This window comes from Acipenser ruthenus, chromosome 2, assembly GCF_902713425.1.
Source record: "Acipenser ruthenus chromosome 2, fAciRut3.2 maternal haplotype, whole genome shotgun sequence".
NCBI lineage: Eukaryota > Metazoa > Chordata > Actinopteri > Acipenseriformes > Acipenseridae > Acipenser > Acipenser ruthenus.
In genome coordinates this window covers 38,354,661-38,426,749 of record NC_081190.1, presented here as the reverse complement: position 1 = coordinate 38,426,749, position 72,089 = coordinate 38,354,661, and the positions used below count along the sequence as shown (strand labels likewise).

The window sequence follows — 72,089 nt, the reverse complement described above, 5'->3', positions numbered from 1 at the left end:
CACAAGGACAATCGCTTAAAGTTTGCAAAACAACATTTGAATGATGGATATGAGTTCTGTTCAAAGGTTTTGTGGAGTGATGAAACAAAAATGTCCATGTTATTCTTTTCTAGTCTGCTGCTCCACATTTCCAGTTTCCTAACAAACAAATTTATCTTATCTGCAAGCTGAAGAATGTGAGTGCGAGTGCCTTGTAACTGTGCGTTCAAAATATTCAGTTTATCAAAAATATCACTTAGATACAGCAATTTTATTACAAAGTCTTCATCATGGAATTTCTCTGCATGTGCGTGATTTTCTTCTCCAGAATGATGCCTACCTCATCTCTGAGCTCAAACATGCGTGTCATAACTTTTCCACGTGATAGCCATCGAGAGTTGCAACAGCGCGTGTGATCAGCACCCATTTCTTCACAAACAGCAGTAAAAAGCCTGGCTTTTAAAGGTCTTGTTTTTATGTAGCTCACAATGATGCAACTCAGCACCCCGTGTAACTCAGAACTTAAATCCCTTGAAGCCAGCGCCTCTCGATTGATCATACAGTGTGTCCAAATAGCATTCTTATCAAAGCCTGAAGACCTTCATGTTTGCCAGCCATAGCCTTTGTCCTGTCTGTACATATTCCAACACAGTCCTGCCATTTCAAACCAGCCTGCTGCATAAAAGTGTCGATCATTTTGAAAAACTGTTCTGCTGTTGCTCTGTTTGATATAGGTTTACAAAAAAGTAAGTCCTCATTCACTGTTGTTTTATTCTTAAGGTGTCGTTGTCCATCAAATCAACAGTACGGAGGTCACTCTTGAAATCAGGACTTAAAGGATGTGTTTCAGTAAGAATACCTCTGTTAAGAAAGAGGAACAAGACTAAAAGGCTAAAATATGCACAAGAACACAGAAATTGGACTATGTAACAATGGTCAAAGGTGCTTCGTACTGTTGATGGATGGACAACAACACCTGTTACTTCTGCCAGTTCTGTTGTCAATTCAATGCTTGTCTTCTTTCTATTCCTTAAGGATATTATCTTCAAGTATTGTTAATCCTTGTTAGACAGCTTTTTGGGTCTTCCAGTCCTGGGTTTTTCTCAATTACAGATGATGTTTCTCTGTACATGTTGATTATGCTTCGGATACCACACCTTGAAAATCAAGTGATTCGAGCTATTTCACTCAATGTTTCCCTCTTTATGCAAGTCAAGGTTGTTATAACAGTAGAAAACACTAGTGGAGGCTTTCAATAAATTTTGATGCTCATAATGCATCAGAGTAGAAAAATGCAACATATCTAAGACTTTTGCACAGCAGTGTATATTATATAAATAATATTAAAATAATCCAAATATACTGTATGGTATATTTAATAACCGATTACCCCAAACAGGCAAAGAAAAATTGCAGAACACATCAAGATATTACTGAGCTTAAGTAAAGAACTGCTGAAGAGCAGCAGCTTTGGGAGAAAAAGGGACAGATGGCACAAAATACAGGCAGACATAAAATGTGAAAAGAATGAAGTTGAACAAATAAGAGTATTCATAAATATTAATTTAAAGTTAAAGTTAGACAAAGATAATTAGACTTGCACATGGTATTTTAATATTTAAACAGCTTAAACGTTTCCTGTATTTCCGCAAAGTTACACACCATGCAAGACTGAGAAAAGCTGAAGTCATGCTGCTCATATTTATAGCCTTTGTTGTCTTGGCACATACGCGCTGATCGCCTGATCACCGTGTTTGCTAACCGGCTGCGCTCCATCCAGATATTTTTAAGCCAATCATAGCCAGTCCAGCTACTGCACCCGTGGGGGAATATGCACAGCCTGAACGCCAAGTTCTGTAGCCACCGACTTCAACTCTCTGTGACTCTGTGACGAAGTGATATGTCTTGTATATCAAGTCCATTATTTCAAGAACGGTTGTAGCAAGATGACATTTTTTTAAGCTTTCACATACTGCCAATTAAAGCCTGTGGGGCATACACCAAAAATCTACTATGTGACTGGCTTTCTCTTTGAATTTACCTTTTACACCTGCCTTCGATCCCAGATGCGCCATCAGCAGTAAATGCCACTGTTTTTCCCATCAAGTTAATAGCACCTTTGCCCAGCGACGGCAAAGCCTCTGCTATGGAACTAAAAATGCCATCCACATTTGCATGTATTATAGCTTGCAGTCCAACAAATTTGATTACAGCTTGGCCATCGGTATTAAGAAATCTTGCACACACCACTTCATTCTCAGTAATGCCCTTGTCCATGCCCCCATCAGCCAGTACAGATATGTAACGTTGTTTCAAAATTATGTCTTCAGTGTCTTTTTCTGGTAATTCTGCTATTGTTGAAATAAACCCTGTGCATTTCACATCAGACATGTATTTCGTGCTGATAGGTACCCTGTTTTTCTTCTGCGTTACAAATTTTTGGCTATTGTGCAGGCTGCGTTACATTTTGCTTTTAGGCCAGCAAATGTTCTGTCTCGATTGTGGTGGCAGCTTTCTCGACTGCTTTTATTATAAGCACTTGCTGTTTCCGTGTCAAAAATCACGAGCAGCTTTGTGCTTACTGCTGTTGTTTGTCAAGCGTATCTTTTTTAAACATAGTGCAGCCAGTAAGCATATCGGATTTACCAGGATCTTTTCTCCAGCGGATATGCACAGGTTACATAGGAGAACAGCCCCATTTGAGCCCTGACTACTATTGTAGTTTCTGGTAGATTTTTGCAATATCATTTTATAGTTTTTTTGATTGCATGATGTTAAATAAAGCATCAAAATTATGTTTCTTTTTTAAACGATGTCTGCATCCTAATATTCTACTGCAAAACTTTTGGCCATATATGTAAATTATATTCGAGTACATAGCCTACAGTGTGGTACTGACAACTACTGTACTGTACCATTTAATTGTTCTACAATATTGTAAGAAAAGTCAGTCGCGTAGTGCATACCGCTCCTGTGTGCCCATGTGCGGACTAGCGTTATCACACCGTGAAAATGCCCAGCGGTGCCACGTCTGTTTCGTGCTTTACTTTGTAATGTAGCTGTTCACACTACACAATACTTTGCCACATTGCAAACATTTAAAAAACGAGCAAAACAGCACAAATAAGCGCACAGTTACGAGTTGCACAATACCCCAAAAAATGTTGTCATGAAAGCAGAAGAGGGTTATTGTTTTTTTCAACGCGCAACATACTGGTAGATTACAGTCGTAAAGCCAACTGTGATCAACATTTGGAGACTAACAGCCTGATTTCCAAAACAGGCAAAAAAAAAAGAACTAGGCCTAAGTCGCAAAATGATTTAAAAAGCCTGATTAATGTAACCACATCACTTGATTTATATTTTTAAAGTGTCAACAAGTGAATACACGACTTATTAAACCTAAACCCTTTGTAAGGCTTTTGAAACTCTTGCTTATGTATTGCCCTGGCCTTGTAGGGAGTATGTGGCTTTTTCATAACTCAGCAAGAGCAGCTGTGACCTCAGGCGGATGATAACACTTTTCTTTTCGCATAAGTTGTTTCTGCTTAGAAAGCTGTTTTGAGCCTATGTACAAACCATAATAAAACCAATAAAAACTGTACTTCTGGAAAAACATGGAAACGACATTCGCAACTCTTGCTGTAATTGATGTCAGATGCTTGACAGTACCAGTAAAGAGTGTAGATGCAGAAGGATCATTTTCTGCTTACAAAAATGTACTTCGGGGTGATCAGCACTCCATAATAGCATGAAACCTCTCAATGTACAACATGTTGTATCAGAATAATATGTACATGTAACCCTCCTTACCAGGATGCATGTTATTAGACCAGTTAGGTTATTTGATAGATAAAGATAAATAAAAGCAGAGACACTGCTTATGGTACCCAATGCGTTGCAGAACATTTATTAAAAAAAATAAAATAAAGAAAAATAAATCACTTGGAATTGGGCAATGTGAAACAGCCCTGACTAGACAATGTCCATTTAGGAAAACTTTCCTTTTTTTAGTGTGGAGTTCACACTGCACAGTCCTACCACACTGAAACCTATTCCATGAGTTGCCCTCCAGGTTTTCCAGAATCAGAATGATGGAAGATTATGTATGCTGTTGGTCCAGTCAGGGTCTGGCTTACCATTTCCATTACAGGAAAGTTCAAATCCAATCAAGAAAAAGCTTTCCTTTAAGAATGTTATTAATATCATATCAAATATCATATCAGCTATTGTATCAAATATCATATAAACTATCATATCAACCTAGGTTTATTGCATTCCACTCTATATTTATCTGTTAACATTTATTATTATTATTATGATTTATTTATTAGCAGACGCCCTTATCCAGGGCGACTTACAATCGCAAGCAAATACATTCAAGTGTTACAATACAAGTAATACAATTTACTTGCATCTTGATGTGCTTAGCACCTTTGCTGTTTCAATAATATTTTAAATTCCCTTGCAACTGCAACTGCTTGTGGTAGTAATAATTCAGTAACAGAAATAAACCTCAGTCTTGTGCATCAACATATATACATAGTTAGATGTATACATATTACTGTAAGTTTTTAACCTTTTGCATTCATTACCTAACAGGTAAGTAATCAGGCTTTCATAGTATTTGCATAACTAACACATATTTCAATCAAATAACTCACAATATCTGCCATAATAATAAAGTACCAGCAGTATATAAATCAGTAATATTCTGTTTGTTATATTGCTCAATAATTATTACAAATTATAATATATAACTCTCAAAAGTCTTACTAAACTTAGATAACAGTTTTTAACTTTTTTCAATTGTCACAACCTATTTTTTCTTTCTTTACTGGACCATTTGCATCCTCGTGGCCTTCATAAAATTTAAATAAATATTGTTTCTTTCACAATTTATATTAAATGACATATTTCAAGATAATACTTTTCTGACAGTTACCTCAGTATATTTAGTGAGGATTTATCATTATTTCAGACCTAGTTGGTTTTTGCTTTGTTTTACTTCCAATATTTTCTGTCATGTTTTAAGAATTTAAAATAATTATTTTAAACATAGATTTTCTTAGCACTCACCAGGTTTCAAAAGACAATTTTCTGATAATCTTCTAAATGTAGTTCTTCTTTCTTTTTTTCTGGAAATCTTTATTTGTTTTAGTTTAGAATTTCTGCTGTAACTTTTCTTCAATATTTCTCTGGCATTCTTCTCTGTTCAGTCTTTTTTTCTCTCTGTGTGTGTTCTGTAGTTTGTGTTTGTCAGTGAAGGCGAATGCCTATCCTGACATTCGTGTTTGTGGTCAGTATTGTGTCCCTGCCAGCAACCACAGGTGTGGCCATTCCCCAGTTAGGTAATTGGTGCTAATTGGGGACTGGCCATGTGTATAAAAGGAGCCAGAAAGCCTTTGTTTGTTGGAGGGAGTATGCCCAGCCTGACATTAGTGGTTGTGGTCAGTATTGTTTTGTTTAACCTTTTATTTTGGCTCTTGTGCCTGTTTATTTGTTCCAGTGTTTTCTTTGTTGATTTTATAAACGTGCACAAGAGTGCTTTAAACTGCAGCTTTCCCTGACTCGCTGCTGACGCTATCCTTTCACATGTGGTGTCAGAATGGGAAGTCACTGGTCCTGCTGAGTCAAGGCAGGATAGACACAGAGCAGTTGGTTGCCAGGATGCTCAGTCAGAAGAACCAGCCTGCGCTCCGGTCACCCTGTCCACACTGGCCGTGTCCCCTGTTGACATTTCTCTGGCCCTTTGAGGTGGCGCTGGAGGCAACCGCTGACCCACCCCCAAACAGAAGAAGAACTAGCCGGAGGTATTGAACGGACCAGTGGTGCCATTCTGAGGGGGAGGATATGTGACAGGGAGGACCCTGTTGTTGGTTCAGTTGCGCTGCTGCTTAGTAAACAGGAAGGCTTGCCTGGAGCTGAGCTGATTGGGAGGTCCTGATTGGCTGGAAGGGTGTGCCCGGGGAGCCTATGCCTGTTTAAAAAAACAGCAGCACCAGCGTTCGAGGCTACTGCACCGCCATGGCTACACAGACGGGCGCTTTGTTTACATCGAGGAGGAGAGCATCCGCTCTGCAGGATAACTAATACGGAACCCTTCAACTGCAAGACAGCTTCCCAGCTAGGACCGTCGGAAAGACCCAGAGTCCCCGGGGCTTCGGGAACAACAGCAGTAGGTTAGTTTTAGGGGATGTTTATCCCAACCAGTATAGAGCAGGTTTCATAGTGTAGTAGGTTCCTGGAGTGGGATGACTCGTTTAGTGTGGCTAATGCTCGCCGTGTGTGGCAAACTTTGTTTTGTTTATTAAATCTGACACTAGGGCTAGCATTGCTGGTACCCTAGTGGCAGCACCACAACCCGACCAACCTGCTCACCTACTCACCCACAAGAATCTGGAGGGAGAAAACCGGACAAGGAGGAAGGGGGGTGGTGTTTTAAGGGTGGAGGTATGTGGCAGGGAAGAGCCCCTGCTGCTGTAAATAGTGTGTGTATGGAAATGTAAGTTTGGCAGGGATGGGGTTAAATCTGTCCCTGCCAGCAATCACAGGTGTGGCCATTCCCAGATTAGGTAATCAATGCTAATTGGGGAGTGGCCACATGTATAAAAGGAGCCAGAAAGTCTTTGTTTGGGTGTGGGTGTGGGTGTGGGTGTGGGTGTGGGTGTGGGTGTGGGTGTGGGCTGTAGTTTGTGTTTGCGGTCAGTATTGTGTTGTTTAACCTTTTATTTTGGCCCTTGTGCCTGTTTATTTGTTCTTGTGTTTTTTGTCTGTTTGTCAATAAATGTGTGCAACAGTGCTTTAAACTGCAGCTTTCCCTGACATTCCCTAAATAAAAAAGCTAAACCAAAGGCAGTCATTTCACAAGCTTGTGTGTGTGGGAGGAGGTCTTTTCATTTGCAGACATGACCTATTAGAGGTTATCTTCCTAAATTGGAACATACCACTTCTAGTGTGTTATTGCACCACAGATACACTACAGTATTATACATCCCTCTTTGGTACTTCCACTTCAATAAAACTATAGCCAGAACTATAGATATATGCAGAAAAAAAATAATTCATTACAACCTTCCGGATGACATTTTTTAAAAAAGGACCAGAAACAGTTTGTACTTTGAATCACTTACCAGAAAAACATTGGCTATCACATATCACTGTTTTTAACAAGGAAACAGTTCCTATTTGGGCAAAGTTTCCCTAAATAGATGCTTCTTTTTCAATCAGTAAAACCTCTGGAAGTAATGTGGTCTGGAATTGGGTAAAAATCTAAATACCAAAGAGAGCAATCAGACTGGAATGTCAGCGCTTACAAAAAATATTTGTCAACTGCATGTCGTTTTTCAGTGGTAAATAAACAATAGTTTTAAAAAAGAATGGTTTATGTCTTCATCTGGTATTGTCATGCATTCTAATCTTTGTCTAAAGATTCTGTGTCTGCCTTAGTTCTTGTTCCTCATCGTTCATTATAGCAGCAATGAGCCACAGATTTTTTTTCAACGTAGCAAAATAATCAATCAAATACATGTGCAGAAAATGATAAGCATAACGGTAATTAAGTGGTGGCTTGCAAATATGATATCTTTCATTTGTAAAAAAAATATTAGTAGATTAGTAGTAGAATTTTTCAGAAGGCATGCCTTGTGGGGTGGGGTGGGGGACCGGCTTCCATTCACCGCTCTACTTATAATGTTACACGAAATATTACTGGAAGTTATTCCTCTTTTGAATCATTAGTACAAACCTTAACTTTAAAAGGTCAATCACCGGTGATTACTGTGATTATTTACCGTCCACCCAAATCCAACCTACCTTTTATCACAGAATTTGCTGATTTCCTTGCTATGCTCTCTCCTAAATATTAGTTATTATACTTGGAGATTTTAATCTTCATATTGACACTGACCCTGACCAAAAGTCAGTAGAATTTTTAAGACTCCTAGATTCCCTAGATTATATTCAGCATGTTAAAGGGCCTACTCACAATTGTGGCCATATTTTAGACCTAGTCACTTGTGGCTTAGCCGCTCACAACCTGTCAGTGTTAGATCTAACCATCTCTGATCATTTTGCTATCCATTTTGAGACCAATCTACATACATGTTATTATTATTATTATTATTATTATTATTATTATTATTATTATTATTATTATTATTATTATTTATTTCTTAGCAGACACCCTTATCCAGGGCGACTTACAATCGTAAGCAAATACATTTCAAGAATCACAGTACAAGTAATACAATTAAGAGCAAGATAAATACAATGACTTTGGTTCAAGCAAGTACAAGTGTGACAAAATACGATTCAATAATACAGCGGATAACAGTGTCAGTGATAGTTACATCAGGATATAATTAAATACAGAATATTACAGATTAAACACTTGGCAGATTACAATACTCTGAAGTACAGGATAAAATGCAGTAAAATAGGGGGCAGATAAGAGCAAGTAAAGTGCATTTAAGGAAGGGTGATAAGTGTCCCAGGGGAAAAACAGAGGAGTTCTACAGGTGCTTTCTGAAGAGGTGAGTCTTGAGGAGGCGCCGGAATGTGGTCAGGGACTGGGCAGTCCTGACATCTGTAGGAAATCTGGAAGCAACATCAATTAAAATATAGCACGGCTCTGAGGCCAGCCAGATGTTCTTATTTTTCCTCCTTTATTTTTCCTTTTTTTATTGAAACAAACCAAAATAACTCTTGGGTACTTTTTTCCATTATTGATAAGCTGGTAAATCAGTCCTCTGATGCTCATCCTCTTTTTGAATCCTCTACAATGTGAGAAATTTAATTACTTTCAAAATAATATTATTAATATTTTTTCCTTTTAATATGCAGTGTAATCAGATTAGTTTTGCTACGGAATCATTCTCTCAGATTACACTACAAGATCTCAATATTACATTACATTACATTATTTATTTCTTAGCAGACGCCCTTATCCAGGGCGACTTACAATTGTTACAAGATATCACATTATTTTTACATACAATTACATTATTTTTTACATATTATTTTTACATACAATTACCCATTTATACCGTTGGGTTTTTATTGGAGCAATCTAGGTAAAGTACCTTGCTCAAGGGTACAGCAGCAGTGTCCCCCAGCTGGGATTGAACCCATGACCCTCCGGTCAAGAGTCCAGAGCCCTAACCACTACTCCATACTGCTGCCCTGAATAAATTGGTAATGCAAATGAATTCTTCCACTTGCTTGTTGGATCAAAGTTCACTGTCATCAGCAGCAGTTCCCTCTGCCTTAAAATGATTGTGGTTAAACCTCTGCTTAAGAAACCTAGACCCTACTGTTTTAAACAATTAAATATATATTTCAAATCTGCCATTTCTAGCTAAGGTTCTTTAAAAAGTAGTAGCAAACCAGCTGAATTCATTTCTTGAGGGTAACAAAGTGCTTGAGAAATTTCAGTCAGGTTTCCATTCTGCGCACAGTACAGAGACTGCGCTCATCAGCGTGGTGAAAGATCTACTGTTAAGTGCAGACTTTGATACAGTGGACCATATTGCTTAAAAAACGTTGTCATATCTCACTAACAGACAGCAATTTCTTTCATTAGGAGACTCTGTGTCTGGATTTTCATTGGTTGCCTGTGGCATTCCCCAAGGCTCTATACTGGGACCCATTCTTTTCTCTTTGTACATGTTACCGCTGGGTGAGATAATCCGTAAACATGGTGTTAACTTTCATTGCTATGCTGATGACACACAGCTCTACCATCTCTGTAAAACCTGATGATAGATACCCTGGCTTTATTAGCCTTAGCTGAGTGCTTTACTGAAGAGGTGGATGTTCCAAAAAGTGTTACAGTTAAACTCTGATAAGACAGAGGCTCTGTTACTAGGTTCTCAGAAGCAAAAAAATCTCTAAAAATAGATCTGGGCAATTTGACCACAAACATAAAAATGGAAATGAAAAATCTTATTTGACTCTGATTTATCTTTTGAGTCACACATTTTCACAATATCACCAAAATGTCATTTTACCATTTGCGAAAACATTGCTAAAATGAGGTAATTTCTCTCTTTGTCTGATACTGAGAAACTGATTCATGCTTATGTGTCTTCCTGACTTAACAATTGCAATGCTCCATTCGCTATAAATCTCCTGCATCTTATACAAAATGCAGCTGCTAGGCTTTTCAGCAGAACGAATAAAAGAGACCATTTAACTCCTGTGCTGGCTTCACTGCACTGGATCCCAGTGAAATTTAGAGTATGTCACCAGATTATATGAAGGAGCTTCTAGTCACATATATACCTTCTTGTGATTTAAGATCAGCTGATGCAGGCCTGCTGTGCCTCCCACAAGTGTACACAAAAAGGAAGGGAGAGAGCTTTTAGTCACTGTGCTCCCAGACTGTGGAATGCACTGCCACCTCATATCAGAAGTGCTACATCAGTTGCTGAATTACTTTATTTTTTAGCTTGGTTTCTCTTTAATCTCTATACAAATGTATCATATTTTGATAGCGAATTAGCTTTTTAAACTGAAAACTAAACTCATTTTCTTTAATTTCTATACACATGAATTGTATTTTGATTTTCTTCTGTTTTGTCCTGTACAGTGCTTTGATATGTTTTTTGTATGAAAGGCACTATATAAATAAAATATTGATTGATTGATTGATTGAGTATTGATAGAACTTAAATAATGAGTCAATTTGAAACAATCAAAATAGGGGGTGCCACATATTTAAACTAAATACCTTAGTTGTTGAAGGTATGTGAGATAACTAAAGCTCTACATTAGCACAAAGCTGCAAACAAAAAAAAAAACACAATAATGAATTATGATCGTTAATCGCCTAAATGGAAAAGTAACCCTTTGTGTAAAAAAACACCAGAGCCCATAATTCCGATATTGCCTGTGGTGTGAGGCAAAACCTTTTAACAAACATTTCATCTTGGAATGTCTAAATCCATTCAGGGTCTAATATGGGGTGGACGGGATTTCCCTTGCCCAATTATTGTTCTCTGACATCTTCTATGTATCCAGAGAATGGCAGACATCTTCCCAATACCTCCGTTTTTAAACGTTGACCTATCCACCTTCGTGGATTGCTGCACGTATTATATAATTAACACTGGAATGCTACAATCGCGTTCACAAAGGGCTATTAAGAAAACATGTTAACAGCACTAATTAAAGCACACAGACTGACCCTTGCAGGTTTGATCATATGCTGAAGAAGGGTATTACCACTGATATTAAGTCAGAAATTGTACTAACGCCAACAAAAACAGTTTGTGAATTGGGCACTTAGGATTGTAATTGTTGGATTTTCACAGTCTGTTATACTCTGTTAGATAATAAACAAAGTACAAAGGCAGGTATTTTCTACACATTTCTATGATAAAGTGACAATTTTCATTAACAAACCCAAGATAACAATGATTAGAGACAATTGCTAGTATTTTTTCAGCTATGAGCAAATCTAACTGCACATGTAAAACATATTGTCTCCTGCTGCAGGGTTTTCTGCTTTCCCTTTCTATAATAAAGACAGGACTGGCAGCTCAAGGATATAATTTTCTGCAGGAAACCACAATAAGGTCTGGGAGCAACTGAACAAGACTAAGTTTAAAAGACAGAATTTTACAAAAAAAATGACATTTTTTATCAGAAGAAATTCACAGCACAAAATGCCCAAAGTTCCATATAAGAAGCCATTCATAAATCAATCAAACTCTGTTGCAACTTTAATAAAACCACACATAAAAGTGGTGGTTTCATTCTGAGATGTGAATATGGCCAGGGAAAAACCTCCTCACCCGGTACAGCAACCGCACCCAAATCTCATAGTCAGTGTAACATTAGCAAAACATGGAATGTACTAAATGGTTTTGAATTTATTTGCTCTATAAATAATGCCAACAACCTGTTTTCACTTTTTAACACATTTAAAGCCAGCCAGCACTATGCCATCAGAAAGTACTGGTAACTGCCATTTGCTCAAAAATGGAAAGAAAATTATGTAAACTATAATGCTATTTAGCTCTTTAATACTAAGCCATCTGAAGACACCAGGTCACAGACAATGGCTTGTTAGTAATGTTAATCCTAACACATTTAGGCATTTAGCTCCATTATTCTTTCAAAACATATGCCATATGATACATCCCCTCACTTGTTACACATTGTTTGTGAAGACTGCATCTTGTCATTATGACCATTATATTAGAGCATGCAGCAGTACTGTTTAACACTGCTTCGGTTATACTCATACCTAGAACCACTGCAGGCGGTCATTATGACGGTTACATTTCAAACAACAGCAGTATTAAAATGAAAGACAAACTATCGGATACAACTGAAAAGTTTTATTCAAGCACATCATATCAAACATCTGCACAGCCGAAACACCGTATTTAAACGAACAATTAAACACAAAAGGCTTATTTTCTAACTTACCACACATAAAGCAGCACTGAATCCAGGATGGGCTGCATTTGCCTGCTGCTTTGATGAAGCTCTGTGTCTAGCTTCTAGATCTCCTACTGATATTTTCCCCGGTGCATTCCTTGTACAAAATGAAGGAATTGATGGCTGCCAGGTCCAGTACATTGTAAAATACAGCAACTGGCCACCAGTAAGAACCGGCTTTCACTGAGTACTGACGTGCCACCTGGTCTAAAATGTCCACTCCATACTTTGTGTCATTGTAGAAATTCAGAGTCTCCGTTTTTTTCTTGTCAACAGTCCTGATGGCAACTGACATATGAAGGGAGCTGAGAATAATTACATTCTTTCTCGGCTTGCACTTGTAAACAGTTAGCGTAGCACAGTCATTGTGTTTCAAAACTGTACTGGGGTACAGCTGTGGTTGCAAGTTTTGCACAGATGGTGGAAGCTCTCTTCTTGCTTTGTTCACTGTTCCAACCAGGCTGATTTTTTTTTTCTTCAACACTTTTGCCAATCATCATTTTGTATAATTTTGTATCCTATGTCTTCTGCTACAGTACAGCGTTGAATGTGGTGTAGCATTCACATATCGATCAACAAATGAAATGCACAGAGAGTGTAATCGATGTTGCATTTTGTATATCGCGTGGGACTTGAGGTTTCAGTCAAAACATTTTGTTTTTCCCACAGTGTCAACACTGGGATTTATTACTTCCCAATTAGTGCTGTCTTACCCAGTCTTCTGAATGCCTGTTTGTGCTGGCGATACAGCTGGAGTCGCTGTCCTTGGTACTGCTGCGGGTGAAGCGGTTGGCATGGCTGGTATGCCTGCAGCTGCTGCAGGAGACGATACAGGCAAAGCGACTGGCACTGCAGAGGTAAGCTCAGTGGAGGTAGAGATAACAACAGGCTTGTATATATAAAAAAAATGAATAGTGTAGGTTATATTCAAAATAAAAACATGTATTATAAAAGGCAGTCAAAATGACTGCTTTGGCGGTTCTAGGTGGGCAGGAGTATAACTTCCTTATTTTTGTGATCCTGCCTTTCAAACAACATCAGGGTATTTAATACATGTATTTAGAAAAAGTCATAAACGGACAACCGTATAACTTTCAGACACGCAGAGTAATTTAAATGTGAAAACCTGAAACAGTCAAAATAACTGCTGTAGCGGTTCTAGTGTTAAAATGTTGTGTCCAAAGAGCAGACAAACAGGTGCTAGAGGCTCAAGCTGTCTCTAGACCTGGACAAGGCACCTAACACCAGCTTTTCAGTCTCTGTCAACTGATGGAAACTGCATTGGTGGCAATGTGCCCCGCCCCTGTATGCATTTGTGTGTTATGTGTTGCGTGTTGCGTGTGTAAATGTTGGTGTATAGTCATTGGTACACGGGATATAAACGGGTCTGTGTTTCACGTGTGAGTTAAAATTGTATAATTATATTTAATCACTTCACGTGCATTTAAAGTATGTAATAATATGTGAGCACGGGGTTGCACAGAATTAATTCACGTGCTGGGATTCAAGTGAATAATTAATTAGCAATTGAATCCCAGCACAACAGTATATATAGATGCACATTTCTTTCACCCGGGGTTGGATGTTCGAGAGTGGAGAACGGGTGAGAAAGAAGGAGCACGTAAAATTAAGGAAAATAATAAGCGTTTAGTACTCACCGTGTTTGTTTGTCTCCGTGCACCATTTGTTAGTGTGTGTTCGTTTTTTTGTTTGTCTCTTTATTTTGGCTACCAGTGCCATGTCCTGTTTTGTGTTTCTGTTTCAAACTTTTTTGTTTTCTGTTCTGTGTAATTATTAAATGCTGAGCGCGATCACGCGCTCAGCTTCACCAAACTCCACATCTCTCTCTGTTTATTTTCCTCTCTGGTCTGACGCCACCCACATGAATCTATCCCAATCTAAATGACTTCGGACCTACATAACAAGTGATAGACCCCTTATATTTCAATATCTTTATCAAGTGCTACAGCTTTGTGCCATAAGGTCTACAGGGTTTACTACTGCATAAAATGTATAGCAACCACCTTAAGAATGACCTTGTGACCCTGTTGCCTTTGTGCAGATGACATTGTGATCTTTACAGAGTCTGCAGAGGAGCTTCTCAACACCTTTTCAAACACTGTTTTTACAGTGCCTGATGGACACACAATCTACCAGTTATAATCCTGGCAAAAATGGAGCAAAATTAAAGGTGCTCCAGAAGTGGGAGCTGAAGCCAGCAGGAAAAGCCCAGCTGTCTCTAGTGCAAGAGGGAGAAGTTTCGCTGTCTCCTGAGCCAGGGGAACTATGAGCCTAGTACCAAACGAGAACTGAGCAGGATTTTTTCCTTGCTTAAATACCAACCTTTTAACCCAGGTGAAAACAGTTACTCAACCCTGGGTAAGTGTAGACTGGCACCTGTAAGTTCAGGCATTCTGAGAAATGTAGTTTGGCTGGTCGTCTGCCGGTGTCACGCAGAATTTGGTCCCCCCTGGAAAATGGTCCCTTGAAAAGAAATATTTAGCTTTGCAGGACGAATTACATTTTAAGCATGCCTATTGTAAAAAAAAAAAAAAAAAAAAGTTCAACAAGATATTTGGATTTAAAGCATAAAAAAGGCCTCAAACAGATCTGTAACTGCAAAAATAAAACAACCACACACTCAATATTTCTTGAGAGTCACAATAAAAATCCAGACAGCAGAACAACGGATAAGTTAATGAAAGATGTGAATATATTCACAACTGGTCAGCTTCCCAATAAAGTTGGTTTGAAACGTCTAGGTGATATGGTTGTGAATATCAAATGAATATCAAACTTCAAACCAACTTTACCACTGGTGACACCATGTTGCTAGTTTGTTTAGAATTAGGTTAGTGGTTGTTAAGCCCATTACTGAGCAAATGATGCATTGACTTTCCTTGCGTATTCAAATGGGGCGGGGCATTATTGGATTTCATTTTAATTACCCTGTGGCAGGGCGGAAGCCCTACACATGGGAAATATGTAGTTTTATTGTATATTTTTGCATTATTTGTTGTAAATTGATTTGATTTAATTAACTGTTTAATTGATGTTGCGCTCCGCCGTGGACGATTACCTGTCTGTGTGGAGCAGCAGCTGAAAGCAATGAGCTGTTCCAGCAGGCAGGTGGGCGTGTCTCGGCAGAGCGTTAGTATAAAAACATAGAGATCACTGTGATCGGGGCTGCTGCAAGGCCTGCCGTTTTCACGGCACCTATGATTTATAGTTTGTTGTATTGTGTTTTTATTTTTGAGTGTTTGTACAGTCGTGTATCGTCCTCTGTGCGCTACCATCGCTGGTAGCGTCACATGACATTGTTGTTTACTTTTTGTTTATGTTTATTGATTAAATCCCGTGCGCCTGTGTCGGCGTATCAACGTCAATCTCTATCTCAGTCTCGTCTGTGTTCTCCTCGGCTACCTGAGGCAAGTTTGCCAGGACTCTATCGCATACCCTGACAATGATTTTAAAAGGACTGACAATGATAGTAAAAGGACGTTGCTAAAACAGGATAAACATTTTGTCGATTTTATATCTCCGATGACTATCCTGGAAACCGGTAGATTCGTAGCTAGTCTGTTTTGACAAAAATTGTCGCCAAGTCAGCCCTTAAAGTCACTCGTGTGCTCACGCTTCAACCAAATGACGGTAACTACTGACAATGACTCTGAGAGGCCTTGCAATGTTCTTACTCTGATTGGCTGTAAAAGTAAAGGGCTAACCAGCGATTGGATAATGTTTTGTTGGGTGGATTTTTCTCGTGTATGGTTGCCTAGTAAATGAAGACATGGTATCCTGGGAGATGTAGATTTTTGTGGAAATTTTAGGGGAGGTGGACAAATTTCAGGGATGGCACCTGCCATCCCTCACCTCCCCCTGGCATCTCCACTGGACAGGGGCAAAAAAATGTATAAAAATGAATTATGTCGAGATCACAAAATAATGATCTTAACATTTATCTTGTGTTCTTGTGCACTGCTTGCTCATCAGGTGATTTTCTGTCCAGCAGTGCAACACGGCTTCATTATAAAGAAATCTTTTACTCCAAGAGACAGGAGCAGAACATGTGATTTTGGTTAAAGGAAAAGCTAGAAGGCCACAGGTGTTTTCAGTATTGTGTTCCCCAGAGGCTGATTAGGATTGTTCCAGTTACTCTGATGAGAACTGTTAAAACGTCCTTTGAACTGTAAATAGTCTTTATACTGTAGACATTTGCTAGCTAGTAAGTGCTAGCCTATAACTTTCAATCTAATAAGCTAATTTATGTAGTGTCTCTGCTACTGGTGATTTTGAAGTCTTGCTTAAAAGTCGGGGGGGGGGGGCTATATTCCTGAAATTGTTACCAGAAAAATTCTAAACAATTAGGAAATGACTACATATATCTTGAAGTAATATTTCATTAAAAAAAGAAACCCTGGCCCAGATTAAATGTGTTAGCCATTGCCATCATGATCCTTGCTACCAATTGTCCTAATATTTTTTTAGATTTCCACTTAAAGCAATTATAGGTTAAAACAGTGTCTAGCCCCAAAATCTATTTTTTTTTCTCTGCCTAGAGTTTACCAATGTTAAAAAAATGGGATCATCAATCAAGTATGTTCTGTCTTTTGAAGTGCAACCCAAACTATACTTTGAAAGGTAATAGTCTTGTATAGTTTTTTTTTTTTTGTATTACCAGGAAGGGAGAATTGAAAGTTCCTAATTGTATATCAGTTGAAAGGGTTGGGTTCACTTTACCAGCTGGAACAGCAACCTGTAAGTGCAAAATACAAAGGAACAAAACCATCCTTCAACATGAAAGACAAGTTCACAACACCAACAAAATGACAAAGCAAGTAAAATTACAAGTCAAAAGAAAGTGGTCCACCAAATCGAATACAACACTAATACAAACTCAAACATGAATCAGACAAAGGTAGGAACTGGTGTAATAACCCTTTAAAGAGTAAGCAGCAGGGTTCCAAAAAATATAGTGTTATACATCCCCACATGTTGCTACAACTGTTTAAATAACATAGTTGTAATTTTTCTTTTCATTGTTAACATCCTGACAACTTTTTACACTTTAAACCCTGTTGCAAAGCTCTTTTCAAAATGGCCGCTCCAGTGCACTGATAGTGTAAGGATTATTGCCCACATTGTCAAACAGGTAACACAGCAATAACGATCCATGATGTGATACTGAACAGAAAGCCAGAGCACTTGTTAATTAAATATATATATATATATATATATATATATATATATATATATATATATATATATATATATATATATATATATATATATATTTTAATCGCTCTTCCTGCAGTGATTTAGAGACAGATCTCAAACCCCAGTGCACTTGAGCGGCCATTTTGAAAAAAGTTTTGAAGCAGAGTTTAAATCAAGTTATAAGTGTAAAAAGTTGTTAGGATGTTAACAATGAAAGAAAAATTACAGGCATGTTATTTAAACAGTTGTAGCAACACGTGGGGACGTGTAACGCTATATTTTTGGAACCCTGCTACTTACTCTTTAAGGACCAGTAGTTGATTGTAAAAAAACAACATAAGTATTAAATGATGACACTTTACATTTTTTTCTTATGTAAGGTATCAATTTAAGTCTTTTGCAAAAGCACCGAGGCAAAGGAGAAAAGGGCCAGCTTTAATTGAAACACAGGGAAGGAAGCAGAGAACCTTTTATATCTAGAGGACAATTATGCAAAAGTTCATTTATTGATTGAGTTATTTATTGACTGAGTTTTCTTAAAGTTTTTTTTTTCCCCCATGAAACTGAAATTAAAGAATAGAAAAAGAAATGTCACCCCTATTGTCTCCCAGGTGTTATGTTCCTTGATACTGCATACAATAATTTTAGTGTGATTCAGGCACACATATGAGATATGTAGTTTGGCTTGTGATTTTATTTTGTGCTGTGACAGAATGAGCAATTTTTTTGAACATTTCTAGCAAGAAACAAATGTGGGCCTTTAAGTTTATTTGTGTGTTGTACTGTAATTTGAGGATTTGTTTATTTTCTTTTTTTGATTCTTCAGTTTGCTGCAAGTTGGTGTAAAGTTGTTATTACTTGTTATTATGTATTTTGACAACACCATCAGTTGTACAAACTGGATGAACATGCAAGAATATAAAGCATTTGATTGCTATTATATAACAGACAGCAATTTAATTTTAAAAAATAGATAAAACAATGTTACCACATGGCAATTGTTTCTCATCTAGTGGTTTCTATAGAATATTAGTTGAAGCCTTTTATGACACAAGAAGAAAATGAGAGTGAAAGACTTTTCCATGCCACCCCTTTGGAACACTGGTCCCTATAAAATACAATAACAGACTGCTGTATACCATATTTTGTTCAAAACTTTGTGTAGTTGATGCAGACAGCTACTGTATTTCAAAACCGCTGAAGGGGAAAGAGTTATATCTTCAGTTGTTCTGAATGATAATTGATAATGTTTGTATATGATAACCTGCATATTGCTGAATTCAATTTTCCAGACCAAAACACATTGTGGGAAACATCCAACTTTATTTAAGAAACCAAATAGAATGACTCAACCATTCTATTTTTCACAAGGGGAAACATTTTATTTAGATTTCATATTCAATGACAAGATGACAAGGGAAGTGCTGGCTAGACATTGCATAATAATAACTTATAAGGGATCAAACAAAACCAGCAATCCAAGAGGTTAAACTTAAATATAACTGACTCTCCCAAATGACAGCTCTGTACCAAAATAATACAGTTTCCAAACAATAAAAATAAAACTGACATTCACAGCAAAAATTATGAAGACAAACAGCGCATCAATATAATCTCATAGACTTATCATTTAGTGTATTCATAACAAAATAATATTAATCTACTACTTGAACCTTTTTTTTTTATTATTATTATTTTGCTATTGACACTCTAAAGAGCCTTAATGCAGTAACTTTTAATGGAATACAAAGTGAATATGTAGCATCTCATTGATCAAAATGAACCTGCGATGGGCTCTAATGCGCCAGGATTCATACACTGTCTATATGCAGTGGGAAAAAGAAAGAAAACAGGTTAATCCTGTAGAGTGTGAAATTTCAGATGCTTAGCCACAATTTAATGTGGGCACCTGTCAGTTATGTTTTGATAGTGCCACATTATGCTGCTGTACATGCCAATTTTTTGCTTTCATTGAACGCATGCCTTAATCCCCGTCTTTAGAAAAAAAAACTTGCCTCACTGTTAAAATGTACAATAAGTTAAAATCAGTGCTTTCTAAATATATGATACAACAAAAGGACATATTTTTGGTGTGATAGTATAGTGTATTTACATTTTTATTTTTATTTTCAGTTTCTCAAACTGTAGTTAACATCTCCACAGGACAATGTTAAGTTTTGTTCTTAATATCATATAAAATAAATAATTTATTAAGAAAGGATTAGAAAGGAATGAAGAACAAGCTTAGCATACCAGTAGCACTCATTCTGTTAGAGTAGTTTAAACTATAATGTTTATATTTCTAAATCCTGTCCATTCTTCGTTCGTGTCATTCCTGAAGCCCATTGTTATTGCGTCTGACCCAAGTGCTTCCAGTAAATGTTTGCGTGTCTAACTGTTCAATTGGATCATTAGGCTTGAGAGTGCATTTAAAGTCTTTGATATGAGTTAGTATGCCATAAAAAATGACTCCTCCCAAAGGTCATATAACATAATACGATTAGAATGTGTCGTTTCCTTCTAGCAGTATCGCAAAGATTATCAATATATTCTGTGTTGGAAATATCTTCCATCCCATTTCCTTTTATCCATTCTTTGATTAAATGATTCGGTAAAGATCACCTTAAAAAGTACCTCCTGTGCCAATTACAATTATGTAGGAGTTTAAAGGGCTTGTTTTGATAAAAACAAAAATAGGGACACATCTGCAGTGTCACTGCTGGAGGTCTAGACATGTCCTTGTGTTTGAATAGTGCCTTCGTTGCCATCTTTTTAAAATAAAAGTTTAAAGTGAGCCTGATAGTTCCATCTCTTTTCAGTGCAGCAGCATTCCCTGAACGAATCCATATCTACAGTGGCACCACAATGGGAAGAAAGTGTGCTGCAGTGTTTTTTCTTCGTGTTTTCTGGCCTTTCTTTGGAGAACCTTTGCCGTTTAAAGCCACAAACATTTGCTTGCCTTTGTTCTTCCACTGCAACGAGGCGTATGTATTGTACCCATTTTCTTCTATTCTTTCTTTCAGTTTGCAGTCAACACCAAACTCTTTCTTTAAAAGAAAAAAAAAGAAAATACACATTTGAATACACATGATATCCACTGTCTGCAGCCACCGGTGACACAGATATTGTCAAAACTCAGAAAGCTTGTTTTGAGTTACAGTATCTTTACTAGAACTGTATACAGGTGGGCAATGCTGAAAGAATTCATATACTAATACTAAATATAATTATAAATTCAACAGTAATGGAACCTCAGTTAGTACTGGCAGGGTTGATTTTTGTTCACCAACTGAAACAGACAGGAACGGTCAATGTAAATGTCATGATTTGTAACAATCTAAGTTATCTTTAAGACTGCCTTTGAGAAATAAGAACATACCATTCTTTCTCCTTATAGATAGCAAAAAATAGTCTGAAGAGAGATGTGAATTTAACATAGACCTAATGAATTTAGCTCTTCTTTTGCAATTTGTTTTTTACTTTTACTGTCGCTACTCTTGATTAGTGATTTCTACATTTTGGAAGAAAAGTGTAACAGCTGAAGAGAGGTTTAGATAACTTTTAACTGTTTTGTAATACAGACATGATAATGACCCTTCAAAAACCTTAAAAAGCATTGACAGACACCCACTTTTCTACGACTCTGAATGGAAACAGTACCAGCATTGCATGCGTATGTGGGAGTAGCTCTTTAATTTTTTGAGAAATTCTTTTCAGTTTTGAGTGCGCACTTGCTGAGTACAGCTGCGCTTCTTTTGAATCTATTTTTCAAATGGAGGATTATTCAAGTGCAATGGTGTGGAACTGTTCATAATAACCCGACAATGTTGTTTTATAGGGGCTAAACATCTGACTTCTTCTCAAACATGAAATAATCCTGTAGTTTCAGACCTGTGACTAAGTAGATTGGAACCATGGAGTAGGCTTACAAAATACAGTACTTACTGAAACATTAGTAAACCGATACACTAGTAATTGTATCTAACAGTTAACCCAATCCAAGATCAAACATGTTCTGGTTTCTATGTAAAACAACTTGTATTACTAGATTTTTTTTTTTCATTATTAATATTTATTATATTATTTTAGAGAAATGATTGTTATATGAAAAGACAATCACACTTCCCTGACAGTGACTTCTGCCAATCGCTATACACACATTTATAATCCCATTCTGTCATATTTGTCAGATAACTAGAGGGAATGTTACCATTACAGTCTATAAGAAGATTGAGGCAGCGTAGACATGTTAAAACAAGTCTCTATTGTGTTGTTAAAGCTGCCTCAATGCATACAATGCACTTTTTTTTAAAAGACTGTGGTGACCTTAAATACATATATACATACCACGGTGACAGTGGTATGCCCAGATATGCTAGTTCAGCTATTAGTCTATATTCCCCCCCCCCCCCCACTCTTTTCTCTGCTGCATTGCCCAACGACAGATGTAAAAACACACAGTGCCACATTTAACCCTCACACCTCAATTAATTAAAGGCATTATTATTAGTAGTATTATTATTAGTATTATATTATTAGTGTTATTATTGTTGTTGTTCATAACACCACCAACAACAACAACAGCAACAACAACAATAATATTAATCTAGGATGAGCAGCATAGTTTATCATTTTATACAAATTATAATACATATTATATTATGCATACAACAATGGCAGTTATACTGTCCCACTAGATTCCCATAGGTGAATCACGTCAGCACCTAACAGTTTCAATGAAAGAAGTCATACTTACTGCTCCATATATCTTCCCCTGCTTGTTCATTGCTAAGTAATAATTGCTGTTCATGGCATTGATTGCAACAACACCAACCTCCACTGATTTTATCTCCAGTATACCTGCAATGAAAGAAATTTGAAAAAATGGAAATACTGTATGGAGAACAGTTTTACATAAAACTGGAACATTTTAATAGTTTAAGGATCTCTATGGCATGAGAGTCATAGAGCAGATAAATCCCAGGTAACTTCACTGGTTCCCAACATAGCATTGTTACAGTAATTATAGTTCTACGTACTATGTTCTATGTATTCATTATAGTAATTATAAATCTATGTAGAGTACGAATGTTTCATCCAGACCCATACTCTATTGCAGAGAAAGGGTACCTATAATGTCACATAAAAAAATAAAAAAAATTAAAAATAAAACCTCAGGCGAAAGAGATTGTTTTATATAAATAATCTGGTTTTACGTTGCATGCTTTATTGTCTAATCCAAGATATGGGGATATTAAGTCCCTTGACAAAATGCAAAGTAATATGATATGTGATGCTTTTTTTTTCTTTTGGGTGTCTAAAATTTCTTTTCTTCAGTATTTCAAATGTGCTTTTGTGACAGGTTTTAATATTTTTTTCAAAAGGCATATATCCTATAATTTTGTTATATTGTGACATTGTTTAAAAAAGCAAGATTCAGCATTAAGCAAATAATACGATGATGACATGACATTGTATTTGATATTTAGGAGGGCTTTGTCAGGTCTGACAAGGTGATCCTTGTATGCCTTAGAAATAGTTTGAGCCATGGGAAATGACACAAACTAGGCAATAATGGCTTTAGTCACTTAAAGAAAATAATGCCATGTCCTCTGGGGTTTCGAGTAAATACAATGCACATCACATTAGGGTTTTACAGAAGATCGCATATTATTTGTTGACAGCTGTAGCTCTGTTAAATACAATTACAGTTAGTCTTACTTGACCACACACACTGTAATTGCATATTTTTCAATGCCCCATATGATTTTCTACTCATATCTCTGATAAGCATGACAGGAATATCCTCACTTGACTTCCAACTGTCTGAAAACAGCAACTCAGACATTAAAACCATTATTGCCTTAATTAAAATCACACTCTGTTCAAAATAATTTTGTAACATTTCGTTTTGATGATAAACCAGACAACAGAGAGAGAAAACTGCCTACTGTGACTCAACTTGTTGTTTTATCTGAACTCATGAAATACATCACCTTACTGGTTGTAACATGGTGGCCTTTGACTGCCCAGTGTGTTTATTGAACACCACAGTTTTTATCCTAGACAATATTGACGCAATACAAGTTTGGTTCTTTCTTCCTCATGACTGAGTGTACAGTTGCCACATCCTGGCCAGTGTAATTTTTACAATGTCTTAAAAAAAGGGTCTAAGACAGTTCTTTGATCAGAACTTAATTGCCTTTGCTGTCTGCTTTTAACACAGTTACAGCTTATTTAGTTGGGCAACCTCTTCTTTAGGCCATATCCTCATATCCCCTTCTGAACCCTGTGAGAAGGATGTGTTTTACTGGACCCTTATAAAGTGTGCTGAAGAAGAGTAGTGGCAGCTGCTTCCTGTTCTAACATGTGTATTGTATTACTCCCTACACAATCCCTTGGCCTTCAACTTAGACTTCTGGTAAGGTCAAGGCCTCTGGGTCCTATTCTCTAATTAAGCCTGACCTTAAAATCACCAGAGTTTGACTAATCCAGATGGGAAATCGGGATCTGTTAGCTGTTGCACCTTTCACCTTGCCACACATCTAGTAAATACTGCATTCGTTCCCGGGCCTTGTTGGCCATATTCTTTTGAATAAACCAATGAGACATTTGGAGACTAGGAGCATCTATTTACCAAATACTATACTGTTTTGAATATATAATTTGATCTACCTACATGACGGATACAAATTTGTCATTAACAGTGCAGCAGTATTGGCAATGGCAAACAGGAATAATTTCTTCTGATAATATAGACACAAAAGCACTTGTAAAGAAAGATCACTGGTTTCTATTGACCACTCCCAATGTACAATTCCCTGTATAGCTCATGTTAAAACATATGTACAGTATATAAAGACCATCTTTCGATAAAGATCCCTAATTATAACTAATTACAGTGAATTTTAAAAAAAAAAGCATTTCATATTGGTTTTTATTGCTGGCATATAGTAAGAAAAGAAATACACTGTTTTCCAAACATGGTATATCTAAAATAGAAAGTATATGCATTGTACTCTGTATGCAATTAGGAAAGAGAATCCTAAAATTCATTATTTTTGTTTCTACAATTCTGGGGAAATCTCCTACTAGAATTTGGATGAGCAAATGTTTTAGTTTTAGTTAAACCATGCTCATGCAAACGTGTTGATGTTTAAGTTGTCGTAAATGTGTACGAGAGCAGACAACAGGAGGATATTTACAGTATATATATATATATATATATATATATATATATATATATATATATTAGTATTAGTACTTTTTTTATATATCATGCTGAATTTATCATGTACATGTTTGATGACGTACTGTTCATCAAAATTGTCTTTTTGTCTTCTTAAAAGAAAAAAAAAAACAGGGAAATTACTCCACCATGTATAATGGGATTGTTGCATACTTGTTTATTTATACCGTGAATGCAATGCATGAGGATTAGAGTCTATTTTCTGGGAGATTAGAGAGTTCTTTCCGACGCTCCAGAGTTTCCTAACATATCTTGTTCCCTGTATCACTGGAGATGTAAATCAATAGCCTCCCCCTCCCAAGCCCGAGGTTTAAGAACAAGAGTACAGAAGAGGAGGAGAGTTGAAATGAGATGACTGAAAGATGGTGGGAGATTACTGAGTCCTTACTGATCAAAGATACCAGGATTCAGGCAACAAAAGGATTGTATAAAAAGCTTGCGGGACAACCTGATTCTGCTGAATGTAAGAACAGAACCCTTTCTCTAGTAATATCTTAGACAAGATGTTGTTGCTGGAGTCTGAGATTTTAAAATGAGATATAGTCCAGGCCGCAGAAAGCACCTGTCCTAGACGCTTTACTTCTTAATGCTTTGATGTGGTATTTAAACTGTCAGCAAGGCATTTTCCCCCTACCTTTGCCTGTCTGTTTTGGGAGTTGAAAGGCATGACTGCTACAAAAGGTTTAAATTGCAACAAAACTTCCGCCTAACTTTGAACTCAAGCACAAGCTATTCTGACACTTCACTGAATGGGTGAAGCCACACAGAGTTGAAGTCCCAATAAGCAATGTTTGTCAATGACGTGTTGCACTGTTTAAACTGCAGTGCAGACAGTTCCCTTTTGGTGAAATATTCCAGTTTTCTTTTAAGAACACCTTTACAGAGCTTCGCAAACTTTCTTAATCTTAAATATTTTTAAAAAGTAAAATAAATACGTAATACACATAAAAGGTCTGGGTGGCACTGAGATATACAGTATAAACATTTACCCTTTGTCTAATCAAATCCAGCCCAGTTTGGTAGACATTATTTCAATCTGTTTTTGGGAGGTGGTCTCCAAACATTCACAATAACAGTCAAAACTGGGACTAATTGGCGCCTTATTTAATCAGTGGCCACTCCAGTAAAGATCAGTCACAACAAGGGTACTTCATTTTACACTGGTTATGCTGTGATAAACTCATTAGTTCTCATGGCTAGTATCATAGTCAGAAGTATAATATCAGAAACTTCTATCTTCAGTATAATTGCTTGCTGGAATATGTTACTGGATACTGGTAACCTAAAACAAATACTGTGCATCACAACCACACTAAAACAAACACAGGATTAAGAGGTTACAAGTTTTACATGAAAAGGTCTTCTCCTGGGAGAGACCTAACACGTTATACTTGTTTATGTGCAAAAATGGTTGGATGACCCCATTTCTTTTTTTTTTGTACAGTGCATGCAGTTTTGCAAGACTTTCCCACTTATATTCTACAGTTGTTTAGGAAGAAGAACAATAAACATATCTAAAATGCAGTATGCATGTATTTGATCGAGAAGCACAGTGCATGATGCATCAAGGTTTGTCTACCTGAGTTTCTCATTAGAAGCAACCTTCTGCACACAGCTATTCCCAATCATTTTGTGTGTGCTAACAGGAGAGGTTAGTTGAGTGTAAACTGTGGGGGGTGTCTGCTTCCCCTGACTAGTACTAACAGGCCTGGGAACTGACCAGATCTCCTGTGCTGCTCTGAAGCCTGTTCTATTGATTGGCATGCCTTTTCAATTACTTTTACAAACGGCTATGTAATAAACAGAGCAGATTACTGATTCAAATTTCATTTTTTGTTGACTTTGCATTGGCTGATAATGACAGTGACTTGCACCTTTGATCTGGTATCCGCTGGCCTTTAGCTCAAAGGCTCTTGTGATTAATGAAGCAGCAGAGGGGTGATTCTGTAGCTTTAGGGGCTGCACTCGTTATATAAGTTTTCCTGCATCTGGATAAAACAGGTTTTGATTAACTCTTCAGCACAGGCAATAAGTGAAGGCATGACTCTCCATAATCTTTTCATGGTTTTCACTTTAAAAGCTATAATTCTTATTTATTTACGTGTTTACTTTTGTTTTTATTTTGATCTCCTGTGCTTTTCAAATCTTATGTTATATTCATTCTAAGCAAAAAAAACCCCAATGTCCTATTTTTTTAATTAGTCACTGTTTTGTGCTGTGAATAAAGTTTGTTCGGGGGAAACTTTGATTGAATACAGAGGTATGTAGGCATATGGTATTAACCCTTTACCAATATTTTTACTTTTAGCTAGTGTTTATAATGTTGCCTTTTTCCATTTTTGTGTGAGGGATGAACCTTGTGAAAGAATCCAAACTGAACGCCCTGGAACTAACATCCTCTGTTTATCCACAAAGCCAAAACAACACGGCCAGCAGACGGGAAAGCTTCCACAAATTCCTCTGCCAAAGTTTTCTGACCCTGCCCTAGGATGACAAGACAATCCAGCCTGCACACAATTAGTACCAATTGTGAAGATGATTGTGTGATTTGGACACAAGGGTGTAAAGACACGCAGACTTGTCTGACACATAAGCTTGTTTACCCTTCAACTACTTTACCATCAAATGACAATAATATCCAATCACTTACTTTCAGCTCTTAATTCATCCCTCATAATGAGAAATGTTGTTATTGTTATGAGATTTAAAGACTCTCCTCAATATAGACTCCTTTTTCTCAATTGTTTGGTTCATGTGTTCTGTACTGGTACATTAAACCAAGCAGGTAATCTGTGCATGCCTCTAGGACTGTGTCAAAGTCACCTTTGGTGTAAAGGATTAGCCTTTCCACCACACAAATGTCTCTTTATCTGATGCCTATCACTAAGAAGAGGATGTAACCAGTTGTCATGAGCCTGATGTTCTGCAGAAGTTTGGTTTGTGTTCCATTAAAGAGCTGTACTTTAATCTCTTGTTTAGACTGACCAGAAAAACAAATACAACTGTTTTAAAGTAACATCCAAGGTTCCCCATTCTAATAGAATTTTCATTGATTGGTATGATTAGTATTGCAGTTTTAGAATGACCCATATGATTCTCATTTAAATCACCAAATCTCTCACACTCATTCAAACATGCACGATCAGCATACCTGTACCTGTAAAGGAAACACAGCTTTTGGGTAAGATTAGATCTTATCCTGATTAACAGAGATGGCATATAAACTAAGCTTCATCAGACATAAAGAATGAGAGCCTTAACAAAGTAAAAATGCAGCTCAATTTGGCCTGCTCTAAAATCTCCAAAACAAATCTACCAAATGGATTAGTGACAAACACAGATGACTCTGCATTGGTTTTATTTTGTATTACTAACAGTTTAGATAGTCATCTGCCCAAAGTGTAGGAAAATCTGAATTTGCATAAAATTATCCAAAGCTCTTCTGAAATAAAGAGGCACATACACTTATTCTGCCTGTTTATACCCTGTATGCATTGTGACAGAAATTCATTGTAAACTGCCAACTCACGTGGTAACAGAAAGACAATTTAATTTTACACCCCAGAATATATTACATGCAGACACAGCATAGCAAAAGTCTGAACAAATTGAATATTCCCCTGAAAGCAGTGACAGTAGATATGCAGGGCATGTGCACTCCAATGATGTACTGTAACTCATATATAGCAATAATGAAAAGTCCTCTTTTAAATACAAATCCAGAAATTCTGCAAAGTAGATGGTCAGCCAGGCTACTGGGTCTTGCATGGGAAAGTGTTAGAAAACAATAAAACAGCTGGAGGTTTAATATAGAATCTGTGATGGATACAATCCAGGGCTACTGGCTAAGCCTCTGCTGCCTGTGCTAAGTCACACCATCTCTCCTTTCCGACACATGTAACATATTAACAATGCAATAATTAGTACACATTCCTGCCTGCTCCTTAAAACTTTACTCCCAGATGCTGCTATGGTCTGGTCCTGCTTTTATTACCTTTGATGATTCACTGGACTTTGTTATAACAGTCCCAATTCCTGTTCATTAGACTTACCAGCAGTTAAGATGGGAATGGCCTAAAGTAAGGATTCTTACAGAAATGCCCTTGCTCCTGTTTCACATGGTTCACCTCGATAGATTACGATAAGCCTTCCTTCCACACATACACATTGTAGTTAAGAGCGATGCAATCTGTTTTCAAACTAACCTAACAACCATTGTACTGTATCTGGGCCCTCAGCTTTCCATGGCTCACTGATATGCTTCAGTCCTAAGAATTCTTTGTTAAATAGTCATGAATTATGCATATTGTGGAAGCATATCTCTCTACTGCAGTAGGTGAGTGCAATTTGTAAACATGTTTCAGGAAAAACACAATTAAATGACATTCCATTATGCAAACATAATGAGTCAGTCAATCAAGGATCAGGAAAAATACTCAGAATAGTATTAAACCAATTTTTATCTAACTGTTACCTTACTGCAAGGTGACTTTTCATTACCTATCAATTATGTGTTTTAATAAATAATTATTCCTACTATATGTAAAGCATGGTTTTATTAAACACTGCTCTCCAGGCATCAGGGCTCCATTAAATCTGTTAACCAAAATTGCTGTTTTTTGATTAACAACAGTCTGGCGGGAACTGCCTTTAAAAACATTTGCCATATGAGAATTCAACATCTGACCACATGCAAAGATTTATGGGTAGAGGGATAATTCACAGGGATTGGATGGGTTTGTTTTAAATACTTTCTCTGATTTGTGAAGGAAATGGAATCCCTGACTTGTATTATATAATCTGTTGCATGTCAGTAGTAATCATTGTGAAATGGTCAGATATCAATTAAACAATAAAAACATCTGCTTTCCTGGCTGCCCATGGTGGCTGTACAGCATTGTAGGGTTTTCTCATTTTTGTCCATAAAACATAAAAGTGAATTGCTTTTAAAAATATGTGAACTACTGCATGTTCTCATTCATTGCTGGTAAGCTGATCTACTATATAATCATATAATCAAACTGCACAGCAGTAGCTCTTCAGTAATGAAAGATCTTACTTTTGGGCTGCTTCTTCATGCTTTGCTTCATTAATGAACTGCTCTGAGGTTTCTGTTCGCTATCAATTTAAGGACCACATGCTTACTGTTTTCTGAACTTTCAGCGGAATTGTGTATGTTTGGCAAAAAGTTTGTGAGAAAAAAAACAACAAAAAAAACAATGCAAACCAAAACAAAAAGCGCTGGTGGTCAAACCTGTAAGCTTGTTTGAATTAATCCGATTTTCTGTAACTGCTGCATAAAGGAATGGCACTACAACAGATTTCAGTAACAGCTCCCCAGGAGATATAAAACTGAGGGCCTTTTCTTTTTAAAATATGAGTAAATTATTTTTACTATGCATTTTGACTTCCACGCTTTTATCTATTGTACTTCACACCTGCTTTAAGTTAACATACTAATCAATGAAACCACACATCATTCTTGTACGGGGAAAACTATTACAGTAGTAAAAGCCCTAACCCTAACCCTAACCCTAACCACTAATCCTTCAGCTTTTCTTTCAAAGTCCTTCAAACACTCCAAAGACTTACAGAGGTCTTTAGACTGGAATTGGTTCTGAATTTTATTTTCGGAACCTGAGTAACTGTCAATAAAGCAATGGTAAGGCACACTCTGGTATTCTTAATGCAGTTTTGATAAGCATATTTGCTTAGTCTGACTGTAAATGAATCAGAGTGGTTGTGACGGTAATGCTGTGTATCACACATCCAGAAAGCTCACACTGTAACACTGTCAGCAAACTGAATTCACTGTGGTGTGGAAACCATTGTGTCATGGCCTAAGAGTCACATCGTTCCGTTTCACATGAAAGCATAGAAAGACGTAGGTATACTAATTAGAATTCTCTTTTTATGACTCAAAATAAAATTGAACATAGTTCAGGAATAAAATGAATCATTGGCCTGGAGCAGTTATTTCTTTCTTTTATAGCATCACTTATGTAAATAGAATGTTCATTTTTATTAATGTAGTTGAAATGAAATGTATAAACAGAGGTGAAAGCGATTACATTACATTGAAGTTAAAGAGGCACAGAATTAGGAGGGGGGGTTCTGGTTTCTGTAATGTCCTTGGCTCCTAGCCATTCCTTATTTAACAGAAGCAATGTTGCTATTGTACATTAAAATAAGGGGTTCAACATGAGTTTTCTAACTACAGTAAAGTGACAACCAAAAATATTGTATTGCAAATTAAACCCTTTCACAATAAATACGGTATGAGCACAAATAAGCTATATCCAATGACAAGCACATTACCACTTCATATTATGGTTCTTTCTTGTGTTCCATTGTACCAGGAGGTTACAAGGTTAAACATCAAGTGTGCTTATCAGAGATGTGTTAGTAAGGGGTTAGAGAAAATGTTTTGGGTATCAGACTGAGCAGACTCTTTTTAAAGTTGTATTTCAAGTGTAGATACTTCCATCTCATGTAATGTTTTACACGTTTGGGTCTTTGTGAGTATTAATTACTTGACTTGAAAATAGGTGGCAAAAAAAAACTAAAGAGGAGGTTTTAGAGCAGAACAGGCAATTAGACTATTATAGGAATTAGTGTCTCCAGGGTATGCACACCAGACTGCCTCTTCGCCAGCTTAATGACAGTGCTGTTTGCACGACTGTTTATAAGTTTATAGCATCCATTGAACACTGGCATTTTTCAAGCTTAATTAAACGTCATACAGTCATAACCAATTTTTGACTGATTTGTTATAAAACCACAGACAATAGGAATGTCTTTGGCAGTTACATCTAAAACCAAAACTGAAGACATTTGATTCAACACTTGTTGATGAAACCAATATGAAAGGACAGCTTTAGCTATTAAAACACACATTACAATTGGTTTAGTTTGCTAATAACATTCTATAATGAGGCACTGGTTACATTCAAGCACTGAACTGGTAATACAGACACTGAGAGACATTTGCTTTTCAACCAAAATCTAAAGATAGCAAGTAGGTTAAATTAGATATAACTACATTTCACTGAGTTCCACATTGAAACAAAAAAGGTTATCTGGCTTCAGATGTAGCAGCCTTACTACAAACATCAGATTTCTCCTTGAGAAAAAAAGATCAACAATTAAAGCTAAAAGCTTATAATGACCAGATTAAAATAGGAAAGGAAACTGAAGAATTTAGATAAGGTCGGCCCCCCATGGGTTCGATGGTAGGGAGACTGGCAGACAAGCCAAACAGTGGCTAATATGTGGCATTACAAGATCTTGCCTCATGTTTTAAGTTGAGAATGTCCTTACTATAAAGCAACTGAAATGTTCAGACATGTGCAGCCATTTAATACATTGTATTAAATCTTTCAGGAGAATATAAAAATTATGTGAATAACAAATGATTGTTTATCAGTGAAATAACCACGGCTGTCCAATAACTTCAGCATTGTCAAATTATTATCGAGAGGTTTTCATTTGTTTGTTATGCGTTGAGGACAAATGTCACACAAGAACTTTGTGTGACATACCATAGGTACTAAACGTTAATTTGAATTTTGAAAGAAAACATTGCTATTAACAAGCACTTTTTAAGGAAGCAGTGGTCAATGAAATATATAAATACATCGAAAAGGTAATATATGATCACAAATCAGGCCCTTAAATGAGTCCCCTTTACACTTTTGCATTGACCAGGGACCCACCAAATTGTTTCAAATAGAAGCCAATTAGAATAATGAGGGCAAAAGGTTATACATACATCTGGTCTCCCACACTTATAATATGCAGACTGAACTTTCAAACTTGGTGACAAGGGTAGAAAAATGCAGTCCATGAGAAAAAAAATCCCAGTTTTTTCACCTGCGTCACTTTTTGAAATGAAAGATATATGTGAGTGTACAAATACCGGTGCTAAGTTTCCAATTTAATTGTCAGTAACAGTGCATAAGGAGGTGAGGAAAGAAGGTAGGGCCTTATGGGTCAGCCCTCTCTCTGGGGTACTCCAGGTTTGATCAGGTCTGGCTTTCATTACATTTTAGTGGATTAGCCTGTTTCCTTTATAGACAAGGGATAATAACAAGCCAACTCCAGGCCTGCTGTGGGATTCTGACAGTTTTAGTGCCTTGTGACATATGAGCTTTAGGTGCCAGTTCTTCTTCAAAAGCAGTGAAAGAACCCTCTAAGGTCAATATACAGGTCAACAAAATCAATAAAGCAGGGTTATGTTTGTTCACCTCCATTTGCAGTGTCCTGCGAGTGCTGAAACAAAATATCTTTGCAGTTGACAAGAAGCATGAATAAAAGGATGCTCTTCAACAAATCAAAGGGTTCAGTTCTTCTTTAGGTATGTTATTTTCTTTAGAAATCAACCCCTACTTTTAACATGTCAAGATTTGTGATTTTTCCTAATGCATACAAAAATAAACCACATTTCATTAAGGAATGATTAATGAAAAGAATGTAACCTAAATTAAGGGCAGGGAGATTTGAGAAGCAGGCATTACATCACAACTTTTTAAGGATAAGGTTATGGGTTAGTCAGAAACTGCTCAGCAGACGTTCAAATAGATGTTTCTCTTTTCTGAAAGTTTTGGTTGTTTGTATATATATCTTTTTTTTTTTTTTACCAAAAATGACATTATAATAAAAACAACAGGTATGTTTGTATATCTTGGCCTAACAAACAGAAGTTTGACCTTTTGAAGGAGCACAAAATGTTTTACTAACTATTTTTACAACTGAACAAAGAATCCATCACTGTAATTAAATACATATGCTGGAGGCAGTAAAAAAAGAGAGCGTCCAGCTTACAATGACATTTTCTTTAAGTGCTTTTCTTTAAGTACACTTTAGGCAAGAAAACATAAAGACATCAGGGTCTAATTTTAAAAGAAGCAAATTGATCATAACCTCTTATTTATTTACAACCATTCATGTCTTTTTTTTAATGTGTGGTGAAGAAGTCTAAACCCCTACAAACTATGAATTGACTATAAAAATAGATAACATGGGTAAAAGTTTCAGTGTGTGCTGGAGATGATTCTCCCACATCCATGTATATATTTTTTTTATCTAACCTGTACCATATAACACAGACATGAGCTTATGTGGTGGGGTGCGATCATACGTGAAATAAGTGCATATAGTCAGACACAAGACCATGGGCTTATATATAGTATGTAAACATCTAACAGCAATTTTACAAAAATACCTATGCCCAAGTGTAAGCCCATGCATACGTTTGCATGATTATACAGCACCTTTCTTCTTCATCAAATATCTGATAGAAATCTTCTTGGGCACTGATAACTAAAATGTTTGTTAAATTGTTCTATAATCCTCTATAATGCTATAATATTAAAGCCAACAGTAAAAAAGGTACTGTGCTTACATGACAGAAAATAAGCAGAAGCAACATATAATTCTAAAGGGCTAATGATTGATAAAACTTTGCATTAATTACAATAACAATGAGTTGCAGGCTTTTTGCTTACAATTTATCAGATTCAAACCCACTTACAGTAGTTAGAGACTAAAAGAAAGACAATACAGGCAAGCATACAGAACTGTACTCGCTGACTGTAAAAATACTAACACATAACTAGACAGCTGAACATTGAAGAAAGTTGAAGCAGCAGTCTATTGAACAAAAACCTGGTTGATGTAATTGCTTTAGCTGTTTATTTGTTTAACCCTCCCTCACAAATAAGATTGATTGTGATTATGGTGCATCAATGTTATTATTATAAGTAAATCGAACATCAAACATGCTGCTAATTAAGCAACCAAAAGCAAGAGAAACATTAACTGTAATTTAAGAGCACTTGTTTAAGACTCCCCTTGGGCTGCACATGTTAAGACCCCAAATTCTCCTATTGCATAATCTCGCCAGGCAACACTGTGTGATATTTTATGTGAAGACCAGAACAGCTGTACTTGAACCACGTGGTGGATACCTGACCTATCCATCATGTGTACAAATTGTTCATTTTGAAACTTCTCAGTTGGCTGTTTTTTAAACCACATACAGTACTGTATGCATATTTTCAGCTTGAGCTGTTCACCATGGTGAATAAAATCACATTAAATAATATTGTATGCCCTCTAAATGTTGTATCCAGTTACTATACTAAGATATGTGCTTTTTAACATAATTTACTACTGTTTCTGCACTCATGACTATGCAACATGATTAAGTAAGTCACCAGGATTTATACGTGTTGGTGCTGTCTCTGTGCAAGCCTGAGTAAGGTGGAACTTCTATAATGAGACTAGTGTAAACAAACACTACTAGAGGTGTGCACTGGTATTTTCTTACCCCCAGAAACAGTCAGTTTATTAGACATTTACCATTGCAAATCTTTAACAAACTCATTGTAGGCGTAGAAGTTACCAGTGCACATCCCTAGTTGTCAATTATATAATGCCCAAACAGCAAAATTAAATGTGTCAAATATCCTTGAATGCAGAAGTAATACACACTTAAGAACAACTATCATGTGATTAGTAACAAACACAAAATGAAATACAGTATTATGCAAATTCAGCATGTATAAAGTGTTCATTTGAGCCTAGAGAATAGTCTAGTGGAGTTAGTTACAAACCACATTTAGCTCCAGGCCATTAGACCGAGAAACTGAGAGATCTGCCACCGTGAAATGCAGGACTTGGATTTGACAACATGATTATGAGGCATCTGAACTTTGAACTGCAACTAGTGAACAATTGAACCTTGAACCCATGGGAGTGTTAAACTAAGCACTCTTAATATGTGCAAAGTGCTTTTTTTTGTAATACCTAAGGGTTTTATAATAAAGATTTGTGTTTTATGCCTAAGAGCACATTGAATTATTAACTTATGATACTACTGTATGTTTCCATATTGCACAGTTTATTTGCACACACAGAACATATTTCCACGATAATAGTGATAAAATAAAGCCAAGCAACCCTACACAGCTTGACTATGTCAAAAGTTATAGCTTTCCAAAGTTTTAACCAGCTTGACACTGCAGGTAGGTTATAAAACCCCAAGACAAATACTCCCTAAAACTGTAAAGGAAATATAATGATTTAAAAATTTTTAAATTTTATTTATCATAAACGCTGTCGGTGAGGAAGGTAAAAAGGTTTATGAAAACTGGTTAAAAGGGTAATGAACAAAGTATATATATATATATATATATATATATACACACACACACACACACACATATATATATATATACATACTGTATATATATACACACATAAATATATATAAATATCACTCGAAGAAGGTGCTACAGTTTCATGAAACAGTCCTTTCTGATGTAATCCATTTGTTTAATTCTACACTGTACAGTGTTTTATATGTACATTATATAGGCTGGTATTTCTTTAAAATATCAAAACAATTTAAAATAGAGTAAATCTGAATTAAGGTTTGCTTACATACTATACTTACATACTATACAGAATCCAGAAATATGCAGCTCAAATATTCTTATTCACAACAACAATCCTGGAAGATGAAATGCACCATTAAATTCACCACAATCCCTTTCTAATCAGTGACAATCACAAGCCAAAAACTGCCCTCCATTCTCACAAAGTGGTGCTCTGTAGCATACTTGTCTAAAGATGTAGACACAATAGGCCACTTTATGAAATAATCTAATTGCTTAGGCAATTTCCAAATCTACTACTTAAATACAAGGCAACAGGTCTGGCAGCTACAGTATACCTATTCTTTAGCTTTGTTCCAGTGTTTGAGCTGACTCCTGCTCTCCAAACAGCTGTCAGGTTACCCTGCCCATCCTACTGAAACATGCTTCGCCTCCACAATTTTCCTCATCTTAGATTTAACTATTACATTAGTTGAATCTGGCTACTATGACAGTCACATCCAAGTTCCATACACTTTCACAAGTACTTTTTAAAACGGCATCTGACTTTACAGTAGTACAACTACAGCTTTAAAAATAAATACACAGACAAATAAATAAGTACACATTTGGAAAGCATGTGTATGGATCTGGCAGTACCTTAACATTTCTACTGGAACAACAGGAGGAATTTCTAGCTTTGTTCTGCATTAATGTATCCCCTCTAGCCCATAAGTTTGGAGGTTAAAGACAATAATAGGCTACAATCTTATAGACAGGCTACCCCATGGGCACGGCAGAGGTTAGTTCCCATGTAATTACTTTGCATTAAGACAATATCTTAATGGTCCTGTGTATTTGTACTGCATGAGGCCATCTTACAATTATGGCAATATTCTAATTACACACATACACACACACAGATGTGAAATGATTAACAAAACCCACACTTTCCTTTTATTATGTTATGTTTTTTGCTATGTTTTTTCACAGAGAATTTTTTTAAAGGAGCTCACTGACAGCATCAAACTTGAACAAAGTTATATTGCGCTGAAATATATTTTGCTAATCCTTTCTTACAATTTACATTCATTTAAAAATTATAATTGAAGAAAAAGCCATACTGTGCTACAGTTTGCTTCTCAGTTGTGCAGTTTTGAGATCCTCTTGGATAGCCCTCCTCAAAATAGTTGAGGTTTGGAGATACTCAAATCCTGCCAAATAGCTTGTCTTCAGGGCTGTTTGAAATCCGAATAATCCGCTCATAATCATGTACTATGCATTGAATAGCGATACTGAATAATTAGATTGTGGTTAACTTTAATCTATACAAAATCTACTTTGCAATATTTACCAGTGGTACAATATAATTTTCTCAGGAGCCAGCCTACCCATGGGTTAATAATCTGGTCAGCTACCCAAGATACTGTAACTTCACTGCCCACCCCCCCGAGACAAAGGGCTTAATTATTGATATTGTGGATACCAATCAAGAAACCTAGTCCGCAATACCTGTTATAGAATAGATTTATATAATATGTTGTACTCACTCATTATATCTATATAACTGTTGCATTATAATTTAATGCACTTTAATAGCAACATAATGCATTTTTATTTACTCAAGTATAACAATTACATATTGCCCTTGTATTGGATATTTGCAGGAGTCTTTTTTTCTCCTTATCATTTACTACCAACATGCTTCTAACTCTTCACCTTATCAGTCTAAATGCTTGCCTGACAATCTTCAGTAGGCCACTGTTTATGCTATATTTTGTTTAGTTTACTTCACTACAAACCCCAAGTTAAAGATATCTTCAATGTGTTTAATATATTGCAACTGTCCCATTCCAAGTGTTATTGGTAAGTAACCAGCAAACAGAATAAATGTCTCTTTCTACCCATTTTATAAACATAATTGTAGGTAACACTTGATCGTGAAGTGTTGGCAATTCAATTGTAAGTGCATAATGTAACTAACAAATCATTTTCTACTCAATTCATATTGTATTTAAATAAAAACATGATTCAAAATGTATTCCATAATATCCGTTTTAAATGTCACTGAACTGAATAAATTCTACACTGGATTTTTTAAATATATAAGCATACCAGTTGCACTGTATAAACTTAATAAATGAAAAACATATATACAGTATAACACACAACTACATAAAAAGGTAAATAACTGCTAACCATTACAGAAAAAAAGTGACATACAATTTCTGTTTTATTATATACAAATGTTCAACGATGCAGTTCTATTAATCATTGCAATTTTTAATAGTACATGTAAGTTGTCTTTTGGTTGATAAACTGTTGTTAGGGTTCTGCCAAGAGTACACTCAAAATAAGGAAATAAATATCCTTACTGCATTTGTATTTTTGAATGACTCAATATAGCGTTGAATCTAAATTGCAGCCTAGTCCACATGTAGTCCACATGTTTGAAAAATTGTGAGCAGAAATATATACTATATAGTACCACAAAGGTTGTGCTAGATTGTATTCAGTACTTTGAAGATGTCATTCTGATCAAGTAGATGGTAATTAAGGAATATTTCAAATATAGTACATATTTCAGTAGATGGAAATATTCTACAAGACAACACAATACAGACATGAGTATCAAGTTACGACAGGGAAGGCAGAAGACAAATAGTGGCACTGGTGCCTTAAAACTTAGCTTTATAGACAGATCACTACAAAATGTGATAAATGACTTCATTTGTTTTCATATTATAAGATTGTAACTACAAAAGGCACTAGGATTATCTATATATACAAACAGTTGTTTTAGTGTTAAAATATTCTACTTAATCATTTTGAGTGTAAATATTTAGCCTCCTAACATCTGGAAAAGGTTTGAAAGGATCAGTTACTTACTGAATGGATCGTTCTCTTTCTTCGTCCCACTGACCTTGCCATTTTTATCAATCTTGAGAAAGTACTTGTGAAAGGAGAAGAGCTTTCTCCTGCGAACATCTCCTAGGAGGTGATCGTAGCTGCGCACATGCCTCCCGACAACCAAGGAAGAATTGCTGACCTCGGTAGAATGCATGTCTCTGCCAATGTCATTGCAGGTGACGGACAAAGAGCAGACCAAGAAGAGCAGGAAGAAACAAGGCAGGTGTGAAAAGGCTGAGGCACCCTTTGTCAGTATCCATTTCCACATTGTACTGAAGCTCTCGGTACTAGAAAAAGCCTCATAGAAAGAAACATACTGGAACACTTGGGAAAAGTAAGAGGCAAGCCGATAGTTTCTGGCTGGTTATCTCCGTGTGAGCTCGGGTCTGTGCTGAATGAAGTGCACCAACATCCATAACTCAGATGACAAACCACCTCCAGAGTGCTTTTTTTGTTTTATCTCCAAAGTCTTCTTCAGTCAATTTTCTTATTTTAATTCCTTAAATGTAATCCCTCTGAAGCTGTGGGTTTACTTGTCCAGCGATCCCCTCTGTGAAGTGAAGTTTTTTTTCCCCCTTTAGTTCTGCTTCCTCAAGAAGTATTCAGGACACTGAACGCAGCATATCTCCTCTGAAGTGTCTGAGTCCTGTCACTCTTCTCACCTTATTTATTCTGTGAAGCAGCACAGATGTGATCTCTTTAGCTAATTGGCAGCCTATGAAACAGTTTGCTTTGAAGACGCAGAAGGAGTGTGTGTGTGTGTGTGTGTGTGTTTTTCTCTTCTTGCCTGGTTGTAAACAGGTCATAGGCTGGTGTATAATGTCTGATTACACCAGAGATGGGATGTTAACTGGCAGGAGACATCTGAAACCATGAGGTGCAGTTGAAAAATTCCTTCTGAGGGAGTTCAGTAGATCGCTGCCCACTACCCCTTTGCAGCAACACTTCAGCCCCGGCTAATTGCTCAAAGTGTTCTTCTTTTCCTATAAACGCTGGCCACCAGCATGGGTTGTATACTCATGCCTTACTAATCTCGCTGACTTCCGTGCTGAACCCAACTCCCTCCTGGGAGCCTCTCTGTTGGACTTGCCTCCTAGTGTAGTTTTTTTGGCAGTGAAGTGCTTGAGAGCCACCTGGAGCCTATTGCTTGGTTGCTTGCTTGTCGGCTCTCTTTTCTTTTTTTTTGGAGTGTGTGTGTTTTATCCCCTCTGCATGCGAAGTGGAGTAGCATACTGCAGGCAAGCCCTACAGACCAGATCATTGGTCAGGAAGAGCAGAACGACATAATTAGTTTCCTTTTTGCAAACTTTGTCAATTTACAAGGAGTTTCAAATAATGAATCATTTAATCTTTTTTTTGGTGTCTGTTGCTGAAATAAAAAGTTCATATGTCAGCCTGCTATATCCTTAAGACAGCATAACATTTATCGTCATTCTCGGAGCCCCCCACCCCTCCCTATCCTTACTAGAAAGAAAACAGAGACCTCCATAAACAATTTGTAATTGCTAACAGGAGTCATTTACTGAATCACGCTTTAACTTCAAAGCAAGAAACTTTTAGTATTACAAAGATTTTACCATAGAATCTGTCTAAAGGCTGGTGTCTGAATTGCTCAATTTCCTTTTCACATTGCAGCCTACAGCCGTATATTCTCTCTTTTTCTAACTACTTATTTTCAAACTTTGGAACAAATAAAGTTTTTTTGTGCTTTAACAGATGCTCTGCCAAATCTGTGTATTGAATTTCATGGTATACATATGATGATCTTCTACCCTTTCTTATTTTTCTTTTTAGAGCTTTGTAAGCATTTGGGTCACAATCATATGCATTTACATGTTTTATTAAATGGACAACTGCACTTACTAAATAGTACATTTGGTAACTGTTCTATGCTTACATCTTAATTTGAATTTGTTTTAACTACTTACATTCTCTAATGTTTTCAAATAAACAGATATTGTCATATTACTCATATAATTGTATTTTTTTATTTTTATTTTGTAGTGTCCATTAGAAATCCCTTAAAACGTTTCGCTCTCTTTTGTTACCCCCCTTTTTTTGGAGTATATGCACCATTCTTGAAACATTACACTTTGATCTGCTTCAGAGACATACATATTCTGTTGTGTCTGTGATATCCAACAACTAAGTAGTGTATACTCAAACCTGAAATACTGAAAATACTGAAAAGGAGGCGAATACGGTACTATGGTGGGTGAAAATGAAACAAAAATGAACACAGTTTAAACATCTGTTTCAGCTGTATTATTGGTAGCTTAACTGACTTACTGATGCCAGTTGTAAATAATGTTCATTTAAAAATAACATGCAGGTAATATTTCTGATATCAGCCAAGGTTACAAGAGATCTGTGAAAATCACTTACTTTGTTGAACTGTGAGCTGACAATAAATATAATTTTTGTATGCAATATATCATGCAGAAACTATAAGAGAATAAATGACGGAGACACACACAGCGGGAAAGAGAATGAGCTGCACTAGTTCCCCCTAGTGAGGTAAACCTTTATAACAATATTGGGCCAAATGTATTTGTATGGAATAAATTTGTTTTATTTATTCATTTATTCATTTATTCATTTATTCATTTATTCATTTATTCATTTAATTATTATTATTATTATTATTATTATTATTATTATTATTATTATTATTACTTTTTGTGGAATTTTCTGTAGTTTCTCTTCCCAGTCTCTCTCCACTAATCTCCACCCCCTTTCCCAGTCTAATTCATGTTTTTAGTTAGTGCATGATTTGCTTTTTCACAAACTGGATGATGTTATCAGTGGTTTCCCCTTAGTTGTGTTTCCTGGCCCACCCCAGTACAACCGATTTGATTTAGAGCACAAGAAACAAAGGAATCAGGTGAATCAGTACTAAAATGAATAATGATTTAAAAGCTGCTCCGTCCCTGGCTGAAAATATGTTTAAAAGCCTTTTCTAATCCCTGCAAATACTGGAAACAAATCTGCCACCTGTGTTCCCTGTGTCCTTAAACAAGCCACAAATTAGCTAACTGGGAACTTGATTCACATGTTTTCTGTTACACCAAAGGCAAGGATTCTATGCTTGTATCACAAGCAAGTGGGTGTTGAACTAACCACCTGGGTTGTTTGTTTCACAGCTTGCATGGCACAATCTGGTTTCACATTTTACATGTAGGGTTAGAACTACAGTTACCTTTAGGATTTACTGTTTGGGTTATGTTTGGGCTGGTGTTGACAATCATAAAACTGAGTCTTAAATATGTAAAAAGTTTTAATTATTGCAGCAAAACAATAGAATGGTAGCTTTTCATATCACCTGCAGTGTGGGCCTAATCTCTCTAATCAAACTGTATTGTGGCCTTCTAAATTGTATGGTCTGTAATGGTAGCCTGTGAATAAAAAATATCAATAAATAAAAAATAATGTTAATTCCATGAAACAATAATTGTATAGTGATCCAACGAATGGGAATGCCAAGTTTACAGACTTAAAAATGAATAAATACACAAATAAGTTTGCCTATTTTCATAACCAATTTCCTTTCTGTGATAGAAAAAAAATCTATTGTTTTCGATTGTCCTTTTTAGTAAATGCATTCTTTTACAACCCCAGTCAGCCTCTGAATGTCCTCCAGTGTTTTGCATTGTTGGGTCACCTATTGGATTAACCTGAGAGAGCCTGAGAAAGGTTCCACGGTAAAGATGCACTATTTAACGGAATTCAATCTGTCCCAATAGATTTGAATCGCTAACATAAATGTATGAATGTAGATTATATCTCCATAATGAGGCCTGAATCATTCTCAGTTACTTCAAAGGAGTGAAACTCTACCTCCCTTTTTAGCAGCAATAATAAGACCTTAATAGGTTCCTTTATTAATTGTTGCTCTGTTCTGTTTGCAAAGGACTGCCCTCTGTAAGACCAGACTCTTCGCTTTTATTTAACCTTTTTCCACAATGTAGAATGCATTGTAATTTATAACATGTGTTTAATGTTGTAAAGACAATTATGCAATGAAAGTGATCTATTGTTCACTGTACAGTATAGTGTATTTGTTAATAACATAATAAAATACTACAGAAATCAAGATCTACAGAAAATTATTGTTTGTATTTACAAAAAATAAATAAATAAAAATTTCAGAAATCTAGTTCATGAGCATTATTTAGTATTACTGTTTTACCCATAATGGGAGTAAGTTAAAATTGTGTGAATAGCCTGGAGGTGCTAAATGCCAATAATGAATAATGATACAAAATAATCTCGTCTCCTGTCTACTGTATATATGTTTATAAATCAAATACTTCTCATCACATTAAAGCCACACTTTAGATTCTGACAGAGTTGCCAAACTGCTATGAGAAACAGACTTAGCTAAACTCTGGTAAATGTCCAGCAACATTCTTAAAAAAAATGCATATACATTTTTGTACTTCAATTGTAATAAAAGCAACAACAATTTAATTTAAAAAGAAATGATGCTAAACTATGCTGACATTTTAATTTGAATACAATACTTTTGGTTATGCTAGTATACTATAAGTTGAGTTGTGTGTGTTGAGTCTTTTTTTTGGTATAAAGACATGTCATCTTGTGTAGTTTTGGCAAGAGGACTGCAAAGTGAACTCACAAACCAATGAATTAATTATTCATAATAAACTGGTTTTAATTTTAGAACTATACCATATGTTTTATACACTGGATAAGATATACTGGACAAATCCTATAGCAATTGGTTGATTATAATTCATGATTTATAATAGCAACTGGGGTTGAAAATTCTAAATAAGGTTCACAATAAATAAAAATAATGCACTATAAACAACTGGATGGAAATATTTTGCTTGTATAATATACCTTTCATTTAAGATGTATTTACTGTAATTAATTACAGAAACACATGGCCAGCTACTGTTCAAGTTTTCTGCCCCACCCAATTCAACCCACAAACATCCATAAAAGCAATATAAACTTCCAGTATAATAAATCCGCCCACATAAATACTGAAAATATCTATTAGATGTATGTGTGTTTCTAAATAAGCAGGGTGAACCCTTAAAACTTCACATTATGTTCACTGTGAGCAGCTTTCCAAACACAGTGAAGTGAATTGTGATTTTGGCCCTTAGGGTAAGTTGCTTTATCTCATCATCAAACTGGATTGTTTCAATGCTTCTAATCATTTCCGATGGTTTCCTCATGTGCATTTGATAGTTTCTGTTCATGTATTTGTTGCTTACAAACTGGGCTTTCTTGACTTTTCAGAGCTTTACCACGTCTTTAAAAATAAGCCGATCTGTAATTTACTTATAAATATGCTTTCTTTATTAGACTCCCTTTAGATAGCTTACACCCACATCTGCTCTGACTTTTGACAGCAGTCTCTCAAACATACTATACAATTAATGTTCTTTTTCCACCTGGCAAAAGGTTTGTTTTTTTCATTAGCCTTCTTACAATTAATTTTACAGAACATTCTTCTTCTCATATTTACTCTATTTGATTTCTATTTGGCAGTTTTGTATACTTTCAGATTTGTTTTCTTTCCGCGATGTTTCAATATACAGGGCTTCCTCAATATTTTACCATTCAATAATTCAGCAGCAGTGTGGAGTAGTGGTTAGGGCTCTGGACTCTTGACCGGAGGGTTTGTGGGTTCAATCCCCGGTGGTGACACTGCTGTTGTACCCTTGAGTAAGGTACTTTACCTAGATTGCTCCAATAAAACCCCCCCTGTAAAGATGGGTAATTGTATGTAAAATTAATGTGATATCTTGTAACAATTGTAAGTCGCCCTGGATAAGGGCGTCTGCTAAGAAATAAATAATAATAATTCAGACATTCACAAATCACAATTACTTTACTGTATTAGGGCCCTTTGTTAATTCACTCTTTTCAGGATTTCATGGATTTGATGTGTAAGAATGCTTTGTTTTACTGAGAGTGTATATAAAACATTTAATTACATTTAATATAAACATTGTGAAGTGTAATTTAAATGGGAAGAAATAACACCATTTTTTAAATACTACCGCTAGAGTATTTTTATCCATCTAAAATAAAACCAAAACAGCCATACAATGAATAGCTCCACTATTCAGATGACATAAAAAGATGACCTTATAAGACAATTATTTTATTGCATTTTACCTTTCATTTGGAATAACTCTATTGTTGGTAGCACTGTCTCTTTAAGATTTTGAATTGTTATTGCAGTAAAGGAGAAGTTCCATTAGAAAAAATCCATCAACCAGATGTCTATTATTATGTGCAGGGCTTGAGTCTTAGAGCTTGGCAAGGATTCATAAACCCAAATAATCTGGATAGGCAGAATCCCTACAAGAAATGTCCTCCAACAAGCCTTCCAGCTGAAATCAGACTTCTGATAACTATATTGCGGTCTGATTTTTATGTGAGAGCAAGCTATCATCTCACACAACATATACATGTTCTGTAAGAAGCTTGTTAGTCTGCAGAAAAAAACCTGCCACTTTACTGAATGATTTCCTATCACTCACCTACAGAGTACATCTCATTCAGCAAACAGGGCTGAAAGAAAGATTTTGTTTTCATTAGCTGTGCACTGTAAAATCTCCAGAATTGTTTTTTCCCCCTTAGAAGGCTGGATGTCAGCGCTGGTTATAAGTTCATAACAGTGCATGGGCAAGATAAAATACTGTCAAGTACTATAAGCTTAACTGTGTATGTTAAAGCAGTAGAATTTACAACGTCTGATATGTCTGCTTTTGTTTTTAAACTTCCAAATGCTTGTATTGAACATTTGCAGGGAGCTATAACATTATAAGTCAAGCCATACATGTACTGTTTCTAAAACCTTTCATGTAAAATGTGGAAATAGTTGTACTTCAACACTGTTAAATGTTAAAGAATCACAATGGGTGTGCATAGCACAATTATACAAGCCATGTGAACCCTTCAAAAAAGTTGACAGTGTGTGAACTTTATACCTTTTGAGAAGCTGCATATAATCCTGTGGACTGTTCATTCTCTCTCCCTCCAGTATCAAATGCCGCTCTTTTTGTTTATTGTTCGGTAAGCCTGCAAGAGAACCTGCAAATCCCAAGCCTTCAGCAAGGACATCAGGTTGCTATGCCTTAAGTGTTTGGATCTGCTGAACAGTGCTGGCATCGCTCTTGTCATTGGCTGGGTTGCTAGCTGGAGCATGACGACTCGCCTAAGAAACTGGAGAGTTCTTCTCAATTCGCCCCTGTGCTTTTCTTTATGATTTTTCTTTGCCTACATTCTTGTTCAGAAGCAGCATAAAATCTCAGAGCACTAAAAACACAAGAAAATTGGATTTTAATTCCAATGTCCCAAAGGATACATTACTTTGGGGCTTAAAACTGTAGCTTGGTACTTATTTCTGCTTCAGTGACACAGTATACACACATTTAGTCACCAGATGACATTTATTTAATTTGTGAAAAAACGAAACAAAACATGTGTCCATGCTATAAAGGAGGAGTAATGCTTTAAACGTCTTAGGTTATACATTAGTTGACATGTGAACATAGTTGTTTTTGATATACAGAATGTCTCAGTTATGCTCCTGAACAGTTAGATATGACAGCAACTGTATGCACAGTACAAACAGAGCCACATGCTGGCACGACCAGCAGGAGGGATGGAATTCATGTGGTGGTAATGTGCCCCCCAGTGGCACCAATGTAATGTAGGTGGTTAGAGAGCTTTGAAGATAGAGCATGTAAAGAAATGAAAGAATTTTCTTCTGAGGACTGAGCTATAAACGCTGCATCACTTGGTGACTGTAGTCTGCTTTTCTAACCCTACAGTTCAGTGCTCCACACCGCTACAAGCTACGTGCTTCCCCGGTTGTGTGACTGCATGCTGTCCAGACTAGACACTCAGCCCAGTATCCCTGGTGCTTCGGCACCCTCAGTGCTTAAATGCTCTGTGCCTCGGCGCCCTCGGTACCTCACCGCCCTCGGTGCCCTAGAGCCTTGGTGCCCTAGAGCCTTGGTGCCTCTGTGCTTAAATGCTCCCTGCATTGATGCCCTTGGTGCTTCGACACCCTCGGTGCTCCAGAGCCTTGATGCCTCGATGCTTTGGCGCCCTCGGTGCTTGGACACTCCCTGCATTGGTGCCCTCGGAGCATCCGTGCCTCTGAGCCTTGGTGCTTCAGTGCCCTCAGTGCTCAACCACTCCCCGCATCGGTACCCTCGGTGCTTTGGTGCCTCGGAGCCTCTGTGCTTCGGCACCCTTGGTGCCCCTGAGCCTCGGTGCCTCGGCGCCCTTGGAGCTTAGATGCTCCCTGAATCGGTGCACTCGGTGCCTCGGTGCTTCGGCTACCCTCGGTGCCCTAGAGCCTCAGTGCCGCTGTACTTAGGCACACTCTGTGCTTGGATGCTCTGTGCTTTGGTGTCCTCGGTACCTCAGTGCATTGGTGCTCATGCACCCTTAGTGCTCAGACGCTCCGTGGAACGGTGCTTAGTCCCGGTACGTCGAGATGTCTATATACCACCCTTGCACGTCCTGTGGAGGGATGATTCCCCCACATGACAAACACCTCCTCTGTGTTAGGTGTCTTGATATGCATCACGTCTCCTCCACCTTAGGGGATGAGACGTAGCATCCCAGCCACGGACCCTGCGCAGGAGGCTCGCAGAGTTTACTGGTGCGGCTTCCTCAGCCAGATCAGCTGAGACCTCTGCAGCGTTGGGAGCCCTGTCCTGGCCAACACAGCACGTCTCCTCTTGGCCTACCTGGATGGCATTTTATAATCGGCACCCCTCCCTGAACCAGTAGCTTCAGAGCTGCACTTGGTATCAGGTATGCTGCTGCAGGTGTCAGGCTTCCAAGGGCAAAACCTGGGCTGAAGCCTGGTGTGCAGACAGCTTTGGCTGTCACAGACCAGGGTCCTGGATTCAGATAAGTCGGCCTTGCTGGACACGCCTATCTCCCCTGGCCATACATTCGGGCCAGCAGGGACGGGGGAATGCCAGACGTGGGGCCCCAGTGCAACAGCGCTCCGGGAGGCAGTTCCAACGCTGCCCTAGGCAGCCTCCAAGGCAGACTCCAATCCAGCCCCAGCAGGGGCCCTGAAAGCTTGCGGCCTCAGACCCACTCCTTCTCACAACACCAGCTGCAATATTGGCGCACTTGCACCACCACCACCACCGTACACAGCAATTATGCGCTGCAGTTCTGCATGGGCCCTCCTCCCTTTCAAGGGATCACGGTTACATCCGTGAGCGACCCTCTCCCTCAGGCAAGAAGTAAAAACATTACTTCTCAAACAAGCCTTCCGCCTCATAGAACACACCTCTCAAGAGGAGGGGTTCTACTCAAGGTACTTTCTAGAGCCAAAAAAGGATGGTGGCCTTCACCCATCCTAGACCTGAGAAACCTCAATGGGTTCTTGAGGGAGAGGAGGTTCCAGATGGTCACACATCACCACATCCTCCAGTTCGTCCGTCCAGTCGACTGGTTTAACACTGTGGACTTAAAGGATGCATATTTTCATTGCACAGGAAATATCTCCTGAATGGGACCGTCTGTCTGCCTTAGGGCTCTCATACGCAGTCGTCAGTACATTGCTTAATGCTAGGGTCCCCTCCACAAGGTCGTTGTAAGCCAATAAGTGAAAATATTTTCAAAATTGGTGTATGACCAGAGGTCATGATCCCATCTATTGACCTATAGCAATTATTTTACAGTTTCTGCAAGAGCCGTCACCTCCGCTAAGCGGGTTAGTGAGCTACAGGCTCTGTCAGTACACAGTGCCTGTATGCGTATTTGGGATGAGGGAAACAGGGTATCATTATGTATGAACCCCGCTTTCCTCCCTAAGGTGGTTACGACTTTCCACTTAAACCAGTGAGTGGAACAAGAGGATTTCCTTCCCCCTTCTTTTTCTTCTTCGGAGGGTCAGAGATTAAATTCCCTCTGCCCAGTTAGGGCATTGAGAGGTTATGTGGATAGGATGACAGTGCTGAGTCAGACTAGCTCTTCGTCTGTCATGGTGAAAGGACCCTAGGTCAAGCCCTCTCGAAACAGCGACTGTCCCACAGGATTTTAGACACAGTTTCGACTGCATATACTAATTCCAGCCTACCCCCGCCTGGGCGGGTGGCCGCACCCTCTGCCAGATGAGTGGCTACATCATGGGCCCCCTTAGAGGAGCCTCATTGGCTGATATTTGTACTGCGGCTAGCTGGGCTACTCCGCATACATTCACCAGGTTCTACCGACTCAACATGGTAGATTCCTCAGTGCCTTCATTAGCTCGCTCCCCTGCTTCCAAAGCCCGCTCCTTCTCCACCCTCGCCCCGCAGTGGTGGAATGACCTTCCTACAGATGTCAGGACTGCCCAGTCCCTGACCACCTTCTGGCGCCTCCTCAAGACTCACCTCTTCAGACAGCACCTGTAGAACTCCTCTTTTCCCTCTGGACACTTTATCACTCTTCCTTAATGCACTTTACTTGCACTTATCTGCTCCCTATTTTATTGCATTTAATCCTTTACTTTACAGAGTACTGTACTGTAATCTGCCACAAGTGTTATTCAATCTGTAGTATTTTGCATTTAATCGTATCCTGATGTAACTATCACTGACACTGTTATCTGCTCCGATATTGATTCATATTTTGTAATATACTTGCAGCTCTGACATAAAATGCTCAGTAAATACCTGACCTGTGGCAGGCATATCCCAAAAGTATTGCTGTTGGTCATCTTCTCTTTCAGGGGACTGGGGTTACATCCGCAACCTATCGTTTTATTACATGTATAGATAATAGTCACTGGTAAGTACCCTTTACAATAATTAATGAAATGCTATGCTCTATACAATAATGTCTTGAACAACTGCACTGAGTTAAAATAGAAATACAGTTTTTCTTGCATCAATGTTGTTAGTGATCTAACAGCATTGATGCAACATTAGTGACAACTATGGTTATCCTAACATGCATTATTGAATAAGGAAGTGTGTATTATTGATTAATAATGCATGCCTGGATTAGTTTGCATCTGAAGGAAAGCTGAGTGAACAAGCGCACCCTAATGCAATGTATTAATTATTCATTACTTAGATTGTATAATGCTTAGACCATCTCACACCAATTTATTACGTGTATAAATAATAAAATAAATGTATTTAACATCTGATGGAATCAACCTGGAAGACAATATATTGTGGTAAAGTGGCAGACGGTCAAGGCTGGTCAACGGCAGGCATAGCAAACCCAGAGACAGTGCAACTGCAGTTTAGCACTCTTACGCACTTTCATTTACAACAAAACAAAATACAGGAACAAAATAAACAGTTTAAACAAAACATTCCAAGCAGAAACACTCCAAAATAAACACAGCACCCAAGCTTTGGCTATGCCTGTGCATAAACAGAGAGCACTACCTGCTGCACTCGCTCCTTCTCGCCCCACTCCACTGCACACTCCTACACACTCTCTGCCCACACAAACATTTCCTTTGCCTTACATAGCAGATGGCCAGGGTTAATTGACAATCAATAGATCAATCAACACCTGGCCACATTCAACACTTTTCCAATAAAGTAATTACCCAATTTAGCAAACCCAATTTAAGCTATGTGGCTGTGCAAAGGTGGCCATCTTGAGTCACCCCCTTCCAAGCGAAGATGGCTGTCAGCCGCACAATATATATATATATATATATATATATATATATATATATATATATATATATATATATATATATATATATATATATATATATATATAAAATATAAGTCACTTACAAACCATCCGGTCAACCAAGCACATGACTTGATGGCTCATTTTTTGTTTTCATATTATTATTCCTCATGTTATACACATACACAGTACAGTATATCTATAATAAATGTGTTACTTACACATACTACAAATATATTATTATTATTATTATTATTATTATTATTATTATTATTATTATTGTGAGAAAGAAGTGTTCTGAAACATTTAAATCCCACTGTTTCAGGACAACATGCTGAAAGTGTTTTTGATTAACTTTTTGGTGGATAATGAAAACCATGAGACAAACCTTCTCAGGAGTTAGCTCTTTCTGATGTTGAATATAAAACTGCGGAAGTCTGATTTTATTTTTTACTGTGTTTTCTCCTAGGCTAGCCCTCAAACTAATTATGACTGTCTTAGGCATATGCTTTCAAGTCATTATCCTTTTTTTCTAGCTATCCAGAGTAAAGACTTTTGCCCTTTTATCAGGAGTGAAGAAATATCCCCGCCTAATGAGGGGGACAAATCCCATTATAGGTCTGCCCTCTGAGGTTTATTATGAAAGATATTAAGTGTGAGAAATGAACTCAGTAAAATGTCCAGGTGGCACTGAGTGGAAGGAGATTGAAGGTGTTTGTGAAGACACTGTCTCTGTCCATCTTTTGGATAGTTTTTGACAAGTTAAACACTGCAGAACATGGTGCCAAATAGAGCTTGGGACTAGCCTCTGACAGAAGTCAAGGGGCAGTAACTCTTGGCCTATTAGTATAACTAATGATTATTTTACCTATGCATCATGAATAATACTGGTTTTGTTTTGTTATGTTTGACTTGGTTTATTTATTCTTCATTTAACCAGATTAATTCTGGTCTGTTGGAGAAATCCCCATCAGATTCATTAAAAACTATAATTTACATAGTAGAGCGCTACATAAGGATGCATTAACTGTGTATGTGGGAAGCAGTTCAGTTTACAGGTGCCTCTACACAGGGTATATCTTTTATTTATTCGAATGCAAAATGCTGTAATTTACTCTGATATTGTTTTCGAAAATGTGGATTTGTTTGTACTATACAGTATATGACATTTGTTCTCAAAACTTACTTTATAATTAGGCTTACCAAACATATTGTGTAAAACATTTACATTTGAAATTGTGAAACATAATACTGTCAAAAAACTTTTTTTTTTAAATGATTATAAACTGTTCATTTTATTGTACTGTATATAACTTTAAAACTTACTTAAAAACAATTCAGCTTTAAACAAAGACATATTTTTGTGTATTATGTATATTTGTTTTACTCCTTATTCAAATTTCACATTTACACAGTTGTTTGCATAACTGAAGAATATGTACCAGTAAATAACAGCAAATCCTAATAGACTACCTGTGATGCCATTTAATTATTTAGGCTACAATGATTCATTCCATCGTCTGCAGGTGTGGCCTATGCAGCACGGCACTAATAAAAGCATGCCATGTTTGGGGATCAGGGATCTCCATCAGCTCCTTTCTATAACTACTGGTTACCTTCTGTTTGCAAGACTGATTACAAAATCGGTTTACTCTCTCTAGTAAGCAAGACACACCATTAGCCATATTAGTTTGTTAGTGTTCATGCATACTAAAACAAACAAAGAGGATTCACAGGTCATTCTAGGTAGCTTCACCTCTTAACCCTCCAGATCATGTTTCCATACTTGGAAATTGGAAAGGATTACAACTTTGCAGTTTGTTCCTTTTCTTTTCTTCTCATTTTATTATTATTATTTTATTTGCAGCATTACATTGATTCTCTCTGCCATTCATTTAAATACAATGTCAATATAAATTGAAAGTTTCCCTCTAACAAGAATTACAATGTGCATGTTAATGACATAAGTATTGCAAGAAATAGATACAATCTTCACTCTGTTCGAATTTATGCTTTTTTGTGTTTTAGTCCAGTGAAGGCATAACTAACTATGCCTGCATAATATCATTTCTGTGGTTTTTGGACCTCTCCCCCCTAGTTAACACAAATTTACTGTATGATTCAGCTTGACGAAATGTTTGAAAGCATAGCCAGCAGAAAATCTAAATGTTTCAATTAAATCAATATCCTCCAAAATACTTCAAACAGGTCCTAATGCTGGTTGATGTGGAAGCATTTAGTGCATGACTACCTTTTATGTGGGTAGCGCCAAGTGAGCATAAAACAGCCCTTGAAAACTCTCAATGACAAAACACCTATAGGAAAGAAACAACATGCAGCCTCACTCATTAAAGTCTAACATCTGAAACCACTAACCTAACTGTCCTTTTGCACAGCTCCATCACAAAGGTGCCAAATTACAGGGATCAAATTCAAACTCAGCCATCTAAAGCTCACCAGAGAGATGTGTTTAAATGAACTTCATAAAGGTTCCTCTGGAGTTGAACTATTGTAAAAAAAAAAAAAAAATGTAAAAAACAAAACCCCATCATGTATTGCCAAATAGAGCCTAACCTCGAATCTCTCTCTCTCTCTCTCTCTCTCTCTCTCTCTCTCTCTCTCTCTCTCTCTCTCTCTCTCTCTCTCTCTCTATTGTGGTAACTGACCTTTGAAATTATAACAGATTTTTTACACAAACATTTACTTCCTAATAAGGCTACATACATCTAAACTTCTATGAAGTGATGAATAACATCTGCAATTCCTAGAACTTAAGTTTATACAGTTTATCGTCTACCAACAAGAAACAACAAACACTAAAGATTTTGTTATAGAGACTCCAAAGGCATCCACGTTCTCACTTAGCTACTGTATATATTTCAGGATATTTTACTGAGAAGTAACACCAATTATTGATAATAAATAGCAATGTTTTAAAAAAAGGTCAGTGAAATCATATTTTGATTGTCAAGACTCCAAACTCCAACCTGAGGCTATATTATATTTATTTAAATTAAGAATCATAGGGCCGTATTTTGAAGCAGTGCCAATGCCAAAGAAAATTCTCAGAAAGGAACAAAATAATTTAAACTATATATATATATATATATATATATATATATATATATATATATATATATACTCAGACCAATAACCCATCAGCTCCTTCCTTTTTTTTACTGTTGTAATTGTTTTATTCATTACTAAAAATGCTACTGACTTTGCCCTTGCTTCAAGTTCCATAAAGTGAGCCAAATATTTGAAATATTCAGCGCTCCAACTATGCAAAATTGATACATTTCAGCTATCAGATTTCCAGATGCAATGCAGTGTGCCATCATAATGTCATTGGAACCTACATATATTGTTATTTAACAGATCTAATTTCAGTATTTAGATTATACTGTCAATTTTAATCCACGTTATCCTTCAAACTGTATCTGAAGCCATATGATAAGCCATGGTACTTGGCAGGTGAGCCTAAGCAAGTTGTGAAGGTACACAGCCTTAAGGGGAGTATTTTTTTGTAATATACTCTCAATAATTAGTATGTTTAAAGTATCAGAGACATTTGTTCTAATTGAAAAATTCAGTCACCCCTACAAGTAAATCAACGGTGGCCATAAAAACGTCAACATTTTAAGTAATTGGAAAATCGACCAGTACCTTAAACTTAAGATTCAAGACAATATACTGAAGACATCAAGTAAGACTTGTAGTAGAAACTTTGTCAAGTCTGAAGTAGATGATTTTCTTATTTTTGCTCTATTAATAAGACAAACTCTTACTATCAATGGTATGAGTGCACGGCCCAAGCTTGGCCACCTGGGATTTACTAGTTTTGTTTTGTACAGCGTTCTTGTTTTTGCTGCTTTGTATATATCCATGTACCTGTGTACGTATATACCCTTCCACGCTAGGGCTACCATTGCTAGTACCCTAGTGGCGGCCACCTACTATTGCAACTGCCTTGTAAATAAATAAAACCTGGATGCCTGAGCAGTGTTTGCAAACCTTAAACCCTATGTGTCTCTGTTGTTTCTCAGCAGATACCCACACTGTAACAGTACACCCCTGTTACACTCAGTCGCTCACGTTGTGGGTCTCCTCAACTATGAAAGAAGACAGAATCAACATTACTCAATTACTTTTTTGACAAACTGTAAATGTCCTGAATATGGCAAACTAACGAAGTTCAACCGGTTGTGTCTAGGCAAATATAATTGGTGATTTTCCCTGCAGTCGTTCTTGGACACTTCCTAAACTTTTCCCTATCGATGTACACTAAGGTGATAACATCCCCTTTCACATTGCTAACTGCATTTGTTCTGAGAACACTACTTTCTGATTATTATTCTTCTGTAATAAATTGCCAGAAGAATGTTGTGTCTCTATACGCTGGTATAACAATGTAGAATTCAAAATGGACTGCATAATATTTAACTTTAGTCATTGCAACAATGTCGCAATTTGATTTGTCAAGCATTTGAAACATGAATTGACTTCTACCTGCAATAATTACATTGTATTAACGGAGTTGTTTAAGGAACCTGCAGAGGTAGTCTGTAATGTTTATTTATTTTTTTAATTGTACTTGGAGCTGTCAGCAAACATACAATACTGAATCAAAGCAATGCACTAAATTTCAGGTGCAACTGTACCTAGTGTAATCCCTGCCCTTATGGACTTTTTAAAACTATTAAGATACATAATTGTAATACTGATATGTATTTTAAGATTGAAAAAAAAGTGAAGTACAGTTTAGTAAACAAGACCTTTATGAATGAGATGCTGTACTATTCTCCCTTTTCTACTTGTTTTCATAACACACCATTCAGCGCAGCACTTGTCTGATGTGGTCTCTTGTGTTTTTTTTTCTTCCGTTTTGTCAAATTCACAAAAGAAATTAAATCCTTAAAAACACACAGACTTTTCTTCTTTTCAGTGGCTTCACCTGTTTAAGCAAAGTTTTTTTTCCTTTTTTTTAAATGGAAAAAATGTAATTGAATGAAAGGTACGCCTTGTGATAATACTGAAAGAAATTCAAAGGGCTTAAAACGCCTGATGTGGTTTGCATGTCTATGGATTCAACTGTAGAACAACTGAAGATAATGTGTGCAGTACATATGGATCTTCCTTTTATTTTCATTTCAGGTGCAGAGATTCACCTTTTTTGTTCAACTGAACTGGCTGGATTCGTGGCTGGCAAATGCCTTAGAAATCAATTGACTTTACTTGAAGCATTACTTGAACTTCTTTTAAGTTAACACATTACATTTCTGCATAAGTAGGAAAATGCATATGCTCACTCACAATATGTGAACAAAAAAAAATGCATGACTCAGTTTAGTATGCTAAGGTGACAACAAAGTGTATGATACAATATATTTAAATTACAGTAAAACAAATAACAGTGTTTTCACAAAGCATTTTATATTTTCCTGGCTTTAGTTCTGGTGTTTGTTACTTAAAAAAATAAAATGTTTATTTTGCTATAGAAACCAAACCACATTAGAAGCCAGGCATAGCAATTTGTGTTCTGTTTTTATGGTACAAGTCACTACAGACCTATAATTAGGACATTCATTAAATTGTCAGTGAAGTTGGGCTTCTGATACCTGGCTCTTTTGATGAATTTGTTTAGCACCCAATTAAAAAAAAAAACAAAAAAACGTTCAGAACTTAAAATAGTCTTGTTTTATTTGAATACAATCTGATTTCTTGGATAGTATTAAATCCCCACCCCCCTGTTTTCTCACCCCCTACCCTACTAACCCCCTCACCCCCCCTCAATACCCCCCACCCCTCACCACCCCCCCTTCAGGCTGTGAATTTGTTTTCCGTGGGATGAAAAGCTTTAACATACTCGCCCTGTGGCTCTTTGGATAAAGAGGATAACAGTAGTCTAGCCTCTCGATCTGGATCTCATTAGTGTCACAGAGCAGGTTGAGTTCTCCCTGCCATTAACAGCCCTAAAATGAATTAGTCTTGCCAAGCTTTTTCTCTGACTAACTCAATGAGGCACCAGAAGTTGGTTCCAGAACAGGGCAACAGGAGAGATAGTGTTAGCACAACACCCCAGAGGTCTTGTTTGAAGTCTGAGACTGTGTTATCGTATATCATTTGAAAGGTGTGGGGTAGGGGGTTGAGAAGATGGGTGTGAGGGGGTGCTCCCCGCTGTCAAACTTTACAGCCCGCCTTCCTAAATGGAGCATAACATTTTTCGCACATGAGTGCAAGTCTGAGACAAGACACTGGTTTTGTTTTGTATCTCCTGCTTACTGTTTCAGCCACAACAAACATGGATTTTGTTCTAAAAGCCGTGCTCCAAATTACAAGCAAAAAAGAATACCACAACTGGAGATGAAGGCTGCATGCAATAGCTTAAAGGCACAATGCAATCTTTTGAACTTCTACTCTTATGTTGCCTGACCCGCATTATTAAAAAAAAAATAAAAAAAAATAAAGGAAGGTACTTTCAATGACATGTGCTAATGGTAAATCTGATATACTTAATCTACTGTATCAAATATTGTAGTGCTTAAGAAGACAAGATAAGTACCCTTAGGGTTTCCTACTGCAGGTGTTTTATATCTAGATTTGGATCTAGTCATATTTTATTGAAAACTATTTGTTTGGCTTGTGCTGTTTGCTTGTATAGGGGACTGAACAATGCAGAGCTCTTATTATTGTAGTGATGAATTGGCAAATGTACAGTCACCAACACAAGAAGAACTAGAACACTTTTAAAATACAAATAATACACATTGTTTAGGTTGTTAATGCAGTTCAGTAATTTCTTTCTTGTCCTGGGAGTATAATTCATTCTTGACACTCACAATAGTAAATCATTTCCGTTTAACACAATGAATGGTATGTTATTTAATTCATTATCATGGGATTTACTGCAGCTGATTTTACCAGTTGCTTTTAATGGCAATTGTGCAATATTATTTTATAGGAGCTTCCCGAACAAACCCAATGCAATCTGTATATATTGTACAATCACCTGAACTAAGCAGGGTTTCCTGGTATGGACTCAACTTCAGAAAGTCTGAATAAGCAGCCACTTATCTTAGGCAGCCACGATGGTCAGTCCCTTTGGTGACCGGTTTATTTAGATGTTCACTATATCGTAGTTACAAGTTATTAACATATCAGGAGTTAAACATTTTGAAATGTCTGTAACTCTGAAGCGTTTTATTATTTTCAATGATTTAAAAAGAAACAGAAAAGAGACCTGTGTTTAGCTGGTAGAATTCCCAGTGCCTGATCTTCACGTGTGTTACGTTTGTAAGTGTGGGGTTCATAACGTAATGGATGTTACTGAAAAACAGTGTAAATGTATTTCAGTTACTATTATTTTAAAGTGTATCAGAGTTTTTAAATGACAACTAAAAGAATACTTAATATTATCAAGTATCCCATTTAAAGTGCTACACAATGTGCCTAATTTACGAAAGGGCACTAAACATTACGGTGCACCATAATTGCAATTTGTGTGCACGCTCCATATCTACTATTGCAATTTTATTCATTATCGTGCAAAACAGTGGGTCTATTATGGTGCTAAACTGATTTTATTGTGCCACACTATGGTCATCAGAATGAATATGTGATTTGCATGGTAATGCATCATACTGTATTTAAATGAGGCATCCCACTCTGAATAATGAGAGGAGCTTCATTTACACCATATTTACTAAAGGGTGATATTCGTAGTGTGCACCTTAAAGTGAACAATAATTAGTTCATTTGGAAACCAGGCTTTAACCACTGATAGGCACACTATTTAAACTTATTTTTCTGGACTGAAATCTATCTGGCATCATGGAGGCATTACTTGCATTAAAGTTTTCACATAAAACAGTGAAAATTGCCTATAAATAACAGGTTATATTAAGCGTGAATAAACATTAATATTATAATTTCTTAGATTTTATTTTATAGTTCATTACATTGGTACAAATAGTGGTTAAATAAAACACTGGACCAAACAGGTATATGGTATTATAATTTAAAATAACCTCCTCCACTAGAATTTCGAACTCCTCTGCGTGCAGTTTTAGTTTGCGTTGCCTCTGCCTGTCCCCAGTGGAGGGCTGTGTCTGTTGATTGCTCATTTTCGGTCAATGTAAGCCACCTCCACCTTCACAATAAGCTACTGACCAAAAGATACGTCTGGACTGCTGAGGGTTTTTATATAATGGTCTGTGACATTATCGTGCACATTAAATTATCGCTCACAATACGTGTAGTGTGCACACTGTGGTATGTAAATTAGCCATACCAGTTAGTAAATGGGTCAGTAAATTTAGATTTATGGTGCACGTTAGGCTCACTACTTAATGTGCACATTACAGCTACATTTAGTGTCCTTTCATAAACGAGGCCCAATGCATTACTTTCCCTAGCTTCATGCTTTGTTGTACATATTCCTGAAGTATCTTTTAACAAAATCACACTTGTTTTGATATTTTTATTAATGTATCCTTGGTCATAAATTTGACTACTTATTTTCATTTTACATCTGTTATGGAACCCGTCAGAAGGTCTTCTGAATTCACAACATCGGCAGCTTCAGTCCTACCTGTTTAATCAGAAACACTGAATTGGTTCCCGACTCCTCTCACAAAGTTCAGCATTGCATTGGTTTATCTGTCCTTCCTGCTTGCTATGCCGTAGGTTTAGTAGTGGAGGAACATGTTAATGAATTTGCATGAAAAGCTCTGTATGATCACCACTCCCGCTTTACAGACCCCCGGTTATTTAGGGTGAAGATGCAACATGTACAGGGGGTGTATTACCAACCGTTTGAATTTTGAATTTATATTTGTACTAAAAATGTATGTAAGTCTTTATAACCTAGGCAGTGAAATCTGTTCTCCGTCTAAACACTGTTGTATTGCTTAATATGTAAAGTTCTCACTTAAGGTTGTATTACTCATTCTTATTCCACTCTAACCCACTGAAATAATGCATTTATTATTTTCATTATATGGGGCTTGTCATGCATATTCATAAACCTGTTCCCGACCCTTTGAAACTGTGCCAGAGCGAGCAGGTAGGATCAGGTTCAGTAACACTTCAACACAAGGGCCTCAATTTAAATTTAGGAAAAACTTAAATGGCAAAGTGCTTTATGCACGAGAGGGATCGCATGGTACCTTTCATGTTGCAATTCTTTTTTTTTTTTTGGTTACAATTCTGTTTATTCATTTTAAGGTTTTCACATGTATACAAAATCAAATACAAAACATGTGCATATACACAGATATGTGCAGCAAAAAAAATAAATAAACCAAAATATATAAATCAGAACTAAATTAAAGGAGAAAAGGTAGAGAGAGAAGAGAAAGAGAAAAGTAGCAGGGACAGAGATAGGCGTGTCGCGCTTAGCACCCAGAAGGCCGTGCGCAGAGGTCAGGGGAGAGAGGGAAATCTGAGCTCTTCAAAGTGGGAAAGGAAAGGCTGCCAGGCAGAGTAAAATCTGTCACTGGCTCTGTGGATTGTGAATTTAATTTTCTCCAACTGGCGCATTTGCATGATATTCCTCATGTTGCAATTCTGAGGGGGTGGGAGTTTGAGCTGGGCGCTGGCAGGGGTTTGCTGACAAATGAAGAAAGTGGGAAGTAAAATGGCTTGCAAATCAGGAGTAAATGACATTTAAGAAAAATGTAGCCCTTGTGATTGCTTTTGCCATGATCCTGATTAATAAAAAGTATTTAGAAATATTGACATTCTTTGAACAATTTGTGGATTGGGCTATGTGACCGCCATGTTTTGTTATATTCATAAACATCCATTATTTTTTTAATAGCGCCTACTAGTCTTTTGCAATATAGAACTTATTTAGAATGAATATGGGACTAGTAAATGTCAGTGCTGCTCAAAAAAACAAATTATTTCCAGTTATTAGGCATGATGTATATGTATTAAAAACAAAAATAAAAATGTGTTTCATACAAATCTTTTTTTTTAGAGCAGAAAAATGTGTCTCTCTTAATTCTTCCCCTTCACCACTTGCTATTTATGGTTCTTTTTCATAACGGGATTGTCTGTGACTGTGCTTCAAAGAAACCTATGAGGTTATTATGAAACTTAGATGCCTCTCCTTTGCACCACCATCAACATTGCTCAAAATTAATATGTAGATGAGGCCACACCCCAAAAGTTTTGCCGAACACTAGCACTAGTGCTAACGGAAAATGACAGGAAAAAAGCATGTCACCAAAACAGCATTATAAGGCAAACGTTTGCTCGTGTTTACTCTAAATTATTTAATCAAAATCAGTGGCAAACGTGTTTTGCTTCAACATTACCTTTACAAGGATTGCTCCGTCATCAAAATTGGACCCACGGTCTTCCTCCTTATACATCAGAATTTAAATTCACAAAGTGATAGAAGCAGTAATGCACACTTAGGAAAAAGGAATAGGAACTTTCTAGTGTTAGAATTAGTTAATGGTGATCATAGTTAATGTGGGGTACAACAGATACACTCAACTGGTATAAGATTGCATGACAAATGAGTATCTTACATCACTGGAAAAAGCAGAGGTTTCATCCTGGTAACAAAACACCATAAAATCGCCTATGTGCAAAAGCTAGATTAAATATTTAGATTAAATAGTTGCCAATGAGTAATGATAGGGAAAAATTCACTCAGCAACTCTATCACCAGTAGTAACCTGAAAACCAATTCTGATTCTCTTAAGCATTAATGTTTACTGGGACTAAAGCAGACTTCATGGAAAATCCTACGTCTTAATAAGCATGCCTTGCCTTTAGGAGTTGGCTCCTATCTGTGATGGGCCTGCTGTGTGGATAAACACAGCATGGACTCCAGTCTCCAAGCATGGAATTCAAGACCTCTTTTAAGGTAATAAAATTGGTCATAGTTGTAAACAAAGAGAAACAAAAGAAAAGGATGATGGGAATTTAGTTCAGGCTCATCATTTGAGAGGCTCTGAAAAGGAATGTGAATCACAGGTCAGGGCACAGGTTAAGAGAGCATGGATTTCAATTTGTGTTGTAGTTAAAACTGGAAAACCATTCCAACTCAGAAGCAAATATGGGAACCAGGTTTTATTAGGTCTAGCAAGGCTCCAATAACAGGCTATCCTTTATAATACATGTCCAAAATTGAATATATAGTATATTTTGGAGAATTTGATTTGATATATTTATATATTTTTGAGACAAAGCCACATGGTGGACTGAAGCAAATCACCAGAAGTGCCATATGTCTTTTAAGCAGTAATCCTAGATAGATATGCACCACAAGGAATGTATCAGAATGCAAAATTACCTCTTCAAGCAAGTGTATTGCAAAATCTCCACAAAGAAACGTCAAGGAAATTTAGGCCTTCTTAAAGGTTTGAAAGGTTGATTTTGAGTTATTAAAACTATCAGTTTATAACAACTGATAAATATAAAACTATAACAAGCTAGCCACTAGGGGTACTCATAATCACACTCAGAAACAAATAATTGTACGAATACTCTTACTCGGATTTTACTCGGATCACTTCATACGTGAGAAGTGCTTACATGGGAAGTACCAGATATTGTAACGGGGCGTGCAGTCCAAGATGCTGGGGCTGCACCATGTGGTCCAGCCTCGCCAGCAGCAACACCAGCACTGCAGGGCACTGCAAGGAGGTTGCTTGGGATCGCTCCCGGGCGGTGCGCGCAGGAGCTGGAGTCTGCAGGGGTTGCAACAGTGGGGCTCCATAGACAATCATTGGTTCAACTTTGCATCGGTGACCCCTTCACAGGGAATCCAGGGGATGGATGGGGTGCACCTGGACTGAAACAAGGGCTGGGAGTGCGTAAATGTGTTACATGTTATAATGTTGCTGGCGGGCTAGAGGCTACTTCAGGTAGGGTGGTCAAATGTAATTTTAGATTTTATCAGAAAAAAGGTCTAATCGATTGTTATAATCAGTTGTCCTATAACTTAAACATATCTTTAATTAAAACATATAAAAAAAACATTTTAAACGTGTAAAAAACACCCTTTTACGCACCAAATGTATCTTCTTTTTTTATCTGGTGTCCATCTTGGCTATTTTTTTACACCTCTGCCAACTTTTAGCTTTCGTAATTTAAATTGGCAATATATTTGTACTAAATGAATAACACATTTTAAGAAAGAATGTTACTCTAAGCTAAACGACTGCTAAATTGGAGGATGTATGTTTTATGTGTACAAGTCAGCCTCTTGAAAACCGCATATCTTACTATGGGATCAACACAGCTGATCTGTCACAGCAAAACTATGCTGTTGCAATTGTCTCAAAGAGCAGAGAATTAAACTTCGACAAACCTGAATGCGCATCACTTAATCCAACCCACATGTCTTCCACACGTAGCATTAACCAATTATCAATTTTTTGGGTGTTAGCATCGTGGGTAAGGTTTTGCAATACTGTCCCCAAATATTGATTTCACTTTTTTAAAAATGATTGTCAGATTTAAATGCTGATGGGTCTGCAGAAAGTTTAAAGGGTATTGTGCAAAGTGTGGCAAAGTGGTTTATTGTAGGTGCAGGGGTGATGCAGTGCGTGAAAGAAGCAGACAGAGATAATTGTAATCCAGTTTTTAGAAATGTTTTTTATTGTATTTCCAGGTCTGGCGACCAAACAATAGTTCCCCGGCAGTATACACCAATGTGTACAGCCCAGGGTATATAATAAGCAGCAGTGTGGAGTAGTGGTTAGGGCTCTGGACTCTTGACCGGAGGGTTGTGGGTTCAATCCCCAGTGGGGGACACTGCTGTTGTACCCTTGAGCAAGGTACTTTACCTAGATTGCTCCAATAAAAAAAACCAACTGTATAAATGGGTAATTGTATATAAAAAATAATGTAATTGTATGTAAAAATAATGTGATATCTTGTAACAATTGTAAGTCGCCCTGGATAAGGGCGTCTGCTAAGAAATAAATAATAATAATAATAATAAGAAGAACAGACAGTCCCAAATTATAAACAATATCCGTCCCACAATAATACCTACATGGTCACCAGTCCTGGGTGCGTGCAGTAGTGCTTGTGGTGGGTGATACAGGTTTATTTGTGACAAAAGTGCAGTGTTGTCCGGTTTCGTGTTGGCCCCTGGCGACAGCTCCGGAACTGTGTTAACTGTCTGGTAACGTACAAGACAAGACGAGACAATTGCAAACAAACAAAAACACAACACTCACGATTTTACTTTAAATACATGGGGTACCGTCCTTCTGGCTTTTACTCACTACAAACCAATGCGAAGGAACCGATTACGTTTCTCCGTCCCTCTTATATGCTGTCACGCATGACCCCTTGGCAAACGAGTGCAACTGCCTTTACAATCTGCGGCTGCTACATCGTTTCCTTTCCGGGTCAATACGTTCTTGCAATGGAGTCTTGCCTTCTTCTAGACTGACCTACTTCCCGACCCGGGGAAAGAACTGTCAGGCCAGCCCGTCCCAAGAACTCGCTGCTTAGCGCCCTCACAGGTTGGGAGGGAGATTTACAACCAAGATTCCTTGTATTTCTGTCACATGTATTAAATGTGTTTAAAAAAATTGTAGGTGAAAAATAATTTGGACGACAAGGCTGGGTCGAAATAGGAAGACAGCAACCAAAAATGGCTGAGCAACACATGTGACTCAGTGTCTAAGTCTCAAAATTCAGCGTGCTGCTTGTCCTTACAAAAACTTTTATACAATGAAATCTACTAAGAAAAAAACTTTTTTTTTTTTTTGCTGAATGCAATGTAGTTGAACTTTACAATCAAAATAATTATATTTTATGAGATTGATATTATATTTTGAGAAATGATCATGCTTTTAATGACAGGTTTCATTGTCTTTTGTGATTTGTAATGACTTTAGAGCTCTGTAAACATAAAACCACCCAAACATACTTACATATTTTCAGACAGACGGGTAGTGGACAAAAAGTTCTATTGAAAAATATATTTATTTTGCAATTGATGATTACTGGGATAATCGTACATCGATTTCAATGCCTTAATAGGGGATGAACCTGTTCACGCTCTGTTCGCCCACCCTACTTAAGGGGAGCCTACGAGCTCCTTGGCAGTGTGTGTGCAGTAATATTTGTAGTACAGCTGTCTGAGCCATGACTACTGTGATTGCTGAATAAAAGAATTGCCATTCTGGACCTGAATCATGTCGCCTCGTCTCTTCTCACCTATTCTATTCTATCTTCTTCCTGAATAGCAGGTACGCTACAATATCTTTGCTATATTAAAAAAAAAATCTTAAAAGCTAATGCAAAACAGACAATAGCTTGTGTGTGCAACTTAAAAGCAGTTATTTGCTATTTCACAGGCATGTACTACAATTACAAAATTACCTCCACGAAAAACACCTCCTTGAATAGGATTAGATTACTTTGGTTTAACTAAAACAGGGAAAGGAATACTGAATTTAAAGACACTGTGGCACAAGAAAAAAAAAAAAAAAACTTTTTTAACTTCATGAGCAGCTCTAAATATAGCTTAATGTTTGTTAAGATAAAACCCCTCTCCTTACAGGACAATATACTATTGCTTTTCCTTTCAACAGAAGGTATAATGAAACAGTATTTTCTTTGTGTGCAAAAAATAGCAGGCTAAAGCATTTAAGAGACATACTAAATAGATGCTGACTATATATCAGAGACACAGAATCATAAAAACATAAGAAAGTTTACAAACGAGAGGAGGCCATTCAACCCATCTTGCTCATTTGGTTGTTAGTAGCTTATTGATCCCAGAATCTCATCAAGCAGCTTCTTGAAGGATCCCAGGGTGTCAGCTTCAATAACATTACTGGGGAGTTGGTTCCAGACTCCCACAATTCTCTGTGTAAAAAAGTGCCTCCTATTTTCTGTTCTGAAAGCCCCTTTATCTAATCTCCATTTGTGACCCCTGGTCCTTGTTTCTTTTTTCAGGTCGAAAAAGTCCCTTGGGTCGACATTGTCAATACCTTTTAGAATTTTGAATACTTGAATCAGATCGCTGCATAGTCTTCTTTGTTCAAGACTGAATAGATTCAATTGTTTTAGCCTGTCTGCATATGACATGCCTTTTAAACCTGGAATAATTCTGGTCGCTCTTCTTTGCACTCTTTCTAAAGCAGCAATATCCTTTTTGTAGCGAGGTGACCAGAACTGAACACAATATTCTAGATGAGGTCTTACAAATGCATTGTAAAGTTTTAACATTACTTGACTTAAATTCAACACTTTTCACTATATATCCGAGCATTTTGTTGGCCTTTTTTTATAGCTCCCCCACATTGTCGAGATGAAGACATTTCTGAGTCAACATAAACTCCTAGGTCTTTTTAATAGATTCCTTCTTCAATTTCAGTATCTCCCATATGGTATTTATAATGCACATTTTTATTGCCTGCGTGCAGTACCTTACACTTTAAATGTCTCTATTAAATGTAATTTGCCATGTGTCTACACAGTTCTGAATGCTGTCAAGATCATTTTGAATGACCTTTGCTACTGCAAGGATGTTTGCCACTCCTCCTATTTTAGTGTCGTCTGTAAATTTAACAAGTTTGCTTACTATACCAGAATCTAAGTCATTAATGTAGATTAGGAATAGAAGATCCCTGTGGTACTCCACTGGTTACCTCGCTCCATTTTGAGGTTTCTCCTCTAATCAGTACTTTCTGTTTTCTACATGTTAACCACTCCTTAATCCATGTGCATGCATTTCCTTGAATCCCTACTGCATTCAGTTTGAGAATTAATCTTTTATGAGGGACTTTGTCAAAAGCTTTCTGGAAATCTAAATAAACCAAGTCATATGCTTTGCAATTATCCATTGTCGATGTTGCATCCTCAAAAAAAATCAAGCACGTTAGTTAGACACGATCTCCCTTTCCTAAAACCATGCTGACTGTCTCCCAGGACACTGTTACCATATAGATAATTTTCCATTTTCGATCTTATTATAGTTCCCATAAGTTTACATATAATATAAGCCAGGTTTATTTGTCTGTAGTTACCTGGTTCGGTTTTGTTTCCCTTTTTGTGGATGGGTATTACGTTTGCAATTCTCCAGTCTGTTGGTACAAGAGACTGTTGATTGATCTTGGTTACCGGTTTGTAAATAACTTCTTTCGTTTCTTTGAGTACTATTGGGAGGATCTCATCTGGCCCATGAGGATGTGTTTGTTTATTTTAATAGCTCCTAGTCCCTTTAACACTTCTGCCTCTGTTATGCTAAAGTTATTTAAAACTGGATAGGAACAGGTCGACATGTGGGGCATGTTGTCCGTATCCTTCTTTGTAAAAGCTTGTGAAAAGTAATTATTTAATATATTTGCTATTTTTTTCTCTTCGTCTATGATTTTGCCATTTGTATCTCTTAGACATTTTACCTCTTCCTTGAATGTTCGCTTGCTGTTATAATATTGGAAAAAACTTTTTGGAATTGGTTTTAATCCCCTTAACAATGCTCATTTCTATCACTCTCTAGGCCTTTCTAACTTTTTTACTTGTGTGTGCAGTCCTAAGTACTCTTTGCACTTTGGTCTTGGTCCCTTTTAAACGCTCTGTAAAAAGTGCTTTTTTTCTCTGAATATATTTTTGAATTGATCTAGTAAACCATTTTGTCCATTTTGTTTTAGATTTTGATTTGTCTACTTTTGGTATGTAATTGTTTTGCGCCTCTAGTACTACATTTCTGAAAAATAGCCATCCTTTTTCTGTGGATGTTTTCTCTATTTTACTCCAGTCTACTTCTGTTAGTCTCTGTTTCATTACTTCATAGTTTGTCTTTTTAAAAATCTAAACCTTATCTTTAGTCATTACTTTTGGGCAGAGTTGTAATGACTCGAGTCAATGACTCGACTCGAAATCAAGTCGCAATTTTTCGTGGCTCGACTTGAGTCAATCCCATCAAATGACTCGACTTGACTCAAGTCCCTGCAAGCAAACACTCAACTCGACACCCTGCTCAAAAGACGTGACTCAGCTCGAGTCACGCAAAAATCTTTCAATCAATCTTTATTTTATATAGCGCCTTTCATAGTGGACCACCATCACAAAGCGCTTTACAAGATGCAGTAACAACGCATGTTGATTGGCCGAGCTTTCATTCTGATCAGATTTCATTTTGTCAAGCGTCACAAATCTCGGCCCATTTCGCTTTATGTCAGTGCTCATTGGTTGATCAGCGAGAAAAGACTTTAGCAGTGCGATGTGAAAACACCATCATGGAGTAATTATTATTTTCGGAAGTGTGGAGAAACTATCTGAATATTCAAATGAACATTGCTGCACATGAATTTGAAGGCAAAAATCCACGTCAGTGTCCACCATAAATTACATAGTTGATACATATTAGAAATAATTACCACAGCATGTTTTACCTTGCACCAATTTCCTTGCCAGAATTAGCGCAAAAGTTTCTAAAATGGCAAGTAATGTGTGGGACAGCAGGGATTAAAAAATCAGAATCAATAAATTGCTGCTTAGGGGCTCCCGAGTGGCGCATCCAGTAAAGGTACTCCACTCGGACTGTAGGATGCTCCTTATAGCCTGGAGATCGCCGGTTCGAATCCAAGCTATACCACTGCCAGCTGTGGATGGGAGTTCCCAGGGGGTGGCGTACAATTAGTCAAGCGCTGCCCGGGCGTGGTAGGGGTTAGGTCGGCTGAGGAGCCCTTGGCTCACCGCACACCAGCGACTCCTGTGGTTGGCCGGGCGCCTGCAGGCCGGCCTGTACGCAATTCAGAACTGTATGGTCCTCCGACGCTGTAAGTTCTGGCTATGGCTGCATGGCAGGCTTGCAGAGTGAAAAAAAGTGGATGGCTGACAGCACTCGTTTCGTGCTGCTTCAGATTTGGCAAGTCAGTGATACAGATGCAGGTGTGCTTCACACTTTCCAAACACTGGCCCAACTTTCAGGGTACTGTGGCAAAGTGGTTACTAGCGTGCAGGTGCACGTGATCAATAAACAGAGAGACAATTATAATCCAGGTGCAACGGTGTTTTATTTTATAATCCAATTGCTTGGTGGATTATAATTCCGGAACACTGCGAGACAGAACAGGATTTTGAAGTTGCCTTTAAAGTGAAGGAAATCAACACGTGAATTGAGATCTAACCTTTGCTAAATTGATTCTGTTGATTAATTATGTCAAGGCAGCATGATAATACAATAATAGCTTTTAATAAATTAAATAAATAAGTATCATCATCAATATTTATTTATTTTTTAATAGTTTTAAAAATATATATTTTAAAGTTTCTAATAGTATATCGCCTTCTCCTGCTCAAATCATTACTACTGACCAGCTGTTCACTATTCCTGACACCAGACAGCGTGAACACCTGATCAGTGTTATTATTTAATTGGGAGAGTCAGTGTAAATTAGGGCTATATATTACTAATTAACAGGATATAAATAGCAACTTTAAAATATTGATAACTGAAATACTAATTTTACAAAATAAAAAAGTATCTTGAATAAACCTACACACATGTTTATTCAAGATGCTTTTGTAAGATTTGTATTATCACAATGATTCGGATAATTAAGAAGCAGTATAAATTAAGCAAGTGTTTAGTGCTCAATACACATGTTTATTTCTTTTGGTTTAAAGGCAACAAAAAAACTCTGTACCGTCCCGTATTCCGGAATTATGGGGCCAGGTGGCAATCCTAATTCACACCCACTTGTTGATTAAAATCGATTCATTTGTGATTTAGAGGTGTAAAAAACAGGTCTTTAGTCGTTTTTTCTCCGGAAAAAGCCGAGAAAACAATTCAATAGCTGAGTGAGACCGATAGGAGCCGAGAGTAGCCGGAAAAAAGGGGCGTATCTCATGAATACAGATAGCCCCGGCACCACATAGATAACATGGACATAAACAAACAAGATAGCTGCTTCTGCATTCAGTGCTCGAAGAATATCATAGACATTTGCAGAGGGTTTTTTAGATGCTATAATAATAAAATAATGACTTGGATCACATTATTGAGGAGTTTGGTGATAAAACGAGTGATCAGGAGATGATTTATTGGTATGCACTAATATGAAGAGGTATGTGAAAAATACAGTGAACAAGGGGTGGGGCGGGGCTGGAGATGCAGTACTGAGTGTCCTGTTGATGTGCAGTGCCTTTTAAACCTGTTTTACTGTGAAAAAAATAATTTTAAACAGCGTGTCTAAAATAAACTGCGCGTGTGAAAATAAATTGGACCTGACGTGCCTGAGACGCGCTGAATAAATGGACCGCTAAGGGTTAAAGCTACGGTTTAAAAAAATAAACAAAAACATGTACATTGCACATAAAACATGTAGATATATTCTTGTATAACAGGCATAGACTTTAATATTGAATTATCTGTTGGTTCCAGGTAAGTATCCTATTTATGTAATCACTCGACAACACCCACAGGACGGAAATGTTCATTATTGATCAACAAAATGAGAATACGTTTAAAAAACAATATGTAGAGCTGGTACATTCGTATCTCAGAGAAACTGGAGAGGAAACAGGAAATTAAAACAAGGCAAAGGTAATCATCCATATAAAACTGAAGCACTTATATATAACGACATAGAACGTCTGTACAGCACTGAAACTAAGTTTTAAAAAAAACCCAACTATACTGCTGAACCTTGTGATGCTAATCGTTAATATTAGCATCACAAGGGTATCCATGTATTATGAAAAATAATAGATGGGCCTCTTCAGTGAGTTACAGGAAAACAATTCGTAATTTATGGCGTCACAGAAACCCTAGATTTATTTTCCTGTAACTCACTGAAGCCCATCTATTATTCTCTCTCTCTCTCTCTCTCTCTCTCTCTCTCTCTCTCTCTCTCTCTCTCTCTCTATATATATATATATATATATATAGAGAGAGAGAGAGAGAGAGAGAGAGAGAGAGAGAGAGAGAGAGAAACACAGTATAACCTGTGGGTGGGTGTTTTGTGGAAACACCTTGTTATAAGATTCTGCAGTTGTTTAGTTACCCAACCAAACTCAAAAGTTGTTATATGAGTCACATGCTTTCATAGAGACAAACATTCCATCAATGCTTTCTGGTGACTTATAAACCACAAGTTTAGAATACAAGTTTATAATTCTATCTTGACTGTTTCAGTTGTTATTTAAAGAGAGAAAAGAGAAGTTGTTTCTTGATAATGGTTTTAATGATCTAAACAGTGGCAGATCTAAATACCACTGCTCCATGTAACAGCTGTGTTCCTTCTGGGATCATTTATTGACCCAAAAAATACAGTGAAATGAGGTCCATGAAAAATACAGTGAACTGAGGTCCATGAAAAATCAGGCTTGGGGTGGTATTAAGATGCTCAACTGATTAGATCATTAAAGTAAACCCCACTTTCTTTAATGGTGCTTTGCAGTAGCAATCTTTGCTTTGTAATTAAATTAAAAAAATACATTAATAAAATGAATCTAAATAACATGAAGTCACGAGGACTCTCAGAGGTTTCTCCCAATTTGGGTGTTTTTCTTTCCAATTTTCCCTTAGGAAAGTGTTTGAAATACAAGGATTTATGGATTTATACTCACTGATACATGTCCTTGTTCATCATTAACTCCTGATATAGCTTACTATGTATTCAAAATGTGGATGTTTTGAAGAAATCTTTCTCATGCATCAGAACTGTTAGGGTACAAGTGGGGACCCCTGTTTCTACAGAACGGTCTTATTAACCTTGTTATTAACCTTTTACACATACAGATTCCTATTCAATTGATCGTATTGATTGATGTCAGTGTTAGGCAGCATTTTTAATACTGGGATAACAATGATTTAACTCTGCAGCCTTTTCATCATATGCAGTTGTTTTTAGTGATTTGCTGTATTTACACTGATGTAAATGGTCAATTAACAGTGTATGTAATTTGCTTGTTTAACGTAGGCTGATTGTTACATTTCTAATTTTACTGTTGGTTATACACACATTTAACACTATAAACTTCACATGTTTTACCATACTGGCCTCCAACGTTCATCTAGTTTTATTTCTTAAATGTCTTCTATTTTGTTTGTGATTTTGGGAAGTAATATTTTTTTCCCCAAACATTCTTAATTCAGTAATTTTATACAGTATTATTGTTATCACAAACAGATTTCAAAGTTTGTTCAAAGTTTGAACCATAAATGTAGCAATTTCTTAGAACTTCCCCCAAAAGTTTTATAAATGTGTAAGAGACGATTTAAACAGCAGTCAACGTTTCTAAGC

The 72,089-nt window shown here is 37.0% G+C and overlaps 1 protein-coding gene across 1 annotated transcript; it reads right to left on the bottom strand.

The window, feature by feature from the left end:
• Window positions 1-18,960: 18,960 nt before the first annotated feature.
• Window positions 18,961-40,349, bottom strand: LOC117409574 (fibroblast growth factor 10). The gene is made up of 3 exons (XM_034015833.3): window positions 39,163-40,349; window positions 22,403-22,506; window positions 18,961-20,693 (listed from the first exon to the last, which is right to left on the bottom strand). Exons 1-3 carry the CDS (start codon window positions 39,449-39,451, stop codon window positions 20,496-20,498), a joined length of 591 nt encoding a protein of 196 aa, XP_033871724.3. The 5' UTR covers window positions 39,452-40,349; the 3' UTR covers window positions 18,961-20,495.
• Between the last annotated feature and the right edge of the window lie 31,740 nt (window positions 40,350-72,089).

Bases quoted from the DNA above. Each gene is read 5' to 3' on its own strand.
- LOC117409574 (XM_034015833.3), bottom strand. From the start codon at position 39,451: ATGTGGAAATGGATACTGACAAAGGGTGCCTCAGCCTTTTCACACCTG. The intron at 22,507-39,162 runs GTAAGTAACTGA...CTTTCATTGCAG, and splicing joins GAAAGAGAACGATCCATTCA to GTATACTGGAGATAAAATCA. The intron at 20,694-22,402 runs GTAAGTATGACT...TTTCTTTTAAAG, and splicing joins AGGGGAAGATATATGGAGCA to AAAGAGTTTGGTGTTGACTG.